Source organism: Nanorana parkeri, unplaced genomic scaffold, assembly GCF_000935625.1.
Source record: "Nanorana parkeri isolate BGI_ZX_2015 unplaced genomic scaffold, ASM93562v1 scaffold2126, whole genome shotgun sequence".
In the NCBI taxonomy this organism is placed as follows: domain Eukaryota; kingdom Metazoa; phylum Chordata; class Amphibia; order Anura; family Dicroglossidae; genus Nanorana; species Nanorana parkeri.
In genome coordinates, this window is record NW_017308394.1 from 125,150 (window position 1) to 190,041 (window position 64,892).

Genomic DNA, 64,892 nt, shown 5'->3' on the forward strand with positions numbered 1-64,892 from the left:
AGTCTCAAAGAGGAGTCCAGAGAGGAAAAGGAAAATGGAGTATTAAATGGGCCACACATGCAGCACTAACTGTAAATCGGCTATTTTAGGTCTTTCTTGTGAAATCTCACCTTCCCATTCTCGCCGGTAGAGTCAGAGATGTTTCCCATGTGCTCATACACCATCAAAAGCATGTCTCATCCTAAAATCACCTCAGCCTGTCATCGCTTTGATTCTTTCAGGGCTAGTTCACACCATGTGCAGTTGTGATGCAGTCCGTTCAGTTTGACTGCTGCAGCCAATTACATCACAATGCTTTCCTATGGGCTTTCTCATGCTGTATTCACACCATTGCAGATGCAGTCAGAAAAAGTACTGCTTGTCCTACTTTAGCTGCATCTTAGCCCTCGTTCACAGCTGAACGTTTTGTAGCGCGTTCTACGATCAACGAACGCTATACAAAACGCTAAAAAATATAAATCCCATTGTATTCAATGGTCTCGTTCCCACCTTGGCGTATTTCCGCCCGTCCCTAACGCGCTACAAAACGGCCCACGCCTGAAAAGGTACATGTACTACTTTGGGCCGTTTTGTTGCGCATTTCCATTGGGATACAGCCAAGTAGCCTTCGGAAACGCGCGACAGGTCGCGCAACTTTTTTACCGCGAATCGCCGTAAAAAAACGTGCGACAGACGCGCATATGCAATACGCCTAGGTGTGAACTATTTCATTAAAAAAATGGGTATTTTGTTGTTTTGGGGCATTTCATTAAATTTGTCACTAAATTTTGGGGTTTAATAAGGAGTTGCGCTAATATTGCGCAACATAAAAATTTTCAACTACCACCATTTTATTCTATAGGGTCTTGGCATTCAGAAAATATATAATGTTGGGGGGTTTTACGTCATTTTCAGGCCTAAAATGTGGAATATAACATGGGTGCAAAAAATGAAAAAAGGGCCTCAGTCATGAAGGGGTTAAAGTCTTAACCAAGTTGGTATAAGAGACAACTGTCATGGTATTGGAGGCTGTCAGGGTGGAGTCACGCTGCAAGTACAGAAAAATTAGAAGACGTGTAAGTTCCCAAACTGAAATTAAGACGAATTTCTTTAAATTCGGACATTCGCATGCATCCGAAATCAAACTAATCCGATTTTTTTCCCCGCAATTGCCAATCCTAATGAGCAGTACAGACAAAGATGACCAGTACGGACTAACATGACCAGTACGGACTAAGAGATTGTACTCCATCATGGGAGCGATCGACAGGCTAGGAAGCATTTCCAAGAAAGGAAAACCAAAAAACTGTTGGGCTTTAAAATAATAAAAAAGAGTTTGCCCGAAGTTGGGCTTCAATTCTCGTTTAAATGAATATGCCAAAATCATCTATTTCCTTGCCTGGTTTTTGTTCTTGGTTAAGTGGCTCCCCAGTACAATTATTCTTCTGTCAATGTTTTCCTACAAGAGCTTTAGATGATTGTGGCATCAAGGCTCCTAAATGTACGCAGATTATAATTCAGATTTAAAATATGGCCCCCTCTTATATTTCCACATGCTGCTGGCCGCAAATTCCTGCTGGGAATTAGTTTTCAATCTTGAGCACAAGTAGCAGATCTGGGCAGTGGGAGATAATGTCCTCGCATCAGAGGTGAGTGGGAACACAAATGCTCCAGGGTTGGGAACAGTGGGGTCAATTGTTGGTCTCAGCGTGTGGAATAGTGCTCCTTCATTGGTGTTAGTGGGAGGAATAGTGCCCCAATCTTTGGCCTCAGTGTGGAGAATAGTGCTCCTCCATTGGTGTCAGTGGGAGGAATAGTGCCCCATCATTGGTATCAGAAGTATAGTTCCCCTTTGTTGGTATCATTGGGGTTCTATTGTTGGTGTCAGTGGGGGGCGGGTTGTAGTGTCCGATCATTGGTGTCAGTGGGAGGAACGATGCCCCATCTTTGGTATTAGTGGAAGGAATAGTTCCCCATCATTGGTGTCAGTGGGGGGGATAGTGTCCGCTGATTGGTGTCAGTGGGGGGGATAGTGTCCGATGATTGGTGTCAGTGGGGGGGATAGTGTCCGATGATTGGTGTCAGTGGGGGGGATAGCTTCCCATCATTGGTGTCAGTGGGGGGAATAGCTTTCCATCATAAGTGTCAGTGGAATAATGCCCCATCATTAGTGTTAGTGGGAGGAATAATGCCCCATTATTGGTGAGGTGTCAGTGGGGGGGATAGTGTCCGATGATTGGTGTCAGTGGGGGGGATAGCTTCCCATCATTGGTGTCAGTGGGGGGAATAGCTTTCCATCATAAGTGTCAGTGGAATAATGCCCCATCATTAGTGTTAGTGGGAGGAATAATGCCCCATTATTGGTGTTAGTGGGAGGAATAATGCCCCATTATTGGTGTTAGTGGGAGGAATAATGCCCCATTATTGGTGTTAGTGGGAGGAATAATGGCCCATTATTGGTGTCAGTGGGAGGAATAGTGCCTCATTATTGGTGTCAGTGGGAGGAATAGTGCCCCATTAATGGTGTCAGTGGGAAGAATAGTGCCTCATTGTTGGTGTCAGTGGGAAGAACAGCAATCACCGGAAGTGGGTTGAATGATGCTGGCTGCCGTTGTTTAACCCAGAAGAGGAGCAGTGTCTAGTGGCCAAAGGAGGAGCTTGCTGCGGGGGACAGTGCAGGACTGAAAGTAAATATTGCCACAAAAGCTGCTTTTTATTATACAAAATGCTAGACTATTCATATTTACATTTTCTGAACATGAACATTTTCCTTTAAGGTTATATTTCCTTTGCAGAGGCTATCAGTCTGTCCGGAGTGGTTCTCATTGTACAGAGGCACCAATGCTGCACTGCTGAGTTCTGAAGGGATTCTTCTGTCTGACATGACTTTACACATTGCTGCTCATGTAATGTCAGCAAGCTGAACTATGCTGGACACATTCAGCAACGTCTGTGCCCGAGAGACATCACTAAAGCCTGGGCGCCACATCACGCAGCTTCCACCTGTCCTAAATGTCTAAACAGCAACTCAAGTCAAGTGGCAATCAACAAGAGACATGATGGCCCTTAAGTATCAAAATGCGACACCTCCTAATGGGCTTACAGCAGAACTGTGCATTACGGCTCCATCTAGAGGCTGTTTTAAGACATAAACTATCACAAAAAACAGATAAAAGTAGATGTAAATCCAAACTAAATGACATGTTTGCTAAAGCAGTGTATATCATAAACAATTGCATTTAAAAGCTAAAACGTGTTTTCACCTTTTGCATCTCCGTGCTGCTGATCTGCATTCTTTTTGCAGCCACTTCCTGTCTCTATAAACAGTAGAGGCTGCATGGCATTTCTCAGAATGGGTTCCTATTTTTTCAGTCAAGTGTTTTATTTGGACTTTTATGAAATTGGAGCAATTCAACAAAACACGTACAATACCGGACCTCTTAAAAAAAAGTCCTATAAGCCATGTTTTACAGTGCTGAGTATCACTGCCAATAAACATACATTAGTTACGTGTTCTTAAAGAGGAACTTTACCCTTATCCTCAAAATTACAACAAAAGCTTCTGAGAAATGTTTAAATACTTCTACATAATTGCCGGCTTTTTATTCTTTGCATACCTTATTTTTCTTTTCTTCCTTCTGACAGTGGCCATTTTAACTAAGGGCAGATTACTAGATCTCACTTCACTTCCTGGAACTCTGGCACGTGACCAGGACATGTGACCATGCACATCATCTCAGGGGAGAAAAATGGTTTTCCTTGAGATTACAGATGAGATTTGCTATTTTTATTTGACTTACAATTTCTTATTTTTCCACTTCCTGGTCTACTTGGCACAAATGATGTAATTGTGCCCAAGCGTTGCATCCTGGGAAGGTTACATCAGCAGAGCATTGCTGGGAAATCTCATATGTAATCTCATTAGATCTCAGGAAAAGGCATTTTCCTCCCCCGAGATGATGTGCACGGTCACATGTCCTAGTCACGTGTGCCAGTGTTCCAGGAAGTAGAGGGAGAGGTAGTAATCTGCCCTTAGTTAAAATGGCCACTGTGAGACGAATGGGGAAGAAAAGAAAAATAAGATATGCAAAGAACACAAATCCAGCATTTGTCTAGAGGTATCTGTATGTAGATTGTCATTACTAAACATTTCTAAAGGTGCCTTTATTGTGGTTTTGAAGATACGGGTAACGTTCCTCTTTATTTCTATACACACTGCATTACCAAACTGAATGTCATTCACTTAGGATTTTCATTTACTTTAATGTTTCAGCAATACAATTTACTCACCTGCGCGCATATCCATAAAACACAAACTGCTGCTGGGACCTGAACACTGTTTTAGCTTTAGCGCAGAACAAATACTCATCAAATTCAACTTTCATCTCCTAAATATTTAAGCAGAAATTTTATCCCGGATAGAAGATTAACAGAAATAAAAAAAAAAAAAAAACAGCGAACAGTTCAAAGTTCATCCAACATATTCTACAATCAGTGAACGGCCAGCAGCTCTCTCTTCCTTTAACAACACTGCATTGGTGACTGATACAGTCTGCTCCGTGTGTTAACAAGTCCCAGTTTACCTATAAATTGCCAAAATATCTTTATGAGCACCTGGTGCCTATAGATGTCTGCATGTGTAACACAGAGAAGGGTGTGACAATAAAACCAGTTTCTTCTATAGACCTCTGCAAAGTACAGACAGGAATCACAGCTTGGAATCTGCTGCCATCTCGTGGCCATCACATATCTTTTCACTCTGAGAACACCAGAGGGTGAGACTGTTCATGATGACAGCTGGGCGATGTTGTAGGGTCCTCATATATATCCAGACACCAGAACGTGAGCAGCTTATGAAGCTGCATAAGGCAATCTCATGGTCTGAGAAGGTTCTCATTTAATCAGGTCTAGTATACCTAGTAGTAGATAGTCACAATCAACTCAACTCATTCAGTAATATTGAAGATATTTTGATGCTCATTTAAGTAATTTCCTCAGCGAGTGTTGGGAACATTCCCAAAGCATATTCCTGACAGTCATTAGAGCGGAGGAAGCTCGATGAATGAGCAGCAAACCATCTTCAACATTACGGAACAAGTTCAGTTCATGTGACTAACAACTACTAGGCAAGTCAATCAGTCACACACAGCTATCCATATTCTGTCCTCCCTCTCTTCGCTCTTCCTCTGCATCAATTCCTTCCATAGCTTCATTACCACCATCGTCATCATCAAAATACCGTTCTTCTTCATCTCGTGTGACAATGTCCAAGTTGTCAAAATCCGGATTGTCATCGACTTCACTATCAAAAAAGCAAACCACACATGGATTGGATTAGTAAAAGTGATTCAAGTACTTTTTTTTGTAACAATGTTGGTTTCAAGAGGTGCAAATGTGCCACGCTACTACTCCAAAATATTTACTACTACTCTAAAATCTTTTGTAAGTAGAGGAAGGCATACACTGAAATGTCATAAAATGATATAGTAGGGAAAGAAATATCATAAAATGATATAGTAGGGAAAGCCTCGACTCCAGGCTGCATGGCTTTTGATGTTGCTTCCTATTCTGCTTCACATCACCTCCTACCAAGCTATAAAGAGGAACAAAAGCAATACAATACAAGGGAAGAGTCTCAGCAAGAGACATTTCAACAAGCACAGAGTTGTACAAGAAAGGATTCTGGCAACAAAACAAAAAAAGTGTTTACATTCTGCTAGGGCCAGGACAGATATTTTTATCATTTTAAATAATGGCTCCATGACCTGACAAATTCTTATATCTCGGGTGGACTCTACCAGTGGAATGTCTGCAATTAAAGCGGATCTGATCTGAAATAGTGAATATTCGCAGTTATTACCATCTAGGAATGTTAATTGTGCCAATGCAGTAGCCTGAAAAGTTTACCTTTTGTGTTGAATTCCTCCTTTAAAATAGCAGAGCACTTCCTGTGTCTGCAGCCTCATAGCTGTATATCTGCAGAGTGAGATCATCTAAAGACACTGCTGCCTCTGATGTCTACTCTTTCCAGATTTGGGGTGAAATTTCATGATGTCACCTCTGTGCTGCTCACTGTTCTCATTGCTGGAGAGGAAGCTATGCCTGAGGATCTGCAGTGCAAGCATTTTCCTGCTTTTGCTTCATTATTTCTGTGGATCTTGGCTTCCTCCACCTTATCTGCTGCTGCTTGATTATTCTTCATCAGTCATTAGACCTCCTGTCTTTGGGGGTGGGGGCTCTGAAATTATGGAGCAAAGGGCTCCATAATTTGCTCCATACATTATGGAGCAAAGGCCTCCATTGGGAGGGTAATAGACACGGACTTAGACACTATAACATTACAGGAGGACCTGGATAAAATAGGGGAGTGGGCATTAATGTGGCAGATGAGGTTTAATGTTGATAAATGCAAAGTAATGCACTTTGCAATAATAAAAAAAAAAATGGGTTATACAATTATGGGTATGCCGCTAGGGAAGTCAGAAATGGAGAGAGATTTGGGGCTCATTGTAGACCACAAACTGAAAGGTAGCTTGCAGTGCCAGGCTGCTGTAAACAAAGCTAGCAGTGTCTTGTCCTGTATTAAAAGGGGGATCTATTGCAGGGACAAGTCTATAATTTTGCCACTTTATAGATCATTGGTTCGACCTCATCTGGAGTATGCGGTCCAGTTCTGGTCACCAGTACCAGGAAAGATGTCCTCGAGTTGGAAAAAGTCCAGCGGAGGGCAACCCAAAACAGGGGTACGGGTACTCCTAGGAATGAGATCCTATAGGTTGGACTTGATGGACTAATGTCTTTATTCAACCTCAAATACTATGTAACTATGTAAAGGGCTGCACCTCTACCAGGATTGCCGCCTGCACACAGAGTCTTCGTGCAGAACAAGGCACTGCAGATCCATATTGCAGAAAAGATCAGCAACAGGGAGCTTCCAGGCAATGCTGGTGCTTAGCCTTTTGTCCTCTGCTTGCCTTTTTAGGTACAGTTCAGGTCCTCCTTAACTTCTCAGCTCCCACATCTGCTTTGACCATTATGGGAAGGGTGTCTGTGGCCATTATGGAGGTGTCCTGTTGGATTTCTTAAAATGTATTTTATATTATGGTAGATGCAGCAAGAGGCAATGGAACACTCAAATGAAGGTAGGAACAACCAACACTCCCAAATGGTCAATAATATCTCACTGTTCGAGTATAAAAGACATAAGAAGCCAGGGGCTGGCTTTTCCCACCAGACTCCATCTCTTTTGGATGAACTGATCCTTTAACATACATTGCAAGAGTTAGTTTTTGCATATTACCTGTAGTCAAAATTTTTATCTTTTCCGTCCAAAAAGCTCTGGTACATGCGACTGATGAATTCTTCCCGCATCAGAGCCCTCTCTTCACTGTCCACAGTGTGCTCATCATCGGACTGCAGTTCAGATTCTGGGGGAGAGACGAGAAAACTGTAACTTGGAGATCACAGATATAAAAAAAGAACATGACATGAAATCTGGAAGGACATGTAGAAGCTTCATGTCGGTGTGCACCCACAGGTTGATGTGCAGCTCCATCTTTACATGATGGGATATTAAGACAGTACAATGGAAACAACAAATGTGAAAACACTATTCAGGGCAAAATGACAGCTTCTCTGCAGAGCTGTGGGCCTAAACCCCATGTAAGCTCAGTATCAGTATGTATTAGTGCTTACACAGGTTTGATGACCTGTTCCTCTCCCTCGTGTGTCACTGTTCAGGCCTGATTGCTAGCCAATCAGGTCACATGCTACCTCCTAACAGAGAAGCACCGGCAAGGAACAGAGAGACAGATGAGTGAGGTAAAAGTGAGAATCGGTGGGCAGTTGTGGGTTTTCCAAAGAAATCTGAATGGGCAAAGTGATTCTCTTTAAAGCCATATGGTCCAATACCCAAAAAGTTCAAATTATGTTAAAAAAAATTTCCCGAATTAAAAAGCAGTAACAAAAAAGATTGGAACACGTTTCCTGGTGAAAATTATGCTCTAGGCTCCCTTCAGTGCTGGCCACATGTCTGAAAGCTGTTGATCATATGTTCTCTGGTCAAGAGATCAATTCTAAAATTAAGCTTAGCTGATCCTTACCTTCAGCATCAATCACAAGACCAAATACCTAGGACTCTACACGTGAGCCTGAAGAAGCAGTTGATCATCACGTTCTCAAAGAATTTATCTACACACAGCTACCTCCTCATGCATCACTTGCCCCGGCCTTATAGATTGTATGCCCTCAGGGGCAGGGCCCTCCTTACCATCTTGTCTTGAATTGTATTGTAATGTCTTCCTTATATTGTAAAGCGCTGTGCAAACTGTTGGCGCTATATAAATCCTGTATAATAATAATAATAATAATAATCTAAAAACCTAAGAATTGTAGCCATTCTATTCATTTTAATCCATCCCAGAAAAACTGTTACTTTTTTATATAAACATTTGAGCATAAGTCTCCACTTATAAATGCTTGAAAAGGATTTTGAAGTAAAGTATCACTAGTCCTGTCTACATACATAAATAAATAAATGGCTACATAAGTGAAATGTCTTGAATTGTATTGTAATGTCTTCCTTATATTGTAAAGCGCTGTGCAAACTGTTGGCGCTATATAAATCCTGTATAATAATAATAATAATAATAATCTAAAAACCTAAGAATTGTAGCCATTCTATTCATTTTAATCCATCCCAGAAAAACTGTTACTTTTTTATATAAACATTTGAGCATAAGTCTCCACTTATAAATGCTTGAAAAGGATTTTGAAGTAAAGTATCACTAGTCCTGTCTACATACATAAATAAATAAATGGCTACATAAGTGAACCAACCTTCCTCCTCCTCTGTACTGTCTTCCTCCTCTTCCTCCTCCTCGCAGTTCTCCTCCAGTTCACGCTGCACCTCCAGCTTCCTCTGTATGATCTGCTCCTGGCAGGAGTTAAGAAATACATCAGACAGACTGGTGGCCTGAGACAAATCCCGACTATTCTGCGACATGATCTCCTCCTCACTCTGGTATTGGCCCACATAGTGTTCATACATCAGAGGGTCTCGCAGCCGCATCTCTTCATCGCTGAAATACTCACCAGCTAGAAAGGAAACAAGCACAAGTGTCACCGCTGAGAATTCACATTCTTCCCAGACTTTTATGGTAAATATTTGTAAACCTGATCACTAAAATCTCATAGAAGCATTAACATGTTCATGTAACTCCAACAGTATATGCAACTTTCATTAAAATAACACCTCGAGATCCTTGTTCATGCTGTTATGGGGCAACAACGCTATGTCCCTAAATTAGAGATGTTCAGATACCAAGCACCGTACCTGGTAAAAGTACATGTACAGATACTTTCCAGCTCCAAGACTAGACTAGAGAAACATTCCAAAGTTAGGAGGCAGCTGTAATTTTTAAGGAACATACAGGACTCCTGGGATTTCTACATCTCTGTTTTATTGTATGATTTGAGATGATAGATAGATAGATAGATAGATAGGGATGTTAGATGCCAGTGCCAATACGTGAACTACCAGGGTTGCAGCTGAGACCTGGCCCTGGCGCTCCACCACTGTCCTGAAATCATTAGTCTGTATTGTTTTAGAAACACTATCGCATGACCCTGAACAAAAATGTAATGGCATCTGAACATCCCTACCCTAAATCCAAGAAACCCAGCACATTCCTTACAGCATTCAGACACAATTACAAACTCATTGTCACTGCTGCCTGAGAAAGAGGTCTTTAGTGGCCTTGATATGTTGCTTCCTATTGGAGACAATAAAGTGTCCTATCTTTTCATCTGAACATGGTGTGCTGGTGATATCTTGGATTGGAACACTCCGTCCCTGCCTTCCAATTGTGCTCCTGCATTGTTTCTCTGTCATCTGCTAAATAAATGACATGCAGCCATTGGCTACAATGCATGCAAGTACAGGACGAGGCTGCAGCAGTTCATCAAAACGGAGATTAGAAAAGGTGGAATAATCATTTTATTTGAAAAAACAATGGCAATGTTTTTCGTACTCGCCAAAATGCTCCCAATGCCTATCCCGATACTGGAACTTCTGATATCAGGAAGCCGGGTGGTGAGTCATTACTCTCTGCCTGGCTTCCTGATTGGACCGGAAGCCAGCTCTATTCTCCCTAGTCACCCAGGAGCATGGAGCCAGCTTCCAGGCCAATCAGGAAGCTGGGGGGCAGGTAATGACTCCCTCCCTCGTCTTTTGGTGACGCATGGAGCTGGGCGGCAATTCATCACACGCCCCCCGCTTCCTGATTGGCCAGAAAGCCGGCTCCATGCTTCCTCGTCACCTGGTGACAAGGAAACATGGAAATGGCTTCCAGGCTAATCAAGAAGCAAGCTGGCGAGTCATTACACGCCACCCGGCGTGTCTATATGTCCCCATGATGTGCTGCGCTCCATCCCAATGAAGCTATATAAAAATTCCTCCTAATATAATCAACTAACTCTCTGCCACCACTGCACGTACAGAGCCACAGATCAACACCCCCGTCCCACCACCAACCTAAGCAGCCAAGCTATACTGTTCTGCAGCTACATCACACTCACCTACAGCAGCACTAAAGACTGCCGCCCTCCATCTGGGATGGGTCTACAACGGACCATAAGCCATACCTGAAATGAGCTGTTGCAGGGCAGCGTATCTCTTGTTGCGGACTCGTGTGTGATTGACTTTCTTCAGAGAAGCTTTGCGGATCTCCTTGAAGTAAAAGTCGGCAGTGTAGTCACCGGACAATTGGCTGAAGCACTGCAGATGTTCATCTTTAAGAACTTTTCGGAATCGCTCCAGAAAGATGATTGGCTTGGACTGGTACAAGTCGAGCAGTATGGACATCTTCTGCTCATGGCTGAACTCTGGCTCTCCTATCTGCTGACTTCGGATGGGTACATGGCTCTCGATGACTGCAATGAACACATCCAGGAGAGGTCCGCTCACATCTGATGGATCCTGGATTACCGGGTCTTCACGGCTTCCCAAACGTTTTGCCTCTTTCAGAGCATTTTCCAGCACTTTACTGCCCTCGCCATTGGCTTCAATCTGCTCCTCATAACAAGGCTTATCACTGCCATTGTTTTCAGCTGAACCTTCTGGGCTGTATTCCTGGCCGTTATCTGAAAAAATAAAAAAGGGGAAAGAAAACTTTGAGGGTCGGACATCTATAGGGATCTATTGTGTGCAGTAAGGATGCACCGATACCGTTTAAGTCCCATTAAGGAAGCCAGGCAGCGTGTAATGACTCGCCACCTGGCTTCCTGATTAGCTGTAAAGCCAGGCCGCGTGTAAAGACTCGCCACCCGGCTTCCTGATTAGCAGGAAAGGCGTCCCCATGCTTCCTCGTCACCAGGTGAGCCGGCTTCCCGGCCAATCAGGAAGCCAGGCAGCGTGACTCACTGCCTGGCTTCCCAATACCGGCAGCTCAGGTATCGGAGCATTTACACGACCTCGGCACCGATACTAGTATTGGTATTGGTGCATCCTTAGTGTGCAGGAATGATGGCAGGCACGCCTATGTTATCGGGTACAATCACACCGCTCCTGTATTGTAAGCGATGACGCTGGCGAGAGAAACGGCTTTGGGAACCAGTTCTCACAGAGGGAACCGGCAAGGAGGACCATGGATTACAGCAGAAGTTGAGAGATGTTTTTATGAAGTATGTTGTTGGGAAAACTGAGGTTGAGGTTGTTTTTCCCACGTCCGTATCGCTGCTCTGTCATTCATTCTGCAAAGTTCAGGCAAAGGCATATTTCCAATTCCCATAAACAAATTTCATTTATATTCCCCTCACAGAATACACAGCATTCTTTTTTTTTTTTTTTTTATAAATTCTTTCTATTAAAGTTTTGTTTAAGAACACATTTTTACAACATTCGCTCTCACAGCCGTGAAAGCACACATATAGTGCAACAATCCTATCCATTACAATTATCCCCAACTATGGGCAATTCCTTACCAAAAAACATAAACATAAACCCCACACTACCCCCCCTCCAGAAGGCGTGTGTTTCCCCACCCCCCACCTCCTCCCCGCAGAGTGCCAGTATAATACCCAGCATTACATATTGTACAGAGTAACAACAGTGAACATATTCAAAAATTATTTATACAGAGTATCCCAATCCATCACATACATTAACCCTGATGCCTTCCCAGGCGAGAGTGCAGCCCGTTCAACCCGCTGTGTCTGCAGATTCTACCCAGCGTCCCCACACTTTTGTGAACTTATTTGGGCATCCTCTGCTCTGATATGTAGCCTTATAAAGACTTAGGTAGGAGTTTACTAGGCCCTTCCAGTCCGAGATAGTGGGTGGTGCATTCTGTCTCCACCTCAGTATGACTACCTTCCTGGCGCAGTACAACAAAACCCCCAGGAAGATCTGCCCTGCGGTTGTGGGAGCTAGGTTACACAGCATTCTTTAAATGGACAAGGGTTGAGGAAGAGCGTAAAAATGACAAGATCGTTGCTCTGTATGAGGGCTAGTTCACACCAGATGCAGTTCGGCAGCGGCATCAAAATCGTGCCACAATGCTTTCCAATGGGATTTCTGGTGCTCTGTTCACACCAGTGCAGTCCGTTCCGATGCAGCCAGAAAGAATCCTGCTTGTCTCATTTTAGCTGCACCTGAGCGCAACAGAACACATCAAAATACATAGCAAAATGCAACTGAAAGCCCATTTTAGGTTAAAAAAAACCTGCTGTACAATCGCAGCAAAACACATTGCACTGCAGCTGCGCAGAAGCATGCAGTTATGGTGTGAACTAGCCCTGAACGTTGCAGCTCTCATAGGCACAGTACTGGAGGCATAGCGCTGACTACGCTTGTGCAGTACAATTTTCACAGTACACAGCGGTGATATGGAGCAGTTGCCAATAGCAATCAATCAGCTTCTCCGTGATTTGTTGCCAGGGGCAGTGCTCGGTTTTGATAAATTCCCCCCTCCATATATTTTGCGCCGGGGGGGGCAGTAAAAGGTCCGCATTGACTTGACAATGACCCCATGACTACACTTTCTAATTGACAGCGAGTCTGGGAACTAGGAACACACACAGGCCAGGTGTGTAGGAGAATACACATTTCTAGTTCTCTGCTGCAAGGTAATTAACATTCTAATGGCAAGCAGGATTTTACATTAGGACTTATAAAGTAAGATTGTGGTCATTAGGAGACTAATACTTTACCAGTCATTATTTCCTCTGAGATAAAGCGATATAAACACTACTAAAAATGGAGAGCAATCCCTCTTGTACAGGAGGGCAGCAGGCAGCCATGTAAACACTGCTACAAATGACAAATAAACCTGATCCCCTTAGAAGGAACTTGTCTGGCTCCAATCTCTTCTCATCAGGTAATGCGGTCTGCAGCCATAGACTGAGCTCACCTTTGTCGTCCCTGTTCCCCTCATTCTCCGCATCTCCCTCCGAGCTCTCGGTTAGCATCTGTTGGGAAGCACTACAGGACGCCGCCATCTTACTCCTCCCACACTACTTCCTCTCAGACGCAGCGGAAATCTACGCGCCGCCATCTTGCTACACCTTCTGGTGATCTCCCGAAAGGTGCTAGACGTCATATTGGTACACTCGCAATGTCAGCAAGCAACCACCATATTGCTACTCCAACACGTCACGTCTGGTTGACTTGCCAAAGCGGTTTGGACGAGGTGGTGAGTGCGCAATCGCCGCCAGCTGCGTCTTCCTAATCTTTATTGAGTTCGCCAATGCACTTCACTGCGCCTGTGCAGCTTTAGAAGCCTTATCGCGTTCGCCAATTCTGTTTACTGCGCCTGCGCGGAAGAACGCTTGCCTGACTCTGGTGGCCATATTGAGTGGGGCAACTCAGATTAATAACATGCTGGATTAGTCTCAGCCTAGTAGTTGACTATAATAATTTATTGCTGTCTGTATGTATATAGGAAAATGCGGCACAAGCTGTGGCCGTGTATCTGCTGCTCCTAGTGTGTGGCTGTGGGAATGATTTTAGGGGAGCCCACACCTTAGTCGAGTCAGAATTGTAGGGCTGCTTTACTGATTTTTTTAATGTCCTACATGGAAACTGGGCTATTTCTTCCAATGTTCTGCTTACACTTGCCTTGTTTATTACACTTGGCGTGTTCAGTTACTCAGCCGCTGCGAGTGCCGAGTTAGCAAACCGCCGCTGAATGCTGTACTCCAAGTCAGCGCTCGCAGTGGAAGTGGGTGTGATGGAGAAGGTGGGGACAGAGCACCGGTGGCCATTTTAACTGTGGGCGAACCTGGCAGCACTGGAGAAGGGTGTCTGAACCAGCAATGGAGAAAACCAATTCAGTGTGGGAACCTACAATTTGATGTTTTGGTGGACGATCACACCAAATATTCATTGGAAAATGGTATTGATTAGTCAAATGTGTTCAGTGAAGCTGCTGCAGGGTACTGAAGTTCTGCAGAACAGCTACTCTGCGCTTGGCTAAGGAACTGAACACGCCTCATCTTTCAGTCAGCAGTCAGTTATTGGCTGAGTTTGAAGAAAATGCTCTTTGTTTCAGCAGCCTTAAAGTAGAACTATGAGGTGAGTGCGTTTCACTCACCTCATAGTTCTAGCCGATCTGTGACAATGAGACTGTCACAGGTCGGCTCAGTAGATCGGGAAGTGAGCGAACACATACCGGCGTTCGCTCACCTCTCGATCCTGTCACAGCTCTCTGCCGTGACAGGGGAGGGGCTGGATTCCCCCCTTCCCGCTCCAATCCTCCAGAGCTGACTGTCACGCAGCTGGGCGGATCCAGACAGAATTGTCGGACCTGCTTCAGCTGCGGCGTCTCAGTATACCGCGAGTTGTAGCTCGCGGTATACTGAGCTTAGGGTGACGGGAGGACGCTAGTTTGTGTTCTCCCGTTACCCTAAGGAGAACTATGGGGAAAAGCCCTAACCCCATAGTTCTCCTTTAAGGCATCTTACATGCTCACGTTGCATGGACTGTTAAGGCAGCTCATTTATTTGGACGGGCAGCCAACATGCCATAGCACACTGCACAAAGCAGCGTTAGACTTGTGCGTTGTGCATTCCAGTGTCATCAATATGAATGTTGTGGTACCACGCAGGAAAACGTGTTCTACCACCCATTACCATATGGGTACAACGTGACTGAGCACTTAGGCCACATTCACACTGGAACGATTTGAAGCTTCACCAGAAGCGCTTCAAAGATCAACACCGGGATTAACATTATATTCAGTAGTGGCCGTTCACACCTCAGCGTTGCATGTTCTGGCCCCAATAGACTTCAATGGGAGCGCTTGAACAAATGCCCAGTGACTAGTTTTCTATTGGCTAAAATCAATTAGAAAAAAAAACAGTCAAGCCTGAAACGCGTGCAACAATGCCTGAAGGCAGAGGCACTCAGCTTAAAAAAGGACTCCAGGCAATGTGAAACTTAACCCTTGCAGTGGGGCCATTCCAGCACCACAAGGGTCAAGTGCTCATTATAGTCTAAGGATTAAAATATATACAGTATGTTTAATGATTAAAAATTATGCAATGTTACAACATGCAAAATGTACCTGTAAAGAAGAAAGATTTATACTTGCCTTCCGCCCCCGGGTAAGGATGACATCAGACTCCATCCGGCGAGATCCCGGGGGATACAGAGAAGCGGAAAACTCGCAAAAATATGTTTTCGCGATGGTCTGTCCAAGGACTGGACTGATTTGTTCCACAACTACAGAATATTGTGTTCTAGGGGCCTCAAAGGATGCTACCATCAGACCCATGACTCTCCTGGACTAAAGAGCAAGAGCCTGGAAGTGGAAAGTTTAAAGATTTCCAGGGGGGGAAAAAACTCTAGCCAGAGGTATGTTTAGGACTAGACCCCAAAAAAAACATTTCAAGCTGGTTCCAGCGCTTATTTCTGAAGGTGCAGGATCCATCTAAACCATTGTAATGACTGAACAACTGTGCCGACGTTTCCCTCAAGAGGAGGTCATCCAGGTATCCCTCAATGGGGATGCCACAAGAGTGCAATAGGTCTAATACTGGGGCCAGCACTTTGGTGATAACCTGGGGTGCAGAGGAGAGGATGAATGACAGGCCTATGGGCTAGTACTGGGGTCAGCACTTTGGTGATCACCTGGGGTGCAGAGGAGAGGCCTGCAGGAAACCCACAGCAAAGTGCAGGAAGCACTGGAAGTATGCGGCAGGTGTACATGTATGCTGATTAAATCACTTAGAATGGATGCTGCTCCTTGATGTCTAAGACTTTTAGTTTCCTACAGAATCAGCTGGTCCCCGAGCACTGGTCCTAATATCCTGTTTTAGGTGACTCCTTTCCCTTGCACTGTATCAATAGGAATCAAACAAAGCATTGGCAAACAAACTGACTCGGTGGCAAGTTTTTCCGGCAAGGACTGGAGAGACTAAGAATCAGGCAGAGCCTAAGCAGGCCGATGGCTTGGAGGCCACTAAGGGTGGGGGCAGATCAGATACAAAATCTGAAGGGCAAGTGGCGGGAGCATCTTGTGACCTGTGTTTAGGTTCCGCAACTGGGACATTTGAGCCGTAATGTTATGCACAACTGTATTAAAAACCTCTTGTGAGAGGGCAGAGGAGCTGGGTACACATGATGGCGCTAAGGTAGACACCAAAGATGGGGTAGATTCCAGCATAGGATAGGCTGCAAGGAGCAGAGTAGCAGTCAGTGGAGTGTGAGCTGAGGGCACAAGGTACAGCGGGAGAGTCCCTTATCTAGACTTACACATGTTACAACCCCGTGGTGGTAAGGCAATGTAAACCTCCCTCAACCCTGAATGGCAGAACTCCACCAGCAGATGACATCAACGCTCAGCCCATCAGCATTAAACCCTCCTGTGATAGCAACTGGCAGAAAGTGGGGATTCCAAATGCGCCCAGCAATCTGGACAAATGAGGTCGCTCCCACTGCTGAGCCTGATCGGCCTAGTCAGAGTTGAGTCATCAGCAATAGGGATAACGCTGAGGCAATGTTAATGGCTCTGGACCTGGAAAGTGCTCAGTGGCAACCTTTGTAACTAGCCCAGGGAAGACATTACTTAAAGAGGTGATGTTCAATAGCAAGCACGAAGAAGAAGACCGCAACAAGTGTACAGAATCTGCAAGTGATTTACACTATACAGTCATAAAGCACAGGTGGGTGAATTTTAATGCATTGCTTTACCTCTTCTGTATCTACTGTCAGTATATTCAGCTGTATTCTATTTTTAGACACTAGATTTGAATGGCACAGAGAGGTGTAAAACCTGCCAGAGCAGCACCACATGTGAATACCTTTGACTGATATACTTTTATATTGTATAGAGTTCGGCTTATGCATATAAGACAGAAGGGTCTGGACATCTCATGGCACCCATCATCCTGCTGCCAACAGTTTAAGGTAGCAGAATAGGGATTTGCTTTCATCAATGCATGTGCCAAGCCCCCCGACTGGGGAGAAAACTGAAAGCCCTCAACCAGGATTACGGATAGATCGGCCTGATCCTCCAAGCACAGGATTATTGCTATACACAGATTCAGGGGATTAGAGAAACCTAGTTTGCCTGCATACCGTCAGACGTGCTGGTTTGTCAACAAATGGGCAATTAACTCGCTCATCTGGATTAACGTCTGTTTGGAACAGTACAGATCTCACTTCTAGATGTAACTGAAACAGTGAAGCTCATGTTCAGGACAATCGTGAAACAGCCGGTGATTTTACAAAGCCAAAAAAATGACATTAAGCATCCAAGACTGAAGTCTCACTGAAATGCCCACTTAGTAGTCACAGGCCTGTTTCTTTTTTTTTAACATAGTGTGAGGATGTCAAGACAATAACTAGGGATGCGCCGACACTGTTTTTTTGGTATCGAGTACCGATATATTTTTTTCGGTACTTGCCGATACCATTACCGGAAATCCAATTAAGGAAGCCACGTGGGAGGGGGGCGTGGCTACGATGTGAAGCGGATCACACGTGTTTGGTGGAGCTCCGTTACCTTCCCTTCTCTCATCCTGATATTCCTCCGGCCTGACGAGATCCCCGTGCCTGAAAAGTTACCTGGCCTGTGCAGGACATACCTGGGAGTGGATCTATGTCTGCCAAGTCTCGTCGGCAGGCTGCAGCTCTCTGGAGATCCGCTCGGAAGGCGAAGGGCCCAGGCGCGAGTGCAGCCGGCGCCATCTTGACCTCGCCGGCTTCCGTTCCTGTGTCCCCTGTACAGCGGCTGGACATGGAGGGAGATGGCGTGGAGGGGGTGAGTGTTCCCTTACAACGGACACCCATATCCGGGGACCCTGAAACGCCTGTTCCTGTGGCTTTGGGGACCTCAGCTATACTAGCTCGTCTACTGAATTACAGGGACAGAGACAAGATCCTGGCTGCTGTTCGTAGATGTCCTGATGTCTGCTGTGGAAATGCGCAACTTCGTTTCTTTCCTGATTTTTCCGCGGAGATACAGAAGAGAAGGAGGTCTTTTGTGGATGTCCGGCGCAGGCTCCGAGAGAAAGGCATTAAATATGGCATGTATTATCCGAGCAAGCTGAGGGTCCAGCACTCAGGCACGGTTCATTTCTTTGACACCCCGACGCAGGCGGGAGATTGGCTGGATACCATGCGGGAGGGGGGACTGCTGTTTCATTGCTTGTTCATCTGGATCTTCCCTACTCGGAGTGCTCTGTTGGGTGGCGGACGCTACATTTTACCATCCTACCTGCCTGATGCATGTTGTAACTGTGGCCCCCGAGCTGGGAATGGGATTCAGAGAAAACTCTTTTTCATTCTCTGCCTCATCCGTGCATTGGAACGCAAGCACTTCTGCCTTATGTTGTCGGCCTAATATTTCATAGGAGAAGGCGGTTTCTCCACCAAATTACACACTGGCTATTTTTCTTGCCCCTCAGTTTTTTGACCTTTTTTTTGGGGATTGATTTTTTGTGCTTGGAACTGGGACACTTCTCACTGGGGGTGCTCTGACGATTGGAAGGGTGTTTTTTGGGTATAAGCTTCTAGTTGTTACTGATTTTTGTTCTTACTAGCAAGCAAGGGGTTCAGTTCAAGTGTTATGGGTAGGGGGGTTGTTACACAGGGGATGCTATGCCAAATTCGTACCCTGAACAGAGGGTTGCCATTGCCGGTCATGTGTCAAGCTGACTTAATGTGTCCGTTTTTCTATCCTGAGATGTACATGTATTAATCCTCATTTTTAAGGACTCCTTAATGACTGGTAGGATCCCCAGTGATTGGCGGAGGGCTACGGTAGTCCCAATATTCAAAAAGGGGGCTAGGTGCCAACCTGGGAACTATAGGCCGGTCAGTCTAACATCGGTAGTTTGTAAAATGCTAGAGGGCATAATAAAGGATTATCTGGTAGAATTTGTTCAGGAAAACGGGATAGTTAATGACAATCAGCATGGGTTCAGGAAAGACCGTTCCTGCCTGACTAACCTGCTAACTTTTTATGAGGGGGTGAGTAGAGATATGGACGGAGGTAAGCCGGTAGATGTGGTATATCTGGATTTCTCAAAGGCTTTTGATACGGTACCACACAAACGCTTGCTACAATTCGGTATACGCCAGGGGTGGATCCATTTTGATCAGTAGAGCCCTCCCATGTTCTATTATACACACCATTATAGATCCTGGGGGACGGTTCCTTATTGTGGTTATGAATGTCCAAGCCCTACAGTTTGCTATTGTAAATGTTTATGTACCACCCCCTTTTAATGTGCAGGTGTTGTATACAATATTTCATAAACTTGCTGCATACCTTCCCATGCCAGTCATCATAGCGGGAGATTTCAATAATATTCTGGATTCCTCCCTGGACTCCTCTAATGTAGCCAGACTGGCCGGGTTGGATCTTGTATCCTGGGCGGACACGGCTGGGTTGGAGGAAGTCTGGCGGTGGAAAAACCCGGGACAACGAGCATACTCCCATCTCTCGCACACCCATGGCTCCTCCGCTCGAATCGATCTGGCCTTTGGCAACAGGGAACTACTTCACCTGGTGGCGGGGGCATCCTACTTGCCTGGGGGGCTGTCGGACCATGTCCCGCTCTCCATTTCCCTGTTGCTACCGGGCCCCAGGAAGTCTGGGTGTTGGAGATTATCTCCGAGTTGGCTGAGTGTGGAAATGGTATCAGACCGAGTGGTACCTGCTATGGAGGGATATTGGGACACGAATGTGGGTACGGCTTCTGCTAATATTGTGTGGGATGCATTTAAAGCCAATATGCGAGTGGAATTTATATCTGCTATCAAAGCTTCTCGTGTAGAGTTTAATGTGGTTCTGGACGAGCTGCAGAGGAGGGAATCTGCGTCTGCTGCGTCTTTCGCGACTTCCCCTGGGGAGACATCTCTAGAGGCACTCCGGGTAGCACGACGGGCCTTGAACCTCCACCATGTGGAGATGACGAGATGCTCCCTACGGGAACTCAGAGAGTCGCTTTTTGAACGAGGGGACAAGAACGGGAAGTTCCTGGCCTTGCTGGTTGCGGATCAGAGGACACATACCACTGTCCCCTGTATCCTGACTGACAGGGGAGATAGAGTGACGGAACCGCAGGCCATCTTGCAAGAATTTCACTCCTACTATAAGACCCTCTATTCCAGGATCCCGGATTATGACTCTGCTCACCTGGATGGGCTTCTGGGAGGGCTGTCCTTGCCGGGGCTGGAGGAGGCAGAGGGTAGGCTCCTAGATGCGGACATCTCGGTCCCCGAAATCCTGGCTGCCATCTCTTCATTCCCGAATGACAAATCCCCAGGCCCAGATGGTATGCCAGGGGAGTGGTATAAATTACATGCTGAGATGTTGGCACCCAGGCTTCAGGATCTGTACGCGTCCGCTTTCCTATCTGGAGAGCTGCCTGATTCTTTCCGTGAGGCTCATGTTGTTCTTCTCCCCAAGCCAGGCAAGGACCCCCTTTCCTGCTCCTCCTACCGACCCATAGCCCTTCTAAATATGGATTTAAAAATCCTTACTAAGGTCCTGGCCACCCGCTTGTCTAAATTGATTGGCTCCCTAGTCAACATCGATCAGACAGGTTTCATGCCGGGCAAGTCCACGGACACCAATCTGCGTCGTGTGTATACTCACTTGCACTTGTCACAGGATGTGGGGGGCACGGGGGCGTTGGTGTCCCTGGGCATTGCCAAGGCGTTTGATTCGGTGGATTGGGGGTTCATGGCTCGGTGTTGGACCGTATGAATATAGGCCCACGATTTTGGCAATGGATTGCCATACTGTACAACAGGCCCAGGGCAGCTCTGAAGATAGGCCATGCACTCTCCGCACCTTTCGAGGTGGAGCGGGGCACGCGTCAGGGATGCCCCTTGTCACCGGGACTTTTTGCCCTTGTGATGGAGCCCCTGGCGGTGGCCCTCTGCTCATCGCCTGACATACGGGGTATCAAGGTGGGGGGGATTGAGGAGCGTCTGGCTTTGTATGCAGACGACCTCATCCTGTTCCTCTCAGATGCTGGACCCTACCTGCGCGCGGTGCTGGAGGTACTTGAAAACTTTGCTGTGTTCTCGGGACTACGGGTGAATTGGTCAAAGTCACATATCTTGCCGTTGAGTCCCTTGACACCGCCCGCGGGCAGATCCTGACCTGCCCCTCCAGTGGGTTGATAGACTTACCTACCTGGGGGTCACTATCACTGCCAAGGTAGGGGATTATTATGCACTGAATGTACTTCCTTTACTTCCTAGTACTAAATGCAGATTGGATGCATGGATGCATCTCCCATTGACCCTAATTGGCCGCACTAATCTTGTAAAAATGAAGGTACTCCCGGTTCTGCTTTACTTTTTTGAGAAACTCCCCTGTACGTATACCTAATGCCTTTTTTAAGAAAATGCACCAGCTGTTCTCCTCCTTTGTGTGGAATAACAAGACTCCGCGGATTAGACTTAGTCTCCTCCAAGAGCCCTGGACACAGGGGGGCTTGGCCCTACCCAACCTTAAAAAATACTACTTAGCCGGGCAGATGGTAGTGGTCCATCGTTGGCTAACCGCAGATGATAGTGATGCGGCGGTGGTGACAGAAGCCGCCTCGATGTATTTGTATTCTTTGAAATGGTTACAGAGGTTTGGTCAGGTGTTTTTGTGGTGCTCTCCCCATCCTCCCTGGGTTGCATTTGGCGCATATCGTGCATGAATTGCAGTAGTTCTTGGTCGCTGTAGTTATTACAGGGGCCCAGTAGTACTTGCTGATGAATTCATCCAGTTATTTGACAGGTGTCCACTTCCGTGGGCCCATTGCACCACTGCTGGGTACATGTACTTGGGTAAGCAGACTTTTCCTCTCACTTTGTACAGTTCATTCTCGTAGATTGCTCCTTTGTCACCCCAGCTCAGTGTCTCTTCTGTATGTACTCCTTTCTGCATTGAGATTAGGTAGGCCTCATCTGTTGGTATATGGACGGTCAGGACTGTTTCTGCTACTTCTTCATCCACTTTCAGCTGTTTCCTTGCAGCTTGTTTTGCTGTGGTGTCCGCGAGGTGATTGCCTCGGGCTTCTTCGGAATCTAGCTTCCCGTGTGCTTTGACTTTTAGAATAGCCACCTGTTCGGGCAGGAGCAAAGCTTCCATCAATTCCTTGATGGCTGGCCCATGTTTCACCGGTGTTCCAGCAGCCGTTAAGACAGGAGTTTCTTACTCATATCGGCCACTTTTTGGCATCTGGATATGGTCTATTTGTATTCTTTGAAATGGGTACAGAGGTTTGGCCAGGTGTTTTTGTGGTGCTCTCCCCATCCTCCCTGGGTTGCATTTGGCGCATATCGTGCATGAATTGCAGTAGTTCTTGGTCGCTGTAGTTATTCCAGGGGCCCAGTAGTACTTGCTGATGAATTCATCAAGTTCTTTGACAGGTGTCCACTTCCGTGGGCCCATTGCACCACTGCTGGGTACATGTACTTGGGTAAGCAGACTTTTCCTCTCACTTTGTACAGTTCATTCTCGTAGACTGCTCCTTTGTCACCCCAGCTCAGTGTCTCTTCTGTATGTACTCCTTTCTGCATTGAGATTAGGTAGGCCTCATCTGTTGGTATATGGATGGTCAGGACTGTTTCTGCTACTTCTTCATCCACTTTCAGCTGTTTCCTTGCAGCTTGTTTTGCTGCGGTGTCCGCGAGGTGATTGCCTCGGGCTTCTTCGGAATCTAGCTTCCCGTGTGCTTTGACTTTTAGAATAGCCACCTGTTCGGGCAGGAGCAAAGCTTCCATCAATTCCTTGATGGCTGGCCCATGTTTAAGGGAGGGGGGCGCCATATCCTATGACGGTTTCCATGACAGCGACTCTTAGGGCTTGGGATGATGTGTGCAAACTCCTGTATCCTGATGAAACTCCCATATCGCCACATGCCCCTCTGTGGAATAACCCAAACCTGCGCCACTTTATGGATATCCCAGATTTCCATATTTGGCCGGAGAAGGGTATTAAGACCATGGGAGATTTGACTTTGACCGGTTCACTCGTTTCCTTTGCAGACCTGCAGGAGAAATTTGGACTTCTGAATAAGTATCTATTTAGATTCTTTCAACTACGGCACGTCTACCAGTCGCAAATGGGAGGGTCCAATTGCGCCCTTGCCGTCTCGCCTTTGGAATCCCTCCTCAGACGGGAGGGTTTGAAGAAGCCATTATCTCTGGTGTACCAGGCCATGTCTGATAAGGCAGGTGTGCATAAGCTCCCTTGCAGACTGAAATGGATGGTGGATGTGCCAGAACTCTCGGATGACGATTGGGAGGTGTGGGATTACCCCTTCTCTCACTTGGTGTCAGTTCGGGACCGCCTTATTCAGTTCAAAATCTTGCATAGAGTGTATTACACACCCGCACGACTGTCAAAGATATACAGGGACACTTCCTTCTCTTGTTGGCGCTGCTTGGCACAACCAGCAGACTTCAGGCACATTTTCTGGGACTGTCCGGGGATAGTGAGATACTGGAAATCAGTCACGGACTTCATATCGCAGGAGACTGCACTCCCCATACCATTAACCATCTCTATGTGCTTACTGGGGCTCACTGAACTTGCTGCTCCTACCAATGCTCTGCGCACGCTGATTGGGGTGTTGTTATTTTATGCAAGAAAATTGATAGTGCTGCACTGGAAAAGACGAGAGCCCCCCCTCACTGGCGGAGTGGAAGGGTATAGTAGACGCTTTCATCCACTTATATAAGGCGACCTATGTTAGTAGGGGATGCCCGAAGAAGTTTGAAAAGGTTTGGGGTCACTGGACGGGTTTAACTTGAGGACGCTACCACATTGAAATGGTGCTGATTTGAGCTACCCCTGGACGTATTTAGGTTGATCTCTGATCTTAATTGTTAGACCGGGGCTAGCCCCCATGGGAATCGGACCATTATGATCTAGCGTGCTGTCATCTCCTGGTATGACGGGGCCCTCTCCACCTTTACGCAAGCCCGAACTTCTTCGGAAGGAGGCGGTGGGAAATGACAACATGCTCTGATGCTATGACATGTAAAGGCTTGCCCCCTGGCTTCCCGATTAGCTCCTTTGTCACCAGGTCATGAGAAAGCATGGAGCCGAAGCTGGTCAGCGAGTCATTACATGCTGCCCGATTGGCCAGGAAGCCGGCTCCATGCTCCCTCATCACCAGGCGACGATGGAGCACGAAGCCGGCTTTCTGTCCAATCAGAAAGCCGGGGGGCGGGTAGTGACACGTTGTCTGGCTTCCTGATTGGCCAGCTTTCCCACCAATCAGAAAGCTAGGAAGTGAGTAATTACATGCTGCCTGGCTTCCTAATTGGCCGGGAAGTGACAAGGGAGCATGGAGCCGGCTTCCTGGCCAATCAGAAAGCCGGGCAGCGTGTAATGACTCACAGCCCGGCTTCCTGATACCAAAAGCTCAGGTATCGGGCTAGGCATAGGTGCATTTGGGCAAGTACGAGTACTCGCCCACATACTCGGCATTGGCACAGATACTGGTATCAGTGCATCCCCAATTAACAACAAACAAGACTGTGCAGGGCAAACAGCATTTCCAAAGTAGGATTATAAAAAAAAAGTTGGACTTTTAGTTTAAAATCAACTCGATACATTTCAGGTGCACTAAAACATTTTTGTTTTACATTCTTGCAGATTGTTTTCTTTAGTGGGGGACCCTTGCTCTCTAGGGAAGCAGCGGTCTCTCTGCATTGGCCTGAGACACCCCCTGTTGACTCAGACTTAAGCTGGCCATAGACTGGTTAGATTGACGAAAGAACGTTCTTTCGTCTTTCTATTAGTTGATGGAGTCAAATCGACAATCAATTTTGACCGTATAGATGAAAAAAAGGAGCAGGGTGGAAAATGTTTCTCGAAGGAACGAAATTCTAACAGTGAATGTGGTTTTCTATTGGGAAACTCCATTGATTCCAAAACGGAGCGTTGAAATCAAACGAAATTTCGAACGACATTCATCAAGTGTCTGCTGGCATTATCGGGTGATAAGGAAATATCTTTGGTAGGAACGTTCGTTGGGAAATCTACTAGTGTATGGCAAACATTAGAGCTGCAAGTTAATCGATTTAGTCGATTAACCTCTTGCCGTCCGCCCGTAGTAAAAAAAACGGACGGACGGCACTGCAGCATCTGCGGGTTGCCGTCTCCAGACGGCAATTTTTTTCTGCTCGCGCGCGCCCCCTAGCGGGCACGCACGGACAGAAAAGACCCGTCCAATGCGAACACCTGGTACCGGGTGTTTCACATATAGGCGATCAGCGGGTCCATAGCCCGCCGATCGCCTATATGTGCTCGTTCGCGGCACCATCCTCCACCATCCAGATCTCTGCTTCATCAGCTTCTTTTGGGGTCCATAGGTGATATTAGGGGTCCTAGAGACCCCTAATATCTCCATAAAGAGGACCTGTCAGTGTGCCTTTGCTATTATATAGGGGGTTGTTATATAATAGCAATAACAATAAGTGCAAAAAAAATATAAATAAAAAAAAAAGAAAAGTAACACATAAAAAAATAAAATAAAAGTCACATAAAAAAAAGGGGAAAAAACCCCCCCAAAATGTTTAACTCCCCCACCCCCACGTTTACGCGCCTATAAACGTAAATACGCGTCCGGTGCCCCAGCGAGTTACCACTTTCCTCCCTGTTCACATAGGAAAGGACTAGCACCTGTTCACTAGAGCTGCAACAATTATTAGATTAAAGTTGGCTAAAATTCAAATTTCCCGCCCGCCGCTCACGCCACGTCGGTTAAGCCGTTTGCGCCACGCCCCACCGCACACACCGGTAAACCCGCTTACGCTACGCCCACCGCACACATTGAGGACATGCGTCTGGTCCTCTCCTCCCGGTGAGCTTCCCGACTCGCCGCTGCCCGCCGACAACACTGTCATTCAAAGTAAGTCGAGATCGGCCGGGAGCTTTTTAATGTTTCCTGTTGTGTTTTTTTTTTTTTAAGCGGCACACTGCAGAACATTAGCAGCTATAGAGGAACAACAAATCCCAGCAATAATATATTAAACACCCGGTATAATGTACTATTGCTGGGATTTGTTGTTCCTCTATAACTGGTCAGTGGTAGTCTGTATTGTGCAGTATAATCATTATACAGTGCAATGGAGAATACCACCAGCTATAGAGGACTACAAATCCCAGCAATAATACATTATATACAACGCAATGCAGAATACCAGCAGTTACAGAGGACTACAAATCCCAGCAATAGTACATTATAGCATAACGTTGTACTATTGCTGGCATTTGTTGTATTCCTATATAGCTGTTGGTATTCTGGATTTCGCCATATAATCATTCTACAGCGCACTGCAGAATACCACCAGCTATAGAGGACTACAAATCGCAGCAATAATACATTATATACAGCGCAATGCAGAATAACGCCAGCTACAGAGGACTACAAATCCCAGCAATAGTACATTATAGTATAATGTACTATTGCTGCATTCCTCTATAGCTGCTGGTATACTGCACCGCGCCGCTGTATAATGTATTATATTGCACACCACTTTTTTTTTTTTACTTCCACCGCGCCAAGCTTGCTCTCGTGATGGACTACAATCTCAATAGAAACTAGTAGTCCATCACTGGAGCCTTTTTTTTTTATCCGATTAACCGAACGTAATAATCGGCTAACTAATCGATTATGAAAATAATCGTTAGCTGCAGCCCTAGCCAACATTACAGTTCTAGTAAGATATGAGAAGAAAAATCTCCCAAGGTACACAGCAAAGATCGAGAAAAACAGCCTTTAAAGCATTCTTTACTCTGTCCAAAAACTTCTGTCAACAGAAACACTTTTTAAAATGAGTACAATTCTAAATTATAACTAAATTGTCCAGCAAAGATTCACTGAAACGATGTATTAAGGAAACATGCAGAGGCTGCCATTGCTGATCGCTTCTCCTGAAAAAGCTAGCGGACTGATTTTCATGCTGATCCTTACTTCAAAAAGGTTGAGTCCCCACGGTGCCCATCCTGTATCCTCTTGCTTGAATAGTTTGCATCCCCACGGTGCCCATCCTGCATCCTCTTGCTTGAATAGTTTGCATCCCCACGGTGCCCATCCTGCATCCTCTTGCTTGAATAGTTTGCATCCCCACGGTGCCCATCCTGCATCCTCTTTAATAGGTTGAGTCCCCATGGTACCCATCCTGCAGCCTTTGCCACATGCAGCAAATTTGTACTTGTTGTGTGGCCCTTGGAGCCCACCAGTCTGTAGTGAGAGCATGGATTTGTAAAAGGGGTAACAGCAGTGATCTCTACTATTCTCATACAACACATTCCCATTCTCCTATTGTCTTCTGCAGCGTGTCCATATTTTCCTCTAGTAAGTCTTAAGTTCACTCAAGCGTTATATACTGTATACCTAACAAAGGTGTTCACCGATTGGGAAGCACCACACCCTTGTATCAAGAATATACCATAAGAAGCTATTATAGGGCTTTTTGAGATGCACACAATCGAATTATATCTCAAAAATTAATACATAAATCTTTATTATATTCATTAAAAAGTCAGTGTGTCACCACATATAACATCAGTTAAAATGGCAGAATCAGTAATATCTCACTATAAAGAGTAACATGCCTTAGGCCAGGTTCACAGCCATTTTCCGGAGCAGATCTGGAACACGGTCCATTGCGCTTTGCCGCGTTTTCCAGAGTGGGTATTTTTCTTCTTCCGGAACGGTTTAAACAGAGCTCAGAATTACCATAGGGATACATTGGGATGCTTTTTGCTCCGGGAACAAACTGTTCCGGTCATTATCTGGACACGGTGTGAACAAACCTATATAGAGGACACCAATCAAAAGCTGGTCACATCCAAAAGCAATCGGAGCTAGTATTTATAATAATACATTTGCAATCTAATGTTATACAGCCATATACACTTATAGTCATATCAAACTATAACAGAAGAGAATGCTTTAAAAATGGCGTCCTTCTCTTCAATGACGCCAGCTATCCGTATATATAACGGTTTGATATGACTATAAGTGTATATGGCTGTATAACATTAGATTGAGAATGCATTGTTATAAATACTAGATCTGATTGCTTCCGGATGTGAACAGCTTTTGATTGGTGACCTCTTTAAGGCATGTTACTCTTTATAGTGAGCTTTTACTGCTTCTGCTAATTTAACTGATGTTATATGGTGACGCACTAACTTTCTAATGAAAATAATAAAAGTGTAAAGATTTTATATATTCATTTTTGGGATATAACTTATTCGATCGTGTGCGCTTCAAAAGTCCAATAATAGCTTCTTATGGTATATTATATACTGTATAGTAAACAGGCCCTTTGGTAATGTCAGGGGGCTGTAGTTGAGGCCTCCTGTACCCCAAGTTCACAACCTCTGCTTTAGGTCACTGACCTGGAAAGAATGCACAAATACTAGTATCGGTGCCAATACAGAGTACCTGGGCGAGTACTCTCCTAAATGCTCCCGATACTGGAACCTTTGGTATCAGGAAGCCGGGTGGCGAGTCATTACATGCCGCCCGACTTCCTGATTGGCCGGGAAGCCAGCTCCATCATCACCGAGTATGGATCTGCCTTCCTGGCTAATCAGGAAGCCGGAGGGCAGGTAATGACTCACCCCCTGGCTTCATGATTGGCGGGGAAACCATACTGAATGACCAGGGAGCATGGAGCTGGCTTCCCGGCCAATCAGGAACCCAGGCAGCGTGTAATGACTTCACGCCCAGCTTCCCGATTGGTCGGGAACCTGGCCAATCAGGAAGCCAGATGGGAGGTAATTACACGCCACCCGGCTTCCTGACTGGCTGGGAAGCCAGTTCCATGCTTCATCACCTGGTGATGAGGGAGCAAGGAGACAGCTTACCGGCTAATCGGGAAGCTGGGCAGCGAGTCATTACACGTCGTCCAGCTTCCTTAATGGGACTTTCGGTATCTGTATTCGCTATCAGCAAGTACAGAGAAAAAAAAATATCGGTACTCAATACTGAAAACCTGGTATCGGTGCATCCCTAGCACAAACCAAGAGTTTGCATATTTCTGACTTGGCAGGTTTAATTTATAGTATATCGAAAGCCAAAACATTTTACATTTGGACAGGGATGTAGGGAATGGTTAACACCTGTCTGGAAAAATAAACTCATTGGGGAAATTTCCCTTCATTTCCTGCCCACAAAAAAAAATACGGTGTATTAGGGAAGCATCCTCTTAGTTGTCAAGGGAACAAATGTTCCCATTGTAAGATTTCCCCTCTATTTCTGCAACAACTCAAAATTGTAGATTTTTCCTCCTCACTTTCAGTCTTGGTGACAGTGGTCACCAGAACACAGAAGGTGAAACTCCCTACTGGGGACAGACAAAAACCTGAGGTCCTAGCCCTTCCCCATAAAAAAAAAAAAGTTTTGGCTTTATATACAATTCAAAGAGACACTGCCACCTCATCCATGCAGACCAGGGTGACATTGTCTTTAGAAAGGGCATCCCCTGACCCCCATTGATTCACCTTACCTGAGCTCCCTCACAGCACCTTCTCCTCCTCAGCTAGTGAATATGTACAATGTGACCTGCTCCTCTTTAAGGGTGCCCGGGCCTAAGAACCAATCGCTAGGCCTGTGCACTGACACAAGACTGATGTGGCAATATCATTACTCCCCCGAGTCGCCTATAACAGCCGACCTCAGCACCGACTAGGAAGAAGGGCGGTTAAGAGGTGTATATATGGGGGTCAGGGGAATGCCCTTGCCATGTGAAAACCTTATACATCTCGATGAAATCTCCACCGCCATGCGCACAGCTGGAGCCCCGAATATAACTGAACAGTTTGCGAAGAGTGAAGAAATACACAGGACGACCATATGTGGTTTTTTTTTTTTCAAAGTTCATTATTCACTCCTTTTCAAATGATAAAAAAAATACAAATGCCTTTAACACAATAATGTGCAATGAAACTCAGACAGAAAAAACATTGCGGCCTTTTCAGCCTCTGGGTTACGCAAATAAATCTTAAATTTCATTTTTTTTTTTAAACAGCTGAAAATCCAGTAAAACATTAATATTCTACAATAAAATAACAAAGTCACTTGTCCTCAATGGAGGGAGAAAAAAAACCAAAAAGGTAGTTAGAGCCTAGGATACAGATATCGCATTAGAGATCCATGCAGACCAGAACAGATCATCATACACTGAAATAATATAGAACAGACTGAAAAAGGGGAAAATAAAGTAGAATTAAAAAATAAAACTGTAGTACGTGCGAGTCAGTCATGTGGCTGGCTGCACCGGTAACACGGCATGGAATGCAAGCATCAGAAAGGGTTTTTTTTTTTCCAGAGAAACAACTTTCAAATGGACAATTACTAGCTAAAAGGGATTCTATTCACGGTATGGATTGCTGTTCAGACACATTAAAATTATTAACATAGTACTTGTCTCGGTGCTAACAAACCATTTCTCCACATCAGACCCAGCACAAGTGTCTGCATTTATTTGGATAACAAAGATGGTGAGATAATCCAACATGGTTTGAGATCTTTCAGTACTTGTGCAAGACAAAAACAAAGTGTCATATTCCTGGTGACTGGACGCTAGAGAATCTCATTGGGTTCCTCCATATCGACTGGGCTGGTCATAGCTGCCACTTCCATAATTCCACTGGCCTTGACCTTGACTTGGACTAGGACTAGGATTCTGGCCCTGTCCTTGGCTCGCATACTGACTCAACTGCTGGCCTCCTCCATACTAGAAGACAAACAAAAAAAGTAAAAAGATTTAATAATGAAAAAAACACAAGATGACAACAGTATAACTAACCAGCAGAAGCTTTATTCAAAAGGAAAAGTTAACATTTAGTGCCGGTTCACACCACAAAGTCCGCGTTCTAGTGCATTCAGCCTCTGGAGCGCAAGTCGGCGGGAGGGGGTGTGGCAGTGCATTGAAGTCAATAGCACCACAGCCACGCCCCCCTGCCCGGAACTCAGGCACATTAGTGCAAACACTATTTTTGCAGATGACACAAGACCGTAAAGCAGACACTAGTGTTCTGGGCGATCGCACTGCGGGGGGGGGGCATGGCTGCGGTGTCATTGACTTCAATGCACCGCCACGCCCCCTTCCGCCCCTGAATGCAGGGAGCTGGCCGGCTTGCGTTCCAGAGGTCGAACGCACTGGAACGTGGACTTTGTGGCATGAACCGGCCCTTAGGGCTCCATTTATAATAAAGCAGATATTGCTAAACACTGCAATCTTTGTCTGCATAATGGCCGGCGTTTTTGGCCTTTTTATAAAATCCAGGTTTGCGTTTGGTGCCCTATGTGGAGGATAGCCAGTTAAGAGCACATTTTTAAAACTCATTGCTGTGCTTTTTTTTTTTAAAGCAACAGTACAGCCATGGTAAGGCCATAGAGCCGCGGCATTATGAATTCCCTCCTTTATGTACTTACCCATTTTAAATGTAAAGAGGCATAGAAAAGGCTTTCACTTAAAGCTCAAATCCAGAATAAAGCAATCATCTACAGTAATACCTTGGTTTACAAGTAACTTGGTTTGAGAGCGTTTTGCAAGACAAGCAAACATTTCTGAAAACTTTTGCCTTGATATACAAGCAATGTCTTGCAATAAGAGCAAAATTTTGTAGAAAAGCACCACCAAATAAGGCTGTAGCAGTGCGAGCGATGAGTCTGTTTAACGACAATGCAATGTCACATTCGATAGATTCCTTGTTACGGTTTCACGAAATGAAAAAGATTCCATTGAGCCAAGAGATAGCAGTGATTCCGTTAGTGATAGTGAAAGTCATCCTACACAATAATCCTCCTCTCTCTCGTCCCGCTCACAGCAGCCACGAAGGTACCGCTAATTGGTTTATTTGTCTTTATATTTTGTACAGTATTATATTACAGTACAGTATTGTAATTATTTTATATGAATATTTTTGGGTTGTGGAACGAATCATCTGAATTTCCATTATTTCCTATGCGGAAATTCGCTTTGATATACAAGCGCTTTGGATTACAAGCATGCTTCCGGAACGAATTATGCTCTTAAACCAAGGTATTACTGTATATACAAGAGCATCAGTGGTATTTATTACATACGTTGTAACTTGTCATTTTAAGACTAAATATGCAATATGCTTATTATAATGTAACTGCGTTTTATTCCTGGTAACGACACCTTAAAAGCCCATTCACACCAAGACGGTTGCGGACCGCGCTGATCTCAAAAGGGAGGTTTTGGGAGTTTCACCACTGAAACGCAATAAAAAACGCCCAAAACCGTGCGGTTCCATTGAAACCTGTAAGGAAACCGCACCAATCAGCGTGGCAAAAAAAGTGCAGGGAGCAGTTCGGGTGGGGGGTTCGGATGGCGCAGATGCATGAACGGTCCCCATTGCAATGCATGTGATCGTTCATGTTGGCGGATCTGTGCGGCCAAACCGCCCTGGTCTAAAAGCCTAATATTGGGTGTCTTGTTGTTGGAATTGCACCGGATCAACTAATGTTTTGTGTCCTGTTCACGCTATAGCACTGGTGTGATGTGCGGTGCAGAAAATGCAGTCATGCCGCATACGCACGGGACAGCAGAGCAGCCCACCACTCTGCTTTGCAGAGACCTGAATGGATTGTACACTTTGTATACAAACAATAAAGTTCTAAAAAAAAGTAAACGTTGCCCTGCGTTGTTACAATGCAAGGCACCACAGGTCGCTATCGATACTAAGCGGACACTAGCTGCAGCAGCTACTGTATACGAACCCTACAACTGATTCTAGAACAAGCCAAACGCAGCTTCAAAAATTCCAAATATATAACCCTCACTGGCTTTAATTTCTGTTCAAGGATTGGCTCCTTCCTAGCTGTACGGCTGGAGAACAATAATAAAAGCACTGATCAAGGGGGAGGATTTGGGAAACATGCTCTGTAAATGTAATAGGAGATGGGGGGGGGAGGAGGAGGAGGGAGGCATGGCTACTCTTTGTGGGCTATCAATAGAGGAAACTGCAAGTGATGTGAAATACAAAGCCTTGGAATTTACTGGTTTTATTTAACTGAACTAAATGAAGAGAAAAGCTGGTTAATTACTTGGGCAACTGCTCCAGTTTTGATAAATCCCCCATGTGTTTGCCCTTCAGCATGGTTGAACTTTGAAGGCTTTAGGCCATTTGGGTTCCATTTAAAGCGAGCTAGGTAAAATGAGATGGTATTGAGGAGTGGTACTCACCGTCTGTTGATACGGCTGACTGTAGCTTCCCTGGTTATAACTGGAATTAGAGGATGTGGAACTCTGTGGTGGAGGCTGGCTGTAGCCTTGGTTGTAACTTTGTGAACCACCGCCGTAGCTTTGGGTGCTGCTGCTGTTATAACTCTGACCACCGTAGCCACTCCCGCTGGTTTGGTTGTAGCTACTTCCACCACCCTGGCTGTAGCCACCACTGCTGCCCTGGTTGTAGCCACCTGCGCTTCCAGGGCTTTGACTGTAGCTTCCTCCACCTCCCTGGCTGTAGCTACTGCTGCTTCCACTTCCCTGTCCATAGCTTCCTCCGCTGCTTTGATCGTAGCTCCCAGTGCTTCCGCCACCATAACCATAGCCAGCACTGCTTCCACCCCCTTGATTGTAGCTGCTGCTACCCTGGTTATATCCGCCACCGCTTCCTCCTCCCTGACTGTATCCACCACCGCTTCCTCCTCCCTGTCCGTAACCGCCACCCTGGCTGTATCCACTTCCACCACTTTGGCCATAGCCGCCGAAGCCTGACTGCTGAAAAACAAGAGGTAGCAATGAATAAAAGACAGCTGTTACCCGATACAGTTGGGGCAAATGTACACATATCAGTCAAGCAATCACTTACTTGGCCATAGCTGCTTGGTGCATTCTGTGACAGGCTTGAGGAGTTCCCACCGCTTCCATAAATGCCACCCTGGGTTCCTCCTGGACTGTAGCTGGGCTGCTGGCTGTTCTGGCCAAAGCCTCCTCTATGTTCAGAGCCATTATCCTGAGAGCCTCCTGACCAACGACTTTCACCTCGGCCAAATCCTACAAAACCAAATACATGTAGAATTAGAAAGGCATGCCAACCTAATGCTATTCTTGTTTAAAGTGAATCTATGTTCTACTCCCACTCACTTCCAAACTCCTAGAACTCCTTATCTACAGCTGCCTGAGCCGCCACCTCGCTGATAACAACCTCCATTACAGTCCGGCTTTGGCCCCCTACACTCCACTGAAACCGCCCTCCTAAAACTCACTAATGACTTTCTAACAGCTAAAAACAATGGCCACTATTCCCTACTCTTGCTATTAGACCTCTCTGCTGCTTTTGACACTGTTGACCACCTGCTCCTCCTCAAAAAACTCCACTTGCTTGGCCTACAAGACTCTGCTCTCCCATGGTTCTCCTCCTACCTAAGTGCTCCTTTAGTGTCACCTACAAATCTAACTCCTCCCCTCCTCTTCCTCTTCCTGTAGGGTTCCCCCAAGGCTCTGTCCTTGGACCCCTCCTCTTCTCTATCTACACCTCCTCCCTTGGTCAACTAATAACCTCACATGGCTTCCAATACCATCTCTATGCCGATGACACTCAAATCTATCTTTCCACTCCACAACTCACCCCTTCTGTGTCCTCTCGTGTCACTAATCTAATAACTGACATATCCGTCTGGATGTCACAACACTTCTTAAAACTCAACGTTTCTAAAACTGAGCTCATGATGGATTTCCTCCACCCCGTGCACCTTCCCCACGTGCTCCTTCCCCAAACTTTTCCCTTGAGATTGTTAACACAACTATACAGCCCTCCCCCCATGCCCCGGTCTTAGGTGTCATCCTTGACTCGGACCTCACCTTTCTTCCCCACGTCCAATCACTATCCAAATCTTGCCGCCTTCACCTTCGCAATATCTCCAAAATACGCCCCTTCCTCACCAAAGAAACCGCAAAATTACTCATCCACTCGCTTGTTATCTCTCGTCTTGACTATTGTAACTCCCTCCTCATTGGCCTTCTACTACTACACAGGATATCCCCCTTCAGTCCATCATGAATGCAGCTGCTAGACTCATTCACCAATCCAACCGCTCAGTGTCTGCAACCCGCCTCTGTCAATCCCTGCACTGGCTTCCACTCGCCCAACGGATAAAATTCTAAATATTAACAGTCACTTACAAAGCCATCCACAACTCTGCCCCCCGGCTATATCTCAAAATATCACCCTAACAGTCCCTTCCGCTCTTCCAAAGACCTCCTACTTTCCAACTCCCTCATCAACTCCTCCCATGCTCGCCTCAGGACTTCACTAGAGCCTCTCCCATCCTATGGAACTCTCTACCCCAACCTGTCCGTCTATCTCCCACTCTGACTGCCTCTAGGCGATCCCCAAAGACTCATCTCTTCAGGGAAGCCTATCCCACCTCAACCTAACCGCTCAACCATCACGTTCTCAAACAATTCATCCCCACGCAGCTCCCTCCTCATGTATCACTTCCCCCACCCTTTAGATTGTAAGCCCTCAGGGGCAGGGCAGGAGATGGGGGGGGGAGGAGGAGGAGGGAGGCATGGCTACTCTTTGTGGGCTATCAATAGAGGAAACTGCAAGTGATGTGAAATACAAAGCCTTGGAATTTACTGGTTTTATTTAACTGAACTAAATGAAGAGAAAAGCTGGTTAATTACTTGGGCAACTGCTCCAGTTTTGATAAATCCCCCATGTGTTTGCCCTTCAGCATGGTTGAACTTTGAAGGCTTTAGGCCATTTGGGTTCCATTTAAAGCGAGCTAGGTAAAATGAGATGGTATTGAGGAGTGGTACTCACCGTCTGTTGATACGGCTGACTGTAGCTTCCCTGGTTATAACTGGAATTAGAGGATGTGGAACTCTGTGGTGGAGGCTGGCTGTAGCCTTGGTTGTAACTTTGTGAACCACCGCCGTAGCTTTGGGTGCTGCTGCTGTTATAACTCTGACCACCGTAGCCACTCCCGCTGGTTTGGTTGTAGCTACTTCCACCACCCTGGCTGTAGCCACCACTGCTGCCCTGGTTGTAGCCACCTGCGCTTCCAGGGCTTTGACTGTAGCTTCCTCCACCTCCCTGGCTGTAGCTACTGCTGCTTCCACTTCCCTGTCCATAGCTTCCTCCGCTGCTTTGATCGTAGCTCCCAGTGCTTCCGCCACCATAACCATAGCCAGCACTGCTTCCACCCCCTTGATTGTAGCTGCTGCTACCCTGGTTATATCCGCCACCGCTTCCTCCTCCCTGACTGTATCCACCACCGCTTCCTCCTCCCTGTCCGTAACCGCCACCCTGGCTGTATCCACTTCCACCACTTTGGCCATAGCCGCCGAAGCCTGACTGCTGAAAAACAAGAGGTAGCAATGAATAAAAGACAGCTGTTACCCGATACAGTTGGGGCAAATGTACACATATCAGTCAAGCAATCACTTACTTGGCCATAGCTGCTTGGTGCATTCTGTGACAGGCTTGAGGAGTTCCCACCGCTTCCATAAATGCCACCCTGGGTTCCTCCTGGACTGTAGCTGGGCTGCTGGCTGTTCTGGCCAAAGCCTCCTCTATGTTCAGAGCCATTATCCTGAGAGCCTCCTGACCAACGACTTTCACCTCGGCCAAATCCTACAAAACCAAATACATGTAGAATTAGAAAGGCATGCCAACCTAATGCTATTCTTGTTTAAAGTGAATCTATGTTCTACTCCCACTCACTTCCAAACTCCTAGAACTCCTTATCTACAGCTGCCTGAGCCGCCACCTCGCTGATAACAACCTCCATTACAGTCCGGCTTTGGCCCCCTACACTCCACTGAAACCGCCCTCCTAAAACTCACTAATGACTTTCTAACAGCTAAAAACAATGGCCACTATTCCCTACTCTTGCTATTAGACCTCTCTGCTGCTTTTGACACTGTTGACCACCTGCTCCTCCTCAAAAAACTCCACTTGCTTGGCCTACAAGACTCTGCTCTCCCATGGTTCTCCTCCTACCTAAGTGCTCCTTTAGTGTCACCTACAAATCTAACTCCTCCCCTCCTCTTCCTCTTCCTGTAGGGTTCCCCCAAGGCTCTGTCCTTGGACCCCTCCTCTTCTCTATCTACACCTCCTCCCTTGGTCAACTAATAACCTCACATGGCTTCCAATACCATCTCTATGCCGATGACACTCAAATCTATCTTTCCACTCCACAACTCACCCCTTCTGTGTCCTCTCGTGTCACTAATCTAATAACTGACATATCCGTCTGGATGTCACAACACTTCTTAAAACTCAACGTTTCTAAAACTGAGCTCATGATGGATTTCCTCCACCCCGTGCACCTTCCCCAAACTTTTCCCTTGAGATTGTTAACACAACTATACAGCCCTCCCCCCATGCCACGGTCTTAGGTGTCATCCTTGACTCGGACCTCACCTTTCTTCCCCACGTCCAATCACTATCCAAATCTTGCCGCCTTCACCTTCGCAATATCTCCAAAATACGCCCCTTCCTCACCAAAGAAACCGCAAAATTACTCATCCACTCGCTTGTTATCTCTCGTCTTGACTATTGTAACTCCCTCCTCATTGGCCTTCTACTACTACACAGGATATCCCCCTTCAGTCCATCATGAATGCAGCTGCTAGACTCATTCACCAATCCAACCGCTCAGTGTCTGCAACCCGCCTCTGTCAATCCCTGCACTGGCTTCCACTCGCCCAACGGATAAAATTCTAAATATTAACAGTCACTTACAAAGCCATCCACAACTCTGCCCCCCGGCTATATCTCAAAATATCACCCTAACAGTCCCTTCCGCTCTTCCAAAGACCTCCTACTTTCCAACTCCCTCATCAACTCCTCCCATGCTCGCCTCAGGACTTCACTAGAGCCTCTCCCATCCTATGGAACTCTCTACCCCAACCTGTCCGTCTATCTCCCACTCTGACTGCCTCTAGGCGATCCCCAAAGACTCATCTCTTCAGGGAAGCCTATCCCACCTCAACCTAACCGCTCAACCATCACGTTCTCAAACAATTCATCCCCACGCAGCTCCCTCCTCATGTATCACTTCCCCCACCCTTTAGATTGTAAGCCCTCAGGGGCAGGGCTCTCCTTACCATCCTGTCTTGAATTGTATTGTAATATTTTCCTTATATTGTAAAGCGCTGCGCAAACTGTTGGGGCTATATAAATCCTGTATAATAATAATATTCACTAAATCGCTGGGAGGGCGAGACATATGGACAATTCTATTTTAAACAATGTACCTGGTCATAACCACATAATATAAAATAAAGAATGCCAAGTAAGGAAACTGTACTAACCACGGCCTCGCTCTCCAGCACCTCTGAACCCAGGTCCGCCACTTCCACCTCTACCCAAAAACCCTCCTCTGTTCCCTCCAGGAGGGCCACGGTTGTCGAAACGTTGAAATTCTTCTCGGCCTCCATCTCCTCGGCCCCCGTCTCCTCTTCCTCCTCCACCGCCACCGCCACCACCAGGAGGTCCTCCACCACGGCCCCTGAACTTCTTTTCTGGAGGCGGGCCAGCTTTCTTTCCCTCGATGTTGTACTGACGCACTAATTGTTCAGCCTCCTCCTTCTGTACCTCAATGTAGATCACCTCATTGAGAAAATCACCAGCTTCTGGCAAGCTAAAATTAGCTGGAAAACAAAGACGGGCCTTAATCAGTGCATCTTAAAACTGGATGATATATCAAGAGTTGAAGTTAAGATAATATAACCCCTGAAATATTGCTGGCCAATGGGAGAATGAGCTCTGTGTGCTCTAGAAAGTGCACGAGTCTGGAGAACAATTAGCGTTATACATTTTAATGCCAAATCCTTTTTTTTTTTACTCAACATGGCAAACCTGATGAGAGAAAGCACCCATATTTTTTTTTAAAACCATGACATGCACACAATGTGAACCTGTGCTTTGCCCATACAGTTTTTACTCTAATGCAGAGAATGCATTAAGGTAAAAAAAAAACAAAAAAAACGCCTAGACCTTAATACTACTTTAACCTCCATGGCATCCTTCACCAGACATACTAAAACAAAATGCCAGCTCTCCATGCTGTTCCTGTTTAGGCTTCCCATCTGTGCGCTCTGCTAGTTGTAAACTTGCAAAGGCTTCCTATGGGGCTAACTAGTTTACCTAAAAAGATGCAGATTACAGGGACCAGATCTAGCAAAGGATGCAAAAGAGTTAAGTAAAGCTTATACATATACTTTCACATGCTTCTCTGGGGCTCCTAAATGGGTTTTTTTTTTAAGATACATGAAAAATATAAGCTTATCAATGCATGCCAAGAAAAAAAAATGCATTTGTAATTAGTTATATCCGTAGGCTTTGGCTTAATAGTGCTACCTGTCATCATGCCCTACGCATCCTCATGTCAATGTAAGTTAATCAGAAAGGACATGTTGATTAAAACAAGGTGCCCTTTTATTCAGACTTGACTGAGCAAGATGAATAAATTACCTTTCATTTCTAGCACGGCAGAGTCAGGAACATCCTTCCCTTCCTCATCCGTCCGTTTAACAATACGATCCAGTAAGTCTTCATCTGTGGGGCAGATTATGATGGCCTTGCGCTGAAATCCTTCAAATGGTCGCATCTTCCTGCGCTGAGCTGTACCATAGACATTAGTCTAAGGAGAGAATGACAAGAGCATAAGTGGCTGTCCACGGTATTCGAGACATTTGGTACTGCCCTCTATGTTCTCCTTCTTACTTGATCTAGAATGTAGTTCCGTTTCCTGCGGGAAGCTATCTGGATGAGTTGGTTTAAACACTTTGTGGCTTGCTGAATAAGGACATCCCAGCGACCGGCATAGTTACGCTGTCTTCTAAGGCCCATTACCTGGGGGTAAGAGTTCAGTCAAAATCATGGAAATGTATGCGTTATGTGAAAGTTTCACATGGAAATGCCTTTTTTTTCAGCCCTGGCAGAAACAGATCTTTTTCACTAGATTTTCTCTACAGTATTCTACTTTCATTTACCAAATTTCTATTCAGAGATGAACGGAATGCATGAAACTTAACCCTAGACAAATCACCACCCATTAAAAAAGTCATGCTACTAAGTCTGACTAATACTAGCAACATTCAGAGCTTTCCGTCAGTTGCCAATCTTGGAACGCCGTGCTCAACAGCAATCTACAATTTGAAATATTTTCCAGGTCAGGCTACACGGTTTTGCACATATGGCCATATAATGTAGCTGGCCCACTTGGTCTTTATTACAGGACTCCCCAAAGACTGCACGAGTCTAAAAGGTGCCCATACACCTGGCGATTATCGTACAATAATCGCGGGTGATCCCGCGGTCGTTCGATAATTGGCAGGTGTATGGGCAGCGTGCGACCGCTTCTACTGTACTACTTCTAGGTCGCACAACATTCGTCTTCCGAGCACATTTGAAAACCCGCCGAAAATCATGATTTTTGGCGGGTTAGTGGCGTGCTCGGGAGACGAATGCCGCAAGCGCACACTGCACGCTCAGCACTGCAATCATTGGAAGCCATCCCCACAGCGGGGAGGGCTTGCGATGATCGCGAGTACGATCTGCCTGTCGAAGATGGGCAGATCGTACAAAATGTTTATTACCTTACAACCATCGCACAACGAAAGTCGTGCGATGGTTGTAAGGTGTATGGGCAGCTTAAGACTACAACGTGTAGCTTAATTCAGAGATAAAGACAATCAGAGAAAATAAGCAGCTGAGCTGGGGTGAAAAAGTCGGTCCAACCAAACTGGTATTTAGTAGATGTGCACTGAAAGGAAATCGAGACCAAATCCGAAAATTAAAAAAAAGAATGTCAGGCCGAAACAGAAAATAATCTTCCCCCCCTATTCTTTTTAATTTTTTTTTAAAAGATTTACATTTATTTTTATTAAATGTTTAACTTTACTGCTGGGGGCTTCAGTGAAATATGGGCTCTAAGACTCCTGACATTTCCCTTTTACAAAAGAAAAAGAGATTGAGGACACAGAGTCCTTAATCACTTTTTCTGCAGCCCCTGTTATAAATAAACAGGAATCCTCTATACTGAGTGTTCCTGTTCATTCATAACTTGTGGAGATAGTAACTCGCACTAGCTACCCAATTATGAATGAATAGGAAGTGATGTAGTTCACTTCCTATTCATTCATAACTGGTACATAGTAACTCATTCTATCTCTAGTTATTTACAAAAAGTCAGCAATCACTGATAACTAAATGTTTGTATACCGCTTTCCATCCTGACTCACAGGAGGCTGAGCCGGCGCTGCGGGGAGGAGAGCTCTGTCTCCTTTGACAGCTAACTCTTCCCCCTCAGCCTCCTGTGACAGCTCTCTCCGCTGCCACACCGTTCTCCTTATCTGTCACAGGAGGCGGAGCGGGAGGAGAGCTCGGCCTCCAGTGACACACCTCACAGTGCTCTCCTCCCCGCTCCCGACAGGGGGGACACAAAGCGGCACCCAGCGGGAAGGAGAGAAACTAGGGATGCACCACAATTTCGGCCGAAAGATGGCACTTCTGAATTTTGCCAAAAGTGCCATTTTCGCCGATAAGTTTCAGGGGACGAAATTTCAGTGAATTCCTAGTATTACGTTTTGAAAGATGCCTTCAGCTTCAAAGATGCTGCGTCCTACTTGTAGACCTTACCAACAAGAGGGCCATTTCAGATCAACCCTTTTCATTAAATATATTATCCATAAAGCTGTCGTAGGAACAAAATCCAAGAAAAAAAAAGGCAAGATGAGCTGAAAACTGAAACATCACTCGGACCGCATCTCCCAAACACAGCAGTATTCATAGACCAATTCACTTCCTTCTCCAAGCTACACTAAAGAAATAAGCAACTCAAATTGACAGAATACTGGAGTATTTAAATATTGGCTTAAATCTAGTAACAGTGTGGACACATTTTATAAGCTTCCCATAATCCCCATATACAGCAGTACACCAACAGAAGGAGGGTCAGCAGTGAGTTTGCATTCTAACAATGAACACATTTGCAGGAAGGCACCTTATGAATATACAACTCTTCCTGCATTGTTCAAGTGGCCGGCTGAGGAGAGGAAAGATGTCTAATAAAGCAAACATTTATTCCTATGTTAACCTTTCAGATGGGAGAGTACCATTTCTACTGTTCCCTGCAGTTTTGTTTCAGTCATTCGTCACCATTTGTTTACTTTGCACAGTTATGGACCATAAAGCAAAATGAAGACTTGGAAAATAATCCAATTATTACTTATAATGTATAAAAGGAGAAATGAAGGCTAAAAACAATTAAACTGCATTTTGTTCTAGTGAAATAAAAATTAAAAAAACCCTCAATGTACCCATTGTCACATTCATTTGCTGGAGAAAAATAAAAAAACATTAGACTGCACAGTTATAAAGCTGTTACATGGTCTGAAACAAGACTCTCTTACCCTCATCTTTTCCATGATGGCATTGGTGCCAAGGATATTGTATTTCTTTTCAGGGTTTTCTTTTGAGTGCTTCATTGCCCAGGTTGTCTTCCCGGCTCCAGGCAATCCCACCATCATCAGAATCTGTAAAGACAAATGCAACATTATACAGATGCTGTAATACTGTAATGCTGGAGCCATTGTCTGTCATCTGCGCTCTCTGTAGAAAGCTCACCTCGCACTCTCCTTTGTTCTTTGGAGCTAAAGTCCCTCTTATTCGTTCATAGGCAGGCTGGTGCTGGATGAAGGTAAAACCTGGCGGAATATTGCAGAAAGAGTCGACTCTCTGGCCAAAGTTAAACTCCACGCAGCAGTTCTTCACAAGGATGTGGGGGAAGAAGGCTTGACTGCCTACGGTACTTCTGTTCACGCGGAAAGCCGTACCGAAATACTGACCATTCTTTGAGAAGGAAATCTCTATGTCGCCACGAGTTTCAAAATCCTAGGGAGACATTTAAAAAGGAAACAAGGATTTTTAGGACAATACCTTTAATAACATGCTATAAAACAATACAGGAATGTAACTAGTGCATCACATGCATTTAGTTTTTGATAAATCCCATTTCCAGAAGAGGGTTAAATGAATCTGCACTCATCTACGCTGAAAACGAACGCCAACACATGTCAATTATACTCTGGAGCCTTGGTTCTCAACTGGTGGGTTGTTCAGTGGGTCACCACATGCCTTCCACTTTTCACGGTGAGAGGCTCCTCTGCCTCCCCCTTGCACAGCACTGTCAGTCCAAGCAGCCATCTACAATATGCTGTCCGGTGTTGAGTGTGAACTTGAGGTGGGCTGGGCATATGGCCACAAGGGAGCTCCATTCATACGTGAATTGCTTACACCTCCTTCATGTGTCCTGGACCGGAGTGATGTCACATTCTGGCTCCCGGCACCTTTACAGGGTACGCAACGGAGCTGTACCAGCAATACACATATGGATGGAGCTCCGTAACAGCACAGCAGCCCACACTGGACCCCTGTGGGTGTATGAATGTGTGAGAATTTGTCTGTGGTTGTGCGTCTGTCAGTGTTTTTGAGGGCCCGGTCACACTAGTAAAGTGCGTTAATCGCACAGTCCCATTCTGATGTAGGTGTGTTGCATTGCCATTCATTTGAACGGCACCTCAAACGCACCTCCCACCCCACAGTTCAATGACCCGTACTGCCATGCGTTCCAGTGCAATGCAACTTGGGTCATAACTTAATGACCAAGGACAAATGTTGGTCCTGTGGTTACACAGGTTGAGAACCATTGCTCTAGAGCCTTCCAGTACCCATAAATATCCCAGCTGGAGAGAGTCCAGAGAAGGGCAACGAAACTCATTAAGGGGCTGGAGGACCAAAGCTATGAGACAAGGTTGCTAAATTTAAACTTTTTCAAGCTGAAGTGAGGCAATTAAGAGGGGACATGATTTTGATGTACAAAATGTTTGGTGGTGATGGCAACATCAGCAATAAACTTTTTTACAGTAAAGTCCCTAACAAGCACTAGAGGCCACCACCTAAAATTGGTGGAGAAAAGATTTAACCACAAAGGGCATAGGCGATTCTTTCCTGTCAGAGCGGTTACATTTTGGAACTCTCTGCCACAAGCAGTGGCATCAGCAGAGAATATTGATTCATTCAAAAATCAATTAGGTACCTTCCTCATAGTCTGTAACATACAGGGGTACAGGTACTCTTAAATACTAGACCACAAAGGGACTCTTATACACACAAAAATGCACAGTCACACACATACAGAGGTTGAACTTGATGGACCTGTGTATTTATTCAACCTCAAATACTTTGCAAGTGGCTTCAAGAATCTACAAAACATCAACAAGTCCAGTTGAGGTAGAACATGACTGGACTACATCTGTGAGTCTGACAAAATGCAGCTTGCATGGTGTACTTGACAGTTAATATCCATGTTTTGGAGCCCCTGGGCGACACTGCAGGGAAGCCAGGGGAAAAAACCCCAAGGCCAAGCCAAGAAGAGCAGATTCTTCAGCTAGTAGTAGAATCCAACAATCTATAACGATCCAGGAAAAAAACCCACCAAAATATCTTCTCTCATAGAACACAAAGATGAACCTGAGCACTATTTATATATCCAAAAGGGTAAAGCGCATTAGGACACAAGTAATTACCATCACCTTAGTGCCCATCCTCCTAGGGGCAAGTCTGCTGTGTCCCCCAATGAACTCTAATTTTCCCATATGACAGGCAAGTATTTGTCATAAGACAGCAAAAGAAAGCGATCACAGTTCTTGAATTCTACCTCAGAATACCTGCTTCCTTTTTTTTTTTTTTAAAGATTAAAACATCAATGACCAAATCTGTGCTTTGTTTCCAGAGATTTTGACTACAGACAAAAGCTGTATCATAATAAAAGTAAACATGTAAGATCTTCAAAAAAGGCAAAACGTACTATAAAACATCCAAGGACATCATTCTCTCCAAAGGTTTCCCCGTAGTTTTCAAACTTGCTGTTTGTAGATTTCTTTGCTGTACCCCCGTAACCATAGGAAAATGGTTCCTCTCCTTAAACATAAGAGAAAAAAAAGTTATGAATTAAATGCAACGATGGCCGATTATTTTTTCCATTAATCAGTTAAAAAGGTAAAAAAAATATTAAATACCACCTTTTATTTAAAATGAAATACACAAATGGTGTTACAAAGTTTACTTCAGAATAAAACCGCATGCACATTTTTTTGCAATCACACAGCATTGCAGTACCGTGCGTTCCAGTGCGGGCGATCACACTGCAGGGCAGGAGGCGCATTTGGGGGCCACTGAAATGAACGGCACCACAACACACATCCTGCAGCAGAGTTTGTCAGGCTGAAACCAAAAACTACCCTTTCCACCTTTATTTATATATTTTATCAAATTCTATGTATTATATTTAGACATTTAAATTAGGTTCATGGATTTTAACCCCTTAGTGACCAGTGACATCCATAGTATGTCACTGGCACCGGGCCTGTTTAAACAGACTCCTCTGTTTACATTTGCAAAGCCGACTGTCTGCTTAACAAAAGAAGCGATTCTATTGTAAGGCCCCCCCCCCATGTGATGCAATTAAAGTAAAAAAATAAATAAAATAAAACCAGTTGTTAAAAATAGTATCAAGTTAAATAAATGTAAAAATTAAAAAAAAAAATTTTTAAGTCCCCAGCGAGCATGGGAGTCATACATATGAAAACAACGATCGCGATACACGTTAGGTGTTGCCTCAAAACTGAAGACCTTTTAAAGCATCATCTATGGACTTTTTGGGGTACTGAATTTTGTCACCGTTTCACAAAATTAACCTGGGCATGTTGGGTATCTATTTACCCTTTGTAACCTCATCTTTTATATAAAAAAAAAAAAAGAAAAGGATATTGTGTTTTGGGGCACTAAATTTAACTTAAGTGCATTTTTCACAAAATTTGGGGGTTTGATAACAACTTGCGCTAATAACGTGCAACATAAAAATTTGCAACTGCCATTTTATTCTATAGGGTCTTGGCTTTCTTATACAATATATAATGTTTGGGGGTTTGAAGTAATTTTCAGGCCTAAAATTTGGATTATAACATGGGTGGAAAAAACACACAAAAGAGGCCTCAGTCATGAAGGGGTTAAATAATCTGAATGGTCAAACTCCAAGCCAGGAAACTGGCATATGCAGAACAAGAAGTCAATACAGACTTAATGTTTCTATTGGGGAAGTGCTGCTTTGAGTGGACCTATGCTTATATATTACCATGAAAGTATTTTATGGCCAATTTTTACATGTCAATTATATTGTCACACACAAAAAAGGATCAATGGACACTCAGATTTGTCTGCTGCAAAATACAAGTATAGAGAATAATGCCATACCTAACTGAGTGGTGCAGGAATCCAGAGACCACCCGACACGTACTACATGGGGATCTGGCTCACTAGATGGGAGGTGAGCTACTGCAATTTCTTCCTTAATCTGTGGGGGGTAGAAATAAATGAGACCCAGCAGGTGTTCAATAAAACAAATATCCGTGTGGTAAAGTCAATAACCCATACTAACCAATCAGAGCAGAGAAATTCTTACCTTTATCTCAAAGCACACCCGACCCCTGTTGACCCCATGTGTAGCCCGAGCTCCAGACCACAGGTAAGCAAACCCTTGCATGGTAAGTGGGAAACCAGTATTGCGGTCTTTGCTGAGCTTGAAGTGCAGATCACTGTTATCTGAAATAATAATTATAGGCTGTTATTACTACAAAGATAAAATGATTTTTATGATTTAACACCAGAGTTTAATGCCACTTTACATTCAAATAGCCCAACTATAAACAAAAATGTATCTTATTTGTGAATCAAGTGAGCTTCGAGTGGTGGCTACTTTACAACACACACAGGGGACCATGGGGAACAAAAGTAGCCCCCCTCCAGAAGGAAGGACAGTGTCAGCACCAATTCAGAGCTAATTTGGGGATCTACAGCCGAGTGATACACAAATAAGATACATTTTTGTTAATAGTTAGGATACTTGAATGCGTTTGTAAGATTTAACTCCTGAATTTAGTGTCACTTTAAACTGTAATGTAACTAAGGATAATTTCTACATTCATGACAAAAGTGATTCAAGCCAGAAGCCTCTAAATCAGGGATAGGCAAACATCGGCCCTCCAGCTGTGGTGAAGCTACATAATCCCATTATGCCTCCGGCTGTCATAGTCTTGCAATGCACAATGGGATTTATAGTTGCCCCACAGCTGAAAGGCCAGAGTTTGCCTACCCCTGTTCTAAATTATTACTTCTTTGAGCATTAACTGGGGGCACAGACACCAAGACAAAGCAGAAGGGTCGTGCTCTGCCCCTTGTATTGGGATTAAGAGTTCAGGTTACCTTTGTGTCCTAGGAAGTAGGACCTTATTGATTATTTTGTTTTCTCGCTCACTATCAATGGATTTGCACAGAAGATTGGCAATGATTGGATTCAGAATAATTTTGACTGGGTCCTAGCAGTCTCACACCATGCCGCAAGCCCAGAGATTCACTGCAAGAGTTACACCCTTGGACCAGCTACAAAGTGTTCACAGCATAGAAGTTGTGTATCTCTCTGCCTGAATAGTGACAGAGATCATCAGATGAAAGTCATAATAATCAGCTCCCGCCACCTTCCTGTACCTATGCCTTGAATGCCAGCCTGGTCATGGCAAGTATACAGCACGTGATTCAATGCATATTCCAGAGAATATTCCCAGGATACCACCACTCATGTATTTTTAAAGACAGTTATCCACTATAGTAGATGAATGTACTGCTCTTTAAATCTGGGAAGGAGATCAACATAAATAAAACTCACAATTATCTAAAACAACAACGTTCTCATCAAATGGATCGTCTTCATCATCAGCTCCACGACCTTGTGGGGACTGCGCTCTGGAAAACAAACATCAAACTTTTATTTCCAATACTGCTGATAAAAGATTGTCCAATTCACAAGGAAATGGGGACAGCGCTGCTGGATTGCAGGCTACCATTAGCCCCAAAAAAGTGACATGCTATGCTTTAGATTTTGAGCCTGCCCTTGGAACATAGAAGATAAAAACAACAGTGCTGCCTCCATGTGTAAAAACGTTTGTAATAGAACAGTAAACCACAGTTATAAGTACTCGCAACTATAAATCTCAACATGCTCGTCACAGAAGCCACAAAATCAGTGTCCAAGGAATGTTCCGCTCCGACTGCGTACAAAAAGCTGCCTCCGGTCACATCGACCACCGGTTGCTTAGGCTGGATTTGCGCATTTCAGGGGCACGCCCCCTTCCTCAGAATCACGGCTTGTCAGAGAGAGGGGTTTAAGATCTCTCTCTCGTGTTGAGATTTACAGGTGAAACTCGAATAATTAGAATATCGTGCAAAAGTAATTGCTGCAAAAGGGGCCCAAACCAAGTACTGAGTACATATGCATGCTTGTACTTTTCAGAGGTCCGATATTGTTCTATGTACAATCCTTGTTTTATTGATTGCATGTAATAATCTACTTTTTTGAGGTTGTGGATTTGGGGTTCTTGGGGTTTTCATGAGCTGTAAGCCATAATCATCACAATGATGACAAATCACGGCTTGAATTATCTTGCTTTGCATGTAATGAGTCTATCTAATATATTAGTTTCACCTTTTAAGTTGCATTAGTGAAATAAATGAACTTTGCACGATATTCTAATTATTCGAGTTTCACCTGTATAATTGTGAGTGGTTAGAACCGTGGTTTACTGTTCTTACACATGGAGGTGGAGCTTTGTTGTTTTTATCTTCTACGATATGTATATGACGGGAACCCCAGAGTCTTTTGATGATCAGCCACCCCTAAAGTGTGTGAAAGACAGAACGACTACTTCTGGATTGTGTGACGGCAACCATTTAGCGCCAAGAGCTAAAATTAATGGCCCTTGGAACAATTTGCTTTGTGATGGTTCTTCTTTAGGTCTGCATACTGTACTGTGCTGCTTACAGGTTACCCCTGTACATTAGAGCAAACAGTGTAAAAATGCTCTGATGGAAGTCATTGCTTGACTTGACCTGCAAGCTACTTCCATGACAGGAAAGCCATAAAGATGTTTGCTTTGTTGCCCTATAATTAAAATGAGACACATGACTAAAGGAATAGCTGCCTTCATCAGATCCATCTAACAAAAGGGATTTGCTTTACGATTTAATAATAAATATGAAAATCAAATTTGTAACCGCTTTTCTAAAATAGTCACTCGCCAGATGTACACACCTCTTGTCATCGCGGTGCTCATAGAAGCCCCTCCCTTTCTCCTCAAATGGTCTTTTGCGGTTCTGGAAGGGCTGTGGTGGACCAGACGCATTTGGGGCCCGGTAACCAGGGTCAGGTTCCTCCTGTTTAATCTCTGTGTTTAGGCCTGAAAAAGAAAACCATATAAATATGACACCGTTATACAAAGCATTTATAAGCAGAACTTTAGTGTAATGCTATAAGACAAACAAATAAAAGAAACGTAACATGTAGCATGCAGCCATTACCCTGGATCTACTGACTGTTTTCTGATGTAGTTTCTTCTGAAGGGAAGCTCTGCTTTTTCAATGTTTTTATATGTTCAAAACTGCCCAGGACTGTGAAGGGTTTGCTTTGAAGAGCTCCCTTGGCCTAGTCAATGCCAAACGGGAGGTTGAAATATTGGAGGGCCACTGTTTGGTGATCTCGGACAGAATGCCTTACAAGCTGTAGTGTTTTTTTCGATACAAAGAATACATGCTTTTTACAAATATCAGTTCCTGCCAAGCGCTGACATGTGAGGAATGGCCCAGCTTCTTCCATTTTGCATAAATACATAAGGAGCACCGGCGCCAACAACCCAAAAAAAAAACCAACCCACAGACGACCAAGAAGCAAGCAGCCCGCACCTCCTTATTATTATTGTTTTTAGGAAATTGGTAGAGGAAAAGCACTAGGACTTTACACTGCATGCAGCCACAATGCTACATATCTGTCAGCAGATGGAATGTCCCAATAGAATATTCTGCCCATCTGTTGGCTTCGAGGTCCTTCACTGACCACCATTGCCTCCAGAGAGAGTCAGAAGTCTTCCCTCTGACATACATAAGAGAAATCTGACAAGAAAACGTTGGCACAGCAGACCGGAGAAACAAGTATTCTAAAACTGGCCAACCACACCAATAACATGATTATTTACACAGGCCGCCTAGCTGCAAAACTGGTTTAAATCATATATCCTAACTTCATTAACTTCATCATGGAGTGCTCTGCAGACTAAGGAACACATTACACCATATGGCAGGAATATGTGTAAGAAGATCGAAGTAACAGAATATACAAAAATGATGTAGACTTCCAGCAAAACCTTACAGAAGAGATTATTTGACATGCTATCACTGGCGAGGAATCAGACCTTATGCACACATATTAGAATCCCTAAAGCAGCACTTCAGGCAAATCCAATCTCAACCTTTCCGTGAGGCTACCCCTGCACTAGGGGCGTCCCGAGTCACACTCAGCAGTGACGTAATCGTGCATGTGCGGTCATCTAATTGACGCCTGCCATCCTGGTGATGGATGCCGGCAGAGAGAGGAGGGGACGTTCACTCGGCGGTATGAGGTATGCCGCCGGGTCCCCTCCTCTCTCCTCACACTGTTGGGCTCTCGGTCCATTACCTAGTGCCTGACTTTTTAGAGGGGGTGACACCAAAATGACTAGGTCATTTTGGTGTCACCCATCCAATGGTGTCACCAGGGTGCAGGCCCCACCCCCCTAGTGACTCCACTGCCCCGCATTGCAAGAGTTAAATGCTCCTTTTGTCTAGGGAGCTAAAACAAAGTTATGCTTAACCAAACCGCAATCCCAACTGGCTCCTCCTCAGCTCCAGCAATGGTATGCCCCTCGATGTCCTCACATTATATACAAAGTGTAGAATGTGATCACTCAAGGACTTTATACCGCTGGAGCGGAGGGGGAAGAGAGTCTGAAGTGAGCTGTCTAAGGCTCCATTCACACCTGAGCGCGTGCAGTGCAGCACAATTTTTCACGCTGACAAAAACACACAGATTTTTACGAATGAGCGTTCGCTGCTACAACCACAACACCTGGCAACCGCCCAGATAATCGTGCTTTTCTCGTGTTGCATATTTTTTGCCCGCGTGTACGAACGCACAGGTGTGAATGTTTCACATTTGAACACATTGACTTTTGTGTTTTGCGTGTTACCGTGCGTATCTATACGCGCAAAAAAACGATCAGGCGTAAACCAGGCCTTACAGCAAGCCGGGATTGTTATTTTAGCTCCCTAGACAAAACGAGCACATAACACTTGCAGTGCAGAGGAAGCCCCATTGCAAGGGTAAAGATTTCATTTGCCGGGAGTTCTGCTTTAAACAGTAATTGCAACAGTTCATTTTACAGTTGTGTTCAGCCATCAGCCGCCTCCTTTCCTCAGCCTTCAATAGCAAAGTCTTCCTGCAGCGGTTACTGTCTGTGACTGCCCACAAGGCAACAATGAGAACGTTGCTGCCTCATAGCTGAAATCAGCTGTATGCTAATTCTACATAATGGAAAATCCATTATTAATGGCCACAGCAGCTGGACAGAACTCACAATATGGATGCAAAGTGTACCAGCTGGAGACAACACAACACATTATACAACATGCAAGTCAACTTTCTAAAAAACTTGCAAACACTGGAAGAGTGCGGAGGGGCAGGGATGGTCCGTGCTGTACTTTGTATCCCAAAAAATAGGATTTTGGTACTCACCGTAAAATCCTTTTCTCTCCGTTCATTGAAGGACACAGGGAACAGATCGGAGATCATGTACTGTTGGGTAATATCGCCACCTGCAGGAGAAGGACGAGTTTTAGTGAAAATTGAAAACATAATGCTGCTAATCCAGTTATGTGCAGGAAGGAAAGGTTGTGGAATGTCGAGTGTCATTAGGTCAAATTGTTGATCAGCACCAACACATAACTGTAACAACAAACACTTCCCCAAACTAAACTGAAATATGGGCAGACCTAATGACACGGTGGGGAGTTTAGCTACGATAAGTGGATGAGGATGACTTAGTACAGGAGACAAAATTTAATGTCACCCAAAACACATTTCAGTAATAGGAGAAATGAGCAAGGATGGGGTCTGGCTTGTTTACACTTCTCTTTTGCAGAGTTTTGCACTACAAAAGTTCTTGAAATATTTTCCTGGAGCTGATCTCTAGGGTACGTCTGCCATTAACTGCTTCAGGGCCGCAATACAACGGCTGCAACCCAAAGTGGTTGTACCAAGATCATGGATGCTGCAGCACCATATTGCATTTATTTTTACAGACGCCGATGGCTGTTCACATACATCTACAGAGCCACCGATCGCTTGTATGGTGCTGGGGAGTGCCCCCTCCATCATCAGTGTCAGGAGAAGACTAACAGTACATTTATATTATTGCCAGGGAGCATGCCAGGTTTAAGAAACATTTTACCGCACAATCAGAATGTGCAGGCCATTGTGTACAGCCAGAATGTCCTACAAAGTTCCAAAAGCAACATTGGTATTTCCACAGGAGGACCTGGCTATCATTAAAGCTGGCCATACCCCTATAGAATATCTGCAGACTTTCTATGGTCAGATGGAAAATGTGCAACAGGTTCCTCCATCTACGCTAAGCTGTGTGGATGGAGGGATCACCCGCTGGGCCAAGCTTCAGTATCTTGCTAGTCGGCCCCGCTGGCTCTCAAAATACCTGAACAATCTGATTGGATGCGGCATTGTTCAGGTGTTGGAGAGCCAGCGGGGCCGACTAGCAACACACTGAAGCTCGGCCACCGGGAGATTCCTCCATCCACACAGTTTAGCGTAGATGGAGGAATCTGTTGCACTGTTTCCATCTGACCATAGAAAGTCTGCAGATAATCTCTAGGTGTATGGCCAGATTTAGACTTACTTCTATGCCCTGCAAATCAACTAGTTTACATGCAACTCCAGCTGTATTTCCTGGCCGGTCAGGCTGCAATGGCTGCCAGTCTTATAGAGCCCAGTGCTATGGTTGGGTCAGTCCTCAGCTTCTCATCATTCACATAACACACGGCCCAAGGATTTGTTTTGTGAATAGCCTGTAGGAGAGGTGGACAGAGACAAAACCGTAGCGCTGGGATCTACGAGACCTGCAGCTCTTAAAGCTGAACCTTCCAAGAAATAAAGCAGGAGCTTTGCTCCCTCTGGCATGTAAATAAACTGATTTGCAGGACACAGACGTTTGTCTGCATGACAACAGTTCTTCCCAAGGAACAAGAGTGTTGAAGGTAACCTTGCCCAGAGTTGGGTTTTAATGCAGCAAAGAACATTTTGTGATTGGAGGAGAGTTGATCACATGACCTCTGGCTCTCCTGCATTTTTTTCTCTTTTATTTTCCAATTGCTCTGGCGTTTTACGTATCCTGAGACCAGCAGAGAGTTAAGCACATTGCTGTACTTTATAAATGTGCCAGGCAGGGCTTCAGCACTGCATTAAAATCAAGTATTTTGTACCTGAACGCCAAAACAGAACCAATGTGCAGCTTTGTGGTTAAGTGCAGTAAAGAAACTATACACAAATTGAAAAACCCAAGACAGGTCATCTTTATCTAATAAAGAACTCAAAACGTAACCTATTCTACAGTTTCTAACGGTGCAGCCATTTTGATCTCCAAATATAATCTATTAATAAATTTGTCAAAGTGTCCAAATCTTACAGGACTGCTAATATGCAAGTGAACAGATCTCCTTAATATGAAACAGAAAAATGTCTTGTTTGCTTCACCTGATTTAATATTATTGCTTACGTAGACATGTAACGTTACCGGAAGCTCCACTTTAAATGACAACAATGCATGGTGGGCATCGAAGCAAGCTGGATAACAATTTGGAACGTATGAATCATGTGTGTCTGACATGCATATCTGGATATTATTCCTTTGCAGGACGGTAAAGTCTACATGAAACAGCCTGAAGCAAATTCCACGTCTAGAATGATATGCATTGCTTCTGTCCTCAGGTCTACTGGTTTTCTCTAGAATCAAAGATCTAATCAAGGATCCAATGTTTGCCCCTTCTCCAGACAACCCTTCAGGACACCACTCTGCAAGTTTCTGCACAATTATATTGGTAGTCAAGATTTCAGACCTTTCAGCCCATTATTAAGAAAACACAGCGACAACCCAGGATGTGTCGTGTGCAGTAATACAGATCAGTTGAATGATCACTCCTTGTTGGCTGGTCTGACTACAAAACTAAATACGTCACCTTAAGGCTTTCTTTCACACTGTGCTGGATGTAGGAAAGCACCCAACCTCGTGTTTTTGGGCAGCATACTGCTCATGGTTCAAATCCTCTCTCAGCAAGCCACTGAAAAGAGACCCCCATGGTACAAAACACATAGAAGGGAATTCATTAAAACTGGAGCAGAGAGAATCTGGAGCAGTTGTGCATGGCAACCAATCAGCTTCGCTCTTTCATTTTTAAATCTTAACTGAACAGTTGCTCCAGTGTTGATAAATTCCCCCCATAGCGTTTGGCCAGACGCACCACAACACACTGCCTGACCCATCTGCAAAGTGTCAACTGAATAATTTAGCTAAGAAGACTCAGCATATCAAAGTGACACTTAAGCTGTACAGACAGTAACTGCAGACCACAAAATTTGCAGCAGAATTCCCGGAGAAAGCCAAGAACGCCAGAGTGTGCCGCTAGGCGAAAAGCCACTGGTTTTATGTTGCTGGCTCTGGTCTTCCCCCTGCCACTGGCTTATGTTACTGGTTCTTGTCTTCCCCCTGCCACTGGCTTATGTTACTGGTACTGGTCTTCCCCCTGCCACTGGCTTATGTTGCTGGTTCTGGTCTTCCGCCTGCCACTGGCTTATGTTACTGGTTCTGGTCTTCCCCATGCCACTGGCTTATGTTGCTGGTTCGGTCTTCCCCATGCCACTGGCTTATGGTTATTGGCTCTGTTCTCCCCCTGCCACTGGCTTACGTTACTGGCTCTGGTCTTCCCCTGCCACTGGCTTACGTTACTGGCTCTGGTCTGCCCCCTGCCGCACCTCAATATTGACCCATCTCTACGAGCGCTGGCCCCACTAACCAATGCGATGCAGACCAGGGCCAGTTATCATGGAAGCTGGTTGCTCTTCGCTTACCTGAGCACCCCGGTATTCAGAGCTCCCTAAAAGAAACCTTTTAATGGTCCCAAAATAACTTCACTCTTGCTGGTTTCTGTGGGTCAATGCTTTTACAAATTTACTCAATTTTCATTTTATTTACTGCCCACCTGCTCAGTTTGGCCAATATGTTTGCAAACATTTTAGTCTCAAACATCAAAACGATGCCTGAGATTTTTACTTTATAAAAAACAAACGTCCTTGGCATTTGCCAACACAGATACTGAACAAAGACAGAAGAGCCACCGCCTCCTGTATTAGAGAGGTTTAGCCCATATGAGTAGAAGACATCTTAGTGTCCAACCTCCACCCGAAGAGCAAAAAGTGGCTCATCTATGGACAACATAATTGACTATACTTTATAATGAACACTTTCTTTCTACATTAAAGTGACATTAAACCCTCAGATTTAACATAAAACAATACTGTAATGTGTGCCTTACTGTAATCCATGGTTGTTTCCCTTCTCTTTGCTGCTCTTTTTAAATCCGTATCTCTTCTCGTGCTGGGCAGAACTTCTGTTTTGCAGCAGACTGCCTTGTCTCTGGAATGGATACATGGTGTCTGTGTATTGGTTTGTAACCTGAGCCAGCACTACAGGAAGAGGCAGTCAACTGCAAAGGGAAGTTCTCTCCAAGCATGAGAAGACATGAGGATTTAAAAGGAAGAGCAGCAAAGAGAAGGGAAAGAACCATGGATTACAGTAAGGCGCACATTACAGTATTGGTTTATGTAAAACAAAATGAGGGTTTAATGTCACTTTAAGCAAATCATATGAAGGTGACCTTCGCAATAATTACCCATACTAAGTGTAGGAGGTCCTGGGTCCAAAGGTCTCCTGTCAAAAAATGGCTCTCGTTCCTGCTTAATAGGGTCTGGTCTGTTTTGAGGTGGGAAGCCTCCCCCTGGAGGGCCATAAGGGTCTGGTCCATGTCCGTAATCTGAAACAGGAAATCATTAATTACTTTAAATGCTCTTCTACATTACACAAATGCCTCCTGTATAACAAATAGCTCTCAATGACCACTTCCTTCCATAAATATACGTGGCATTTCTCGCCAACATTTCCAGAAGAGCTGAACATAGATTTCACACAGGCTGTAACAATAATGAAAAAAACAGTACAGCATGTTCTTCATTGGCAGAATGGTCTGGGTTGGCGAGTAGGGAACACACTAAAGATAAGGCTGCATTTAAGGTGACATTTACAAAGACGGACCCCAAAGCACCTATCTGTAAGTGCACGCACAGTGCATTGCGGTGATTCCATGGCAAACAGAAGGTGTGCTTTTTTGCAAGCCCCCTGCACCTCTCTCCCCTCCTGCGCACACACACGGCTTTAAAACTGGACTTACCTCAGCCCCGGTCTCTGACACTTCCAAGTGGCATGGGTGACACCACCCTGCCTCCTGCATGCACTCTTGCAGGATATTTTGTTCCCAGCTCTCTAGAAAGGTGCAGTGACATGCCACCCATGTCAGCTGGAAGCATCGGAGGTCGAGCCAAAGGCATTTTTTTTTTAAAAGCCATCTGCCTTCAGGGCGGGGGACTTGCAAATCCTCCATTGTGCATGAAGGTGCTTCACCCAAAAAATAATGTATATATATATATATTTCTTTCCCTTAGACCCTGGCACCCAGATCCAGTTGGCCTAGCAAAGGGCACATTACGTGGCATTCTTAAGGGCCTGTTCACATGAGATCAGGTCCTGATCAGCAGACGTGGAGCTGCTGATGCATTGCGTTTTTGGCCGCGTTTTTGATGCGTTCCAGCAAAAAAAAAAAAATTGTTTTGCTGGAGGGGGCTGTTAGTATGTTAGCTGCAGCGCAGTGCGTTTTGATGCGTTTGCGTATCCGTTCCCGGACCTGACAAAATGTGACATGCAGATGAACGGACTGTGCACGTGAGAACTGTAGCCCATAAAACACATAGGGATACATTGGGATACATTTTGAGTGCAGCAGCGTACGGAGCCGGTCAGCACACAAAACGGACGTCGTGTGAACAGGCCCTAAGGGGTCCTGGGAAAAGTAAGGATACCAAATCTTGCGAGAATTTGTTCCTGCACATCATGGGATCCCCAGCTTTCCTAGGATCTGGTGGGAACACGGAGTGAAACTTCATATTAAAGTGGACCTTCACCCTCTGCCCATTACCCCCCCCCCTTCACACATACACAGAATTTGTGTTGTATAACTACCTTTTATTATGCCCCTCATTCCACTACAGTATATGATGAAACTCTTTTATGATTTATTTTGATACGTTGTTACATACTTATGCCAGGGCTGCATGGATCCCAGGAGCCAGATAGCCAGTGCTCCTTGGTTTGGTATTGTACTGTCTATTGCTGTGCAAACTGCTGGTGCTATGTAAATCCTGTCATAATAATAACGACAGCTGGCTCCTAACATCTGAGGTTTTCTGAAGAAAATTATCCTGCAGGCTCCTGATTTCCATATTGATTTGTCCGTCCCTGCCTTATACACCAGTCATCGATATACCATAATGCCATAGGCCACTCTATTTTTATTGATAGAGCTCCATCATTTATAGGATTTTGTCTCATAGTCCTGATAAAGGAAAACCCGTGTGCCCCCGAAACCCAGTGGAGTAGCTGTGCATGGCAACCAATCAGCTTCTCTCTTCAATTGAGATTCAAAAATGAAGGAGAAGCTTGATTGGCTGCCATGCACAGCTGCTCCAGTTTTGACAAATTCCCCCCATTGTCTTTCCCCTCCCCCTCCATAATAAAGAGCCTGAACAGGACTGAATTCATTTGTGTGGCGCTCTCATGTTTCCAATTCTCTACAAATGTTTCCGGGGGACTCCTCGGGGTACCCTCATCAACAGAGGACTGCCTCTAGATCAGCCTCTCCCCAGCCAGGGTGCCGTAGCACTTTATGGGTTCCTCAAACTTTTTACCAGCTCCATGGAAATGAATGATGCTATTTTAGGGAGAGAGGTGGGGACCCATTCAGAAAAGGACGGTAGTTTTCCTCCCTCCAGGCTTGCTCCTCCTCCCACCCCCTGCCATAGGTCCTGATATAAAAGGGGGGTTCTAATGTAAAAGAGGGGGACACTGTTATTAAGGGGGCTCTGATCTGAAAGGGGGCTCCTAGTTTGAAGGGCGACACCCCATTTTTTGCATGGGGTTTTCCCTTAAAACTCCATACTAGACCCCTATCTGGGGCATTTGTACATCTCAGACAAGGGTGCCTAGAGATTTTGCATAATTTGAGAGGGTGCCATGACCGAGAAACGCTATAGTCCCCCATCCTCGTCCATTCAGCGCTCCCCCAATACATATTTATTGGCTGGAAGAGTCAGCTGACTCCTGATGGCCCAAGAAAAGGAAGATGGCGGTACGGGAGCAGGCACGCAGCAGACCGCTACACAACACTGCTGGGTCTGCAAATATGTTTTTGGTGGATAACCCAACACACGTGAAGGGGTGAAGTTCCTTTTTAAGAGCAGTAACCCCTGGCAACCAGCAGCATGTGGCTCCAGCTTGATTGCTATAGGTTACTGCACACAGGTCACATACATGTTGCTGTATAATTTATGACCGAGGCAATTGGCTGAAATTAAACAGAAATCCTTCCATATCTAGCAGTATAAACACACGAATTCATTTATCCCCACCATTGGTAGGGTGCCCGGGCCTCTCAGCATCATTGTTGGATGAAGGAGAGCCCTGCTCATAAACATGGAGGCCTTCCACAGCCACGGCACCTGGGCCTTCATGAGGGCCTCTATGTATCCCCGTAATGGGCCACGGTCCGTATGACCAGCCCTGCCATTGTCCCTTCCAGTCACCCATGATCTCTGCCCTCATGGCTTTGTGTTTACCCTTTCTCTCCCGCCCCACCACCTTACTCACATCGGTCATCCCTACGGAAATCCCTGGGAGGCCCGGGTGGGTATCCGCCTCGATTATAATGATCCCCCATCCTCTCGTCACGGCTCGAAGCGCGGGTATCACAAGCGGGCGGACAAAATGGCGGCGCCAGACTAACCCCTCTCACCGACGACCTGCGCAAGGAAGCCCTCTGCTGACAGCATACGGCATCAGCGCCCTTCCAGCCAATAGGCGTCTGCTCGCATCGCCACCGCCTTCTCACATTGGCTATCAGTCTAAGGGCGGAGACCGGTGTTGACCAATGAAACTGGCGGACACCCGTCTCCCTTGGCAACAGCAGGCGTGAATGGGTTAAAGGGACGGCCATGTTAGTACACCCGAGGATCTGCGTGTCTCATTGCAGGAGTACAGGGGTTTAGGCGCCATCTTGCTGCTCGCATTGTGTTACGTCTCATGAGACTTCTGCGATCTTGCTGTATTCTTTCATATGTGAATGAAAGAATAATACGTTGGAGAGGATATAATAATAATAAACCAACCTGTAAAAAAAAAAGGCTCTTATATTGTCATGGGCCATGGGTCCATATTGTGTTGCTCATTGGTTATTCCCCTTAGTGGAGTTTATTGCTTTCTCTTCCATAGTTCTCAGCATGCATATCCTAACTGAATGGCAGTTAGTTTGCTAAAGCACTGTGTACCATAAACAAATGCTATTTTTTTTTTAAATAAAACACTTGTTCTCACTTATTTTATACTTAGCTATCATATCAGAACACACACAGCAGATCTATCATCAGTCCTGAAGAAGGAGGAGCACCAATCTCACGGAATGCGTCGGATATGTTTTATGTCATACACTAATAAAGTGTTCATTGTTTCCCAATGTTTTTGTTCACAGATGGCGCTCCTCATCCACCTCCACAGGCTTTGTATTGCTATCTGTGTTTCTGATGCAGGTTATTTGTGTCTGGTGGAAAATATAAAACAGATACAAATCTGATAGGGATTGTAGTCACCTGTCTGTATTGCTTTTGGAGATTTCCCTTCACTTCCTGTCTGATGAAACCACGGTCAGTGTGACAGTAAAGTCCATGTCACCAGAAGCAGACAAACGGATGAGGGGCTTACACTTACCTTGGTGGAATCGTTACCTCACTGACCCAAAATGCCACCACTGGTCTGGGTTTGGTTTGGTTTTTGCTAGGGATGCACCGATATCGGTATTTCGAGAGTTCGGTGGTGTGGGCAGCAGGACTGAAATTATGTGGCATGGAAAACCTTTGTTTCATGTTTTAAAGATTGCTAAAGGTAGCTGTGACCAATGTCTTATCTGAAAAGTCTATATTGGAATGCTTTAGAACTTGCAACCTAATATGCTTGGTGGAAAAAAAAATAGACTGTATTCAACTGTTGTTGTTGTTCTAGCCAAATGAGGATAGTGCAGGAAAAGTCTACTGGAGGCAAAGGTGCAAATCTGACATTTATGTTCCCTTATCTCTAGGTCTTTAACAATATTTCAGTTATCAGTTATGTCATAGCCATAGTAATCTTGCAGTTTGTTCACTTACTCATTGAAATCCAAACATTTTTATAACATTGCTATAATTTACAGGTTTTCACATCCCATTTTAATTAATGAACAACAAAGGTAAATATGGGGCGGGCATAATTCTATCAGTATATCTAGCAGGACAGCAGAAGCTCATCAATACAGAAAACAAGAGAGGCACCATGTACACCTTCCTCATTCTTCTGCTCACCATCTGCAAGGCTCAAGCTGTCACTTTGGTAAGTTTTAACAAAGATTACAAATTTAATTTGTATCGATTTTTTTAAATAATGTTTTTCTGCTCAGTAGATACATTTAAAGTGGAACTATGGCCTTGAATAAAAAAAAATGTGCTGCAGCACTTAAAGTGGTTCTAAACCCTCCAGTTTTTTTGCCTATATCTACTGCTATCAAGCAGTAGATATAGGCAAAAAGTTGTTTTTTTTAAAAAACCCACTTTAACAGCGCTTAACACTTACTTTGTTTCGACTGTGCGCACACGTCCGAGAAAACGAAACTGCTCCGGCGGGCGCAAAGCATTTTGGGGCGGGTGCATGCGCAGTTCGGATTCTCGGCTGGGAGTCGAGCAGATACACAAGGTAAGTCTATGGACATGTGCACCCGCATGCAGACACCGTGGGATCAGAAGTGCCTGCTAGCAGAGAGGAGTCAGCGCTGGATCGGAGAGCCGCCCCACCGCTGGAGGGACAGATGAAAACATGGGGAAAGAAGAAGAAGATCGGATTAAGAGACATCATTTAAGGTAAGTGCTGACATTAACATGGGGGGGAGGAATTTTTTTTTAATCCTTTAATGTCACTTTAAAGTTGCACCCCAGGCACACAGCTAAATACACACATAAATACATATATGGGGGCTGTTTTACCTGCTAAAGGATTTGTATTTAGGTCTTTCCAGTCCTGTCATTTACACAGTTCTGCAACATAGCACCACCTTGTCTGACAGGGCACAAAACCTGATTTTTTTCTCTGCTGCAGTTTAGTTAACAGTTACAGGTCTTAAGGTGCCCATACACTATACGATTATCGTACGATAATCGCTGGAAATCCCGTGATTGTACGATAATCGCAAAGTGTATGGAAGGCGTGCGACCGTTTCTATTGTACGATCGCATGTCTTCCGTCGAACAAGCAGGCTGGAAAACCCGCCGAGAATCGTACGATACTCGGCGGGTTAGTGGCGTGCTTGTTCGACAACTGCCGAACGGGCCAGTGTGCCTGTTCAGCATTGCAGTCATCGGAAGCCCGCCCCTCAGCGGGGCGGAATTGCGATGATCGCAAGTACGATCTGCCTGTCCAAGATGGTCAGATCGTATGTTTTTAAAATTACTTTACAACCCTTTTGTCTTGCGAGGGTTGTACAGTGTATGGCCACCTTTATTCCTCCACCAGCCTGAGACCAGGTACCTGCAGACTAATGAGCGTATCTCTCTGTCACTCTTTTCTGTTCTCCTAGCAGCATACCCCTTGTTAGCAAACGAGCACCGCAGCAGGAAATGGGGCAGTGGAGTTGAGATCAATATTAGACCAGGACAGCAAAGCTTAAATCAAAGTAGAACTAAAGCCAAAACTTTTTTTGGTGTAGTTAGAGTGGAGGATTACAAAATCTGTCAGGTTTTGTATTGCTGTCTTTGTCCCCCATTAGGAAGATCGACTCTCTCTATTTGTCCTGGTGACCTAAAAGTGAAAGTGAAAGAACATCACAAATCTTGAGTAGTCACTAGAACAGTCATAGAGGGGAAATCTTCAAAAGGGGACGAACAGAGTGATCACCTGCCCAACAGTAAAAGTAAAGTTCTGCCCAGCAATGGGGAAATGTGTGATTAGGGAAGTAACCAATGTTAATGCATGCTCTCATTAACACCAACAATTTGGGTATATTTTGCTTGCACTGAAGCTAATGCTAAAAAGCTAATTTTATCCCACTGACGCCAACGATGGGTCTATTTTATTCCCCTTTAACACGGGGGTTGCTGCCAATGTAAATATTACTCAAAGGCAGTTCGAAATTCCAAATTGGCCTTGCACTGATCTGAAATGTTACCATACCATACTGTACTTGACTTAATTCTGAGTCTAAAGTCCCCTTACACTAACTCTATAAGATATATTCACCAATTATTTCAACCATAATCCCAGTATATTGGCAGCATTAGAATGGCTTTCAAGACAAATTAATGAGGCCTGTGGCTATAATGTTCATCAATGTGGCTACCCCCCACACTGCAAGGGTTAATGTTTTTTTATTTTGGTGTTGGTCTAAAATAAAAAAGATATATAAATCAGAACCTCGGTCCTGCCTGGCTGCTAGACTGGTCGGTCCTCAGTCCTAGATCCCGGGCTCTCGTGGCCTAAATACCGCTGACGTCTTCACATCTAATATAAGTCCATTGACTTGCATTGGACGTGAGGATGCTGAGGGACATTCCACCACTGGAGCGGAGTGAGAGAGAGGTGAGCGGGCAACACAGTGGGGCCGAGAATCAGGGGAGTGTATCTTCTTTATTTTAGTTCTAGACGAAAATGAGCATTTAACCCTTGCAGTGTGGGGGTTGTCCCAGTGCAAAGGTGTGGTCCAAACCTACAGGACTGTGAAGTCATATTTAGACTCTGCGCAACTGCTAAAACAGGATAATAGAGGCGAGAGTAAGAAAAAACTTAATGTTAGTACAAATCCTGACTATATATTTATTTCTGAGAATTTAGCTGGATTTTTATGCACTCATGATGCAGCATATACTAATCTTTTTTTTATCTTTAATTAAAACTTGATCTATTGAATACTATGGACTCCCCATCTCTTTGCTTTTTGCCTGTCCTGGAAATCACAGTAGAATACCCGACATTTGGTGTGAACTAAAAAGTAGTACCTGTGTGTTTTACATATTGCTGCAGTTATTTGCATTATGGGGGGGAAAAAATGAGAAACCCTTATAATGATGTTATTATATTTTATATCTGTTGGAACAATGTATGCACTAGTAATGTGTTCATGTTTGTCTCTTACAAGACGCAGAGTTTGAGCTCTGATTGTGGATCTGGATGTGTGAATGAGAATGGGGTCTGTTTCTGCACCATCATCCTCCCAGATACCATCTTCCCGGTTAAGCGATTTGAGAAGCTGGAGATAGCAAACCGCAACCTGACAATCACTGTGGAGAAGGAAATGACTAAGGTATACATGCCGTATCTCCTATATACAATATAAGTTGGGGCTATAGATTTAAAATTCTGGAAAGTACACAGCAGTTCTTAAAATCGGACATTTTCAGCCCAATTCATATTTTGCCCTAAAGAGAAAGTTGAATTTATTTCAACAAGAACATATTGTTTGACTGAAAGCAGTTTTTTTAATCAGAATTTAAAATTAAATGTTTTGTTTTATATACAGTATTTCATATACACGCCGATTCCCCATCTAATGGTTTCCTGCTAAATACCTGATGGGTGAAAAGTGACTTTTAGGATGAGCTAAACTGATGAGTCTGCATTAGTTTTTTTAAACATTAAAGTAATAATAAACTCTAACTCTTTTTTTTCAATAATAAATCCAGATCAAATAAATACACATTGCCCAGCAAAGTATTACTTAATCTTTTTTCCAAAGACTTTCAGTCATCATGTTTCCAAACAGCTCCAACTCCCTCAGCTCTGCTTCCCTGAGCTTCCGGTCCAGTAAAACATCACAAGGAACAGTGTCCAGCAGCTGTCCATCTACTACTTAAAGATGGGAGAAGGAAGCAGGGGGGAGAGGAGTGTCTTCCCTTGCTGTGTATGTGTGATTGTGGAGACACACACAGCTTACTAGCACACACAAGGGTGGCTCCATAGGACCCTGCATAGCAGCAGCATCACTAGGGGGGGG

The 64,892-nt window shown here is 44.9% G+C and overlaps 2 protein-coding genes across 2 annotated transcripts; both read right to left on the reverse strand.

The window, feature by feature from the left end:
* Positions 1 to 5,062: 5,062 nt before the first annotated feature.
* Positions 5,063 to 13,476, reverse strand: CCDC97 (coiled-coil domain containing 97). Its single transcript, XM_018572768.1, has 5 exons — positions 13,389 to 13,476; positions 10,624 to 11,121; positions 8,823 to 9,075; positions 7,280 to 7,408; positions 5,063 to 5,281 (listed from the first exon to the last, which is right to left on the reverse strand). Exons 1-5 carry the CDS (start codon positions 13,474 to 13,476, stop codon positions 5,119 to 5,121), a joined length of 1,131 nt encoding a protein of 376 aa, XP_018428270.1. The 3' UTR covers positions 5,063 to 5,118.
* A 17,314-nt stretch (positions 13,477 to 30,790) lies between these two features.
* Positions 30,791 to 59,685, reverse strand: HNRNPUL1 (heterogeneous nuclear ribonucleoprotein U like 1). The gene is made up of 16 exons (XM_018572769.1): positions 59,480 to 59,685; positions 56,403 to 56,537; positions 49,663 to 49,807; positions 48,241 to 48,317; positions 46,981 to 47,120; positions 46,773 to 46,872; positions 45,328 to 45,440; positions 43,086 to 43,352; positions 42,872 to 42,994; positions 40,182 to 40,310; positions 39,930 to 40,098; positions 38,768 to 39,106; positions 36,898 to 37,082; positions 36,464 to 36,806; positions 33,683 to 34,143; positions 30,791 to 31,201 (listed from the first exon to the last, which is right to left on the reverse strand). Exons 1-16 carry the CDS (start codon positions 59,547 to 59,549, stop codon positions 31,058 to 31,060), a joined length of 2,940 nt encoding a protein of 979 aa, XP_018428271.1. The 5' UTR covers positions 59,550 to 59,685; the 3' UTR covers positions 30,791 to 31,057.
* Positions 59,686 to 64,892: the final 5,207 nt, after the last annotated feature.

Bases quoted from the DNA above. Each gene is read 5' to 3' on its own strand.
- CCDC97 (XM_018572768.1), bottom strand. From the start codon at position 13,476: ATGGCGGCGTCCTGTAGTGCTTCCCAACAGATGCTAACCGAGAGCTCG. The intron at 7,409-8,822 runs GGAAGGTTGGTT...CGTCTCTCCCCC, and splicing joins GAAGACAGTACAGAGGAGGA to AGAATCTGAACTGCAGTCCG. The intron at 5,282-7,279 runs GTAATATGCAAA...CTTTTTTGATAG, and splicing joins GATAAAAATTTTGACTACAG to TGAAGTCGATGACAATCCGG.
- HNRNPUL1 (XM_018572769.1), bottom strand. From the start codon at position 59,549: ATGGGGGATCATTATAATCGAGGCGGATACCCACCCGGGCCTCCCAGG. The intron at 40,099-40,181 runs GTAAGAAGGAGA...TTCTCTCCTTAG, and splicing joins GGAACTACATTCTAGATCAA to ACTAATGTCTATGGTACAGC. The intron at 39,107-39,929 runs GTAATTTATTCA...TTTGTTTTCCAG, and splicing joins TGCCGTGCTAGAAATGAAAG to CTAATTTTAGCTTGCCAGAA.